General features: G+C 39.3%; 1 protein-coding gene across 7 annotated transcripts; it reads right to left on the reverse strand.

Annotated features, from left to right (window-relative positions):
• Positions 1-4,317: 4,317 nt before the first annotated feature.
• Positions 4,318-31,769, reverse strand: LOC140631709 (zinc finger protein 248-like). Of its 7 annotated transcripts, XM_072822905.1 has the most exons (7): positions 31,663-31,765; positions 29,744-29,845; positions 29,602-29,643; positions 26,840-29,350; positions 18,930-19,056; positions 18,547-18,642; positions 4,318-8,971 (listed from the first exon to the last, which is right to left on the reverse strand). In XM_072822905.1, exons 4-7 carry the CDS (start codon positions 26,897-26,899, stop codon positions 7,473-7,475), a joined length of 1,782 nt encoding a protein of 593 aa, XP_072679006.1. In that variant the 5' UTR covers positions 26,900-29,350; positions 29,602-29,643; positions 29,744-29,845; positions 31,663-31,765; the 3' UTR covers positions 4,318-7,472. The 7 variants fall into 7 exon arrangements, with proteins under 7 accessions (XP_072679006.1, XP_072679008.1, XP_072679007.1 ...); XM_072822907.1 differs by lacking the exon at positions 26,840-29,350; XM_072822906.1 differs by lacking the exons at positions 26,840-29,350; positions 31,663-31,765 and adding an exon at positions 30,666-31,209.
• Positions 31,770-72,089: the final 40,320 nt, after the last annotated feature.

A 72,089-nucleotide genomic window follows, 5' to 3' on the forward strand; every position in this document is an offset into this window, starting at 1 on the left:
TCTCCCTTTGCCTATGTCTCTGCTTCTCTGTGTCTTTCATGAAAAAAATAAATCTAAAAATCTTTTAAGAAAAGAGTTGAATAAAAAGAGGTAAAAATCATTTTCCTAAATAAGAAGATGAAGTATATTATGGTGTAACATTCCAAACAAAATCTTCACAAACTTTTGGACATTTTTTGTTCTGTTGCTAGAACAAATGTAAATTTTATTGTAGAATAGTGAGGCAGACATTTTGTGCAAAGGCAGACCGAAGCTGAACCAAAATGTCTTTTTTTTAAAGATTATTTATTTATTTATTCATGAGAGATGGGGCGGGGTGGAGGGGCACAGAGACATAGGCAAAGGGAGAAGCAGGCTCCATGCAGGGAACCTGATTTGGGACTCGATCCAGGGATTCTGGGATCATGCCATGAGCCAAAGGCTCAACCCCTGAGCCACCCAAGCATCCCCCAAAATGTCTTTAATAGCTACAATAATCTACATATTTTAGTTCTGAGTCATGAAAAAACAGCAATATATAAAGTCCTAATATCATGTAAGAATCTAGTATGTGATAATGTCACAATTTGAAAAAAGTAGAAAATAATGAGCCTCGCAGGGTAACTGATGGTGTCTCTAGACAACTAGTAAGAGTAGGTGTTTACCTCCTATATTGTAATGAATACATATCTGTAAGTATAAGTATTCTTAATTGAAATATTAAATTGTAAACTATCAAAGTTCAAAAATTATGAGTTTCATAATTTTAATATTGAAAATGCATGACACCAACAGCAGACAAAACTTGTTTAAAAGTTTGAATTTATGAAATCTTGACTTCAAAAAGAATCCTTCTGTAGACAAGTTTTAGAGGACACTGCAAATAAAGAAATGGAATCATATTGACACAGAATAATATAAAGTGAAAAAGAGCCATTATGTATAGTTCTCATTGTTGCTATAAAAAATATAGATTCTTATTACATAGAGCACATAAATCAGGAAAATATTGTAATACTCTTTTATGATCGACTGCAATAAAATGAGCACCTCAATTAAACCGAGGCTAAGAAACCAAAGGCACTGTAGGTCCTACCGCCACAGATGCCAGGGCTCTGACAGCTGCAGCCAGCCCTTGAGAGGGAAGCCAAGGAGCAATAGGCAGCAATTGGTCCAGTCGTTCCTTCTGCTCTTGCTCACTCTGCTGGACCTGATCATGTCACTAAGAGGTCTGTGTGAGGCCTTTTGAGCTCTACTCCACAGGAAACCTGTGCCCCCAGGAGCCCGAGGCCTCTCCCCCAAGCCCATTTACTGATCTCTACTTCCCTGTACATGTGGCTGCTCCAAGAACCCCAAAATACAGATCTCGGGTCCATCTGCAGCCTATCTTTTTTTGCAAGCCCAGCCTGATATAAAACAATAAAACTAGAAATTCACAAAATAAATGATAAATAAAAATAAAATGAAGCTAAGGACATTAGTCAACACTAAGGAACTGAAGATGAACAGTCAATAAATAATGTTAAACTGCTCAATGTTTCTAGAAAATCAGTTCAAGAATATTATATAAGGTTGTAAAAGTCTGTAAAAGAATAGGATTCATTATGGAAATGGGTTTAGAGAATTCACATTTCCAAACTTTGGATGAACCTGAAATTCATACAGCCTTTCTGGAGTCAATTTCATCAGAACTGAAAATGAACTTAACTTTCAATCCAGAAATTAATTTTAGAAAGAAATCCAAAGAAGAAAACTTGGAGGAGTGTAGAAAGGTATATGCCCAAAAGCCCTCCTCTACAATGTTAATTTATAATAATAAAAATACTGGAAGCCACCTAAGCAAGTTCAATAGGTTGTAAGTAAAATGGTACTGTTTTATAAGAGAGAATCCTAGGTATTCATTAAAAATAAGCATGTAAGGGCAGAAAAGCCAACAGACAAAATGTTAATCACAATATTGTGAAATGAAAAATGGGAATTTACAGTATATACATTATCCTAATCTGTGTGCGGGCATGTATGTGTATTTCCAAAAAGAATACTGAACTAGAAGCAAAACCAAATGTCAGAGACATAACTACATCCCACCTATGGGGAACGATAGGGAACAGTGTTATTTCATTAATATTCACATATAAGTAAAACTGAAGAACACATTTCAGAGAATGTTAAGTCTATGACTCCTGTGGTATATAAAAGTCATTTCATTTATATTTTCTAAGCATTATTACCTCTTCATCATTACATACTAAACTAACAACATGCTGTTTCATGGGTAAGTTTTTCACAGCCTTCCCTAGTATCTACTCTTCTAAAGTTACTGAGGTTAGGGTATGTTTTTCGTCACAACCACTAACATTGACAGTTTTTAAACTTTTGGATACACCTTAGAGGAATTTCTAAATGTTTTAAAGTATAATAACACAGAGTATTTGCACAAATCACCATATCATCTGGGAAAGAAAACTCCAAAAAATATTAACAATAATAGTTGTTGATAGGCTATTAAGAATTACATGGTTTATTTCTCCTTAGTAGCAATTACAAATAGAGTTTGCAAATCATTGGGCATAACAGTTTTAAAGTGGCCTCTAATTCCAGAAACAACATATTATTTGGAAATGGTAATGTATACTTTTGCTCACAACATAGAATTTTAATATTTTGACAGTATTTCTGATTTGCCAAAGTCAAATGCCCAGAAGAGTTTGGTTTATTATAAATTCTCCATAGGTAAACAAATATGGTTAAAATGCACAGGAAAAGGCCGAGGACACATGCTGAATTAAAAACCAATAGTTATTTTAGGAGAGGCAACTACTGAGTAGCAAGGGTGAAGACGACTCATCTGTTACATTCAAGTAGTTCTAAACTCCCCTCCTGTTCTCTGAGGATGTGAACTACTTTTGGGGGGTTAGACAAGCGAGAATTTTTGGCCTGTGTGTCACTACAAGTAAGCTGAAAATAAGGCCCGTTCTTTCTGATGGGGATAACTATTCCTATTTTGTATATGAGGAAACTGAACCAGAGAGGATGAACCATCCAAACTATGGACTCCAGACACAGTGGAGCAGGCAAGATATCATCACTTTCCCACCTCCCCAAGTATCTGAGGAGACCTTGCTCTTCTAAGAAGACATCTCGGTTCCTCGTGGTCTGAAAGAGGAGCCTGGAGATGTGTAGAGTCTAAAAGGAGGAGCAGGTGGGGAAGAGAGAGGAGGCAGAAATTATGTAGTGTCCCACCACTGAGTGGCACGTCAAGATTCAGTGGAAATAAGGGAAATCAAAATAGCATAAGCCTTCCCCAGAAACACAGAGGTAGAAGGGGTAGGGCAAGCACAGCTACAGCTGCAATTTCCTGCAGGGAGCAGCAAGGTGGTTGAGGGCATGGGTTGGAACTTTCCAGAGGCTATGGCTCTACCTTTTCTTGCCAAGTATAAGGCTGGATATCAAGTGACAGGGCACACTGGGAAAGGGCGGGGGGCAAGTTTCATATAGAGAACCGTGGGCCCAATTCCCAAGACAGGTTCTAGGGAGTTTATCAGGAAACAATTTCCAGGCAGTGGAATGTAAATCACTTAGTCAATTCAGAAAGCCATACCTATGACCCAGTAATTCCTTTTCTGATTTTGCACTTGAGCATTGGTTTTTAAAATCTGGAAGATGACCCATTCACTGGCTGTGGCATCAGTTTGGTGTATGGGGGCAAACATTTCTCTTAACAGAATGTGGTACAATACAAAATAAAATGTCAAAGTGCAGGTAATTAGGGTGCTGTTTCAGAAGCAAAATCATAGGTACGTAAAACTGTTGGTTACACATCTACATGTATCACTCACACATGCACAATGCACTTACCAGATAACCAAATGGCTCCCTCCCACCATTCTATCCTTCCCCATGACGTCATTCCCTCTCTATGCTATGTAGAATCAGACTTTCTGACAACTGTTCCTATCTTTATTTTACTTTACAGCACTTATCCCCATTGTCTTCTCTGTTGCAGACATAATTTCTTGATAGGACTTCTGGCAGCAACAAGGACACAAACTATCTGGTCAGGATGACTTGTGAAAAATATTCTAGGATGGGTTCTCATTAGCCTATTTTGTAACAAATGATGACTCCTGGTTCAATACACATGTGGAGCCAGGAAGAGATGATATCATCTGGGATAAATGTCAACTCTTGTGTTCACAAGGACAGGTTATGCTACTGAAGAATATAGAAAATTTGCCTTGAGTAGATAAAAAGCAACAGCCACTACACATAATATTTAAGTACATGTTAAAAATGCCCTATTGAGCAGACAATGAAAAGGGTAAATTAATCAAACAATGCAGGGACAAATGGCTATTTATTTGGAAGAATACAGAACTGCTTACCTCACAACACATTTAACAAGAAACACCACAGAGGGATATATGAATAATATAATTTAACATAATATCTGCTTCATGCATGTCAACAGACATACCTGCCACAGTGCTCAATTTCAAAAGGAATTTACTTGTGACGATACAAAAGCACAATGAAGTAAAAAGACTTCACTTTCAACTAGCAGAATAAGTTTATTTCTAATACTGAGACTTTACATAGGAATTTACAGAAAACAAACACTGTGCTGCTTATTATCCATCGACTGCACCCAGACCTTCTCTCCACTTTCTGTATCCACCTGGGCTACTCTGGAAATAACATCTGGTTAGATTCTTCAAAGGGAGGCATCAGTAGTTCAGGGCCATGATTCTGGTAGGGAAAAGATCTCCTAGGAGATAGTCTCTCCTCCATGAGAGCAGCTCTTATTGGGCTCTGGTGACACTTGTTTCCATCCTTTGCCCCTTTATAACTTAGAATGCTCATGGCTTCTGGGTAATGCTAGTCTCTAGGTGCTTGAGCATCCCTTGTTTCTGGCCCACATCACTGTAGTAAGTCTACTGTGCACAATCCTCTTAGTTGGGGTAGAATTCTGTTTTTCATTAGAAGCAGGGCTGATACAAATAGTTATCTTTGTATTACCTTGTCAAAAGAAATCATTCTTCCTCCAAATCACTGTATAGAACATAAACACTTAGAACCTAAATACTCATCTATTGGAAGGCCTTCATCTAGAAGTAACAGACAGCCCTAAGTATAAAAAAGCAACCATTATTACCACAGTAATATGAAGTCCTAGCAGAGAACAGGCCCAGATGCAGTTATGTGGCTCAATGACATCCCCTCTGAGCCAGGCTTGTCCCATTTTATCTACTGCTATCTTCAGGCTATTGCCCTTCAAGGTCACCAGCTATAATTTGGTATATAACATACAAATATGAAAAAGTCCAGGGACATCTGGGTGGCTCAGTGGTTGAGAGTCTGCCTTTGGCTCAGGGCATGATCCTGGAGTCCTGGGATAGAGTCCCACGTCGGGCTCCCTGCATGGAGCCTGCTTCTCCTCTCTCTGCCTGTGTCTCTGCCTTTCTCTCTGTGTCTCTCATGAATAAATAAAATCTTAAAAAAAAAAAATAAAAAGAATTTAAAAAAAAAAGAAAAAGTCCAGCATAAGAGAGACAATCTCCCCTTGTGTCTTCTCATGTCACAACAATAGTTTATCACTGAGGTCTTTCCCAGAAGAATCACAGAATATTTCCCAAACACTTCAACAGAATCATTAGACTAGTATCTCCACGATTAACTTAGATTAATCTGAATTTACTCCTAAATCATCTGGGGGAAGAATGGAGAGACAAAACAGAGCCCAGCAAGTAAAAAATAAGAGTATGGGTGCTAGGTGGGCAGTGTCTCTTGGAACTGATGATCAGTGTGTTCCAAGGAGGTGCAGGAAACAGTAGGACAAAGGAGGCAGAGACAGTATATGACACCCTATTATTTTAAATACAAATACATAGTTCCTGGGTCACATACAACATATCATGCCTAAATAGATACAATAATGAAATATCAAGAGTAAGAAAGTAGCATTCTAGAAATACCAGAAATTTTATTTGTGCTGTGCAGTGAGTATTCCTGTTCATAAATGATGTTAACCTTTGCAAAACTCACATAAATATCACGGTTATTAACAGCACATAACTATGGACTGACCCAGAGGCAGCTAAAAACCCTCAGTGGCTTCTTTAGGGAAGTAGTGGATTAGTAACAACGGCCATACTAATTCATATATGCTAGCAACATCAGAGGGAAGGTTGGTGATGTGGTTTTAAGAGAACATATACTGGCCAAACTATAAAGAGACTCAAGTAGTATTTACAATTAAGACTGATGCAGAGGTAGTCAAAAAAAAAAAAAAAAAACTCACAAAAACAAATTTGGGGTTCTTCACTGAAGAGGCAGTTCAGCAATAATGGCCATAACCATTTATTTATGTCAGGAAATGGGAAAGGGGGGTATGTAGTTTGTTCAAATTTTCCAGATATATTTTCATACACACACACACACACACACACACACACAGTGGTGTGCTGGTAAGTATTTGACAACAGGTTCTCTGAGGAAATTAAAACCCTGGTTTGTAGAGTTTGCCAATGTCCAGGGCCTAAGTCCTCCCACTAAAGCCGACCTACTCACAGGACAACACTGAGTGCAGAGGTGGGAAGAGATGTGCAGTAGCATGTAATATGGTATTTTTACCATGCCATTTGATAATATAGGTGACCCACAGAACAAAGATAAGAGCAAAATGTTATAAAATAATTAGGAAATGATGAGTGCTGAGTATTTACTACCCTTGGTTTTAATATAACTTAATTTTTAAATAATGACTGTTTAAGAACTGGCTCACAAAATTCCTGAAAATTTAACTTTCAGCAGTTGCAAGCCAGCATGAGCTTATTCCAACACACCACTGCATACGTGGGGGTATGTGTGTATAAATAGATTTACATATACATATATATACATATATAATTATATCAACCTATAAAGACACTGGTGGTGTTTAGTGTGGGAGATATTAATATAGACCATAACACTTATTTAAGTAAGGATGTTTTCTCTTCACAAGTATACAAATCAAGCATACCTCCAATTTCTGCTATATTACTATTACTATATCAGGCCTGCAAACATCAGGACTCTTCACGCTATTGTGATTCAACTTTTTTTAAACTTCAGATCCCACTGTAAATATAGGTATGAATGAACACCATCCACTATATTTACAATAAAATTTGGTATCACATCTGGAATATGACACGACATAAATCCTAGACAAAGATTTCTACAACATTCTTTAAGTGAATAAATTTCCCCTCAATATAAATTTTCTGATGAAAAGTTTCTTTTTTTTTTTTTTTTTTGATGAAAAGTTTCAGTTTTTCTTGAGCACTTTCACATATTCAAAATATCAGTAACGTTTTATTCCAGTATTAATTACTTGAAGTACAACAAGACATCACTTTCTAGTAATGTAAGACATTCTTTGGGCTTCATTCATCTTGTTTTTAGAAATGGTGTAAGAATTTGAATGGGTGGGTGAAGGCTTCTGGGCATCAGGATGTGGAAAGAGCCTTCACCCTTGTGTGAATTCTCTGATGTTTTGTGAGTACTGACCTCTGACTGAATGTTTTCCCACATCCATCACACTCATAGGGTTTCTCCCCTGTGTGAGTTCTCTGATGTTTAGTGAGAGCAGATTTTTCACAAAAGGTTTTCCCACACTCGTTACACTTATAGGGTTTCTCCCCTGTGTGAGTTCTTTGATGTACGATGAGGTTTGACTTCACACAGAAGGACTTCCCACATTCATTACACATAAAGGGTTTCTCTCCTGTGTGTGTTCTCTGATGGACAGTTAGGGCTGACCTGTGGCAGAAGGATTTCCTACATGTATTACATTCATACGGTTTCTCCCCTGTATGCGTTCTCTGATGTTCTGTAAGATTTGACTTTACACAGAATGTTTTTCCACACTGCTTACATTCATAGGGTTTTTCTCCTGTATGTGTTCGCTGATGGTTGGTAAGGTGTGGTTTCTGACAAAAGGATTTCCCACATTCAGTACATTCATAGGGTTTCTCTCCTGTGTGTGTTCTTTGATGCTGGGTGAGGTTTGACTTCTCCCAGAATGTTTTCCCACATTCACCACATTCAAAAGTTTTTTCACCTGAGTGAGCTCTTCGAAGTTGGGTGAGATGTGACTTTTTGTTGAAGTTATTTCCATTTTCATTGTGCTCGTAAGGTTTTTTGCCCATGTGTACTATCTGATGTTTAAAGAGGGCTGATTTTTCCCATGTTTTATGATCTACTTTATATTCATGGGGAATCTTTCTTGCATAGGTTTCTTGATGGATAATGAAAGTTGAGTTATCACATAAGGTTTGCCCATATTCATTGTATTCATAAGGAGTCTCCCCTGTAAGAGTTCTCTGATGTCCCAATCTTAAATCTGTATAAAAGGACTTCCCACAAATATTGCATTCATATGGCTCCATCTCTAAATGAGTAGTCTGAGATAAACTGAGTTCTAAACTGTGGATGAGGGTTCTTCCACATGCATTATATTTACAGAGCGTCTCTCCAATCTGTATTTTCTTGTTTGTAAAAAAGGCCGCTTCCTCATGGAAGGCTTGTCCATTTTCATTATATTCAGAAGGCTGGTCAAAAATTGGCTGATTGAGATTGTGGCTATGATTGAGCACATTCCTTTTCTGATTGTATTTATAAGATTTCCCCCCAGGAGAAGTTTTCTCATGCCTAATATCCAGGAGCAATTTCTCATAGACATTAAACTCATCAGGCTTCTTTCCAGAATAGTTCTTCCTACTGATAATTAAGCCTGAAATATTTTTCAAACTCATTTCACACGAGTCACATATCTTATATGGAAAATTTCTTGAAGGAACAGAATCTGTGCCCAGATTGAAAGCTTTCCTGACTCTATCACCACTATCTATATTTACTGTTTTGTTGGCGGTGAAAGCAAGTTGCCAAAAATGTTCGTCTTCATTGTTCTGGCTGCTCTCTATCAGGTCAGCAACTTTCCAGTCTTCTAGAAATGAGAAAAATAACCACATTTTATGAATCCTAGTACACTTTCTAATGGGACTGAACTCACACAAATGACCCTTTCATGTAGTTGATTCTTTTGTTTTAGGCTCAGTTTTCTGGTGTAAACTAAATCCAAGCATACGTTTCCTTTATCCTCCTGGTTCAATGGAAAATAAATACATGCTGCAGTAGAAACAAGGAAAGGAAACTGGTGATGATATGTAACATTTTAAATATAAAACCTTAAAAACTGGACATAAAAGGGTGAAAATTCAAAGTACAGGGAGGTGGGAGTGGCTGATTCAGGGAAACTCAGAATGGGGTAAGCCCAAAAGAGACACTGCACACTGAATAAAGCGATGGTAGAGACTAGTGGACAAGGCTTACAGAGGAAGAACTATGTTTGCGGGAGACAGAACAGTTCAGTCCTTATCCCTTCATGTAAAGATTTCTAGGGAAGGATTCCTGCTGAAGCACATGCTTCTATTCTGTGCACCAAAACATCCTTGGGTTCAATCAAGAAGTCCTATAACCCAGAATCTAGTTTTTCTTTTAACTTATTTTATAAGAAATCACCATTTTAAAAAAGGCTATAAGGGGCAGGCTAGAGAAAATAAAATAAACTCAACACAATGAGTAGGGATCAGAGATTTTCTGAGAGACATCCACTCAGGAAGCAGGAAACTCAGAGAACTAAATAAATTCAAAAAGAGATTTTTTTCAAACAAAAAATAAACTACAAATAGACTGAGAAACACAGCAGAGGAAATATTCAGAGGCAGATCACAGTTCATGTCCTTATCTTCTCACAGCTTGGCTACTATGGTAGGATCCTCCCTAGTATGCATGCTGAGAAGCCATTACTATGTACCATGCACTGTTAAAACACTTTACGTGTATGATATTAATTTAAGTATCTGAAAAGCAAAGTAAACAAGAATGAAAGTTGTAGATAGAAGAGAAAGCATTTATAAGTGAAATTTAAGATACAAGACAGTATGGGGTCTAGTGTAAATTCTGGAGAGCAGACAAAAAAGAAGCAAGACAGATAGAACAAGAGGACCACAATTTAACAGTCAATGAAAGGAGACTTTAATTTTAGTTCTTAATAAGTAGCAACTCTGTCAGGCTAGTGAAAGATAAACTGGTAATATAGGTAACAAAATAAAAATCAGTTAGGAATTAGATCAAGCTAGGGATGAGGGAACATACAGTTCTGGTTTTGAGTGGGATCAGTGAGAAGTGAGAAAACAGAAAGATATGGAAGTTGGTTTTGAAAGGCATGCAACCCCACGAGGATGAGACTAGTAATAGGGAATAACAGGTTTAGCGTGCTGACCCTGGAGGCTGCCATTTAGGGTTAGTCATACGAGGACGGTAGGATGTTCCTTATTGGATGGATTCCTGGGAAACCAGGCTTCAGTTGTCACCTCACTCAGACTATTCCTCTGCAAGCTCCTCTCATGATGAGGTTGAATGGATTTTCACGCCTTGTCAAAGTAGAATTCCAGGACCACTAATCTTACATGCAAACAACCACTCTCTAAAAAGGAGTCTTCAAACTATGACTGCTGAGGAAGGGTCCTTCAACTATGAGTGTTTTTTACATTTTTAGAGGGGAAGATAAAAGACGCAGTGGGAAGGAGTGAGGAAGAAAAAAGAAAGAGGGGAGGAGAGGGAAAAGGAGAACCAGAAGAAGAGCAATAGCAGCAGCCACCACCACCCAGATCACACGTGACCCACCAAACCTAAAATATGGGCTATGGTCTTTACATAAAAGTCCACCAAGAGCAGCCCGGTGGCTCAGAGGTTTAGCGCCACCTTCGGCCCAGGGCGTGATCTCGGAGACCCGGGATCAAGTCTCACGTCAGGCTCCCAGGATGAAGCCTGTTTCTCCCTCTGCCTGTGTCTCTGCCTCTCCCTCTGCCTGTGTCTCTGCCTCTCTCTCTGTGTGTCTCTTATTAAATAAAATCTTAAAAAAAAAAAAAAAAAAAAAAAGGCCACCAACCCCTGCACTAGAAGCTCTCACCTAGCCTGGTGCCTTTTCTACCACCCATAGATGACGCCTCTCACACAGGCACTTCTAGCTCTGGCCTCAGCCATGTGCACCATACTCACAGAGAACCAACATCTTATTCAACACACAGACTGAGTTCTAGTGGTTCTCTCCAGCTTCTTGTGCCCAAGTTTAAGTATGTCCTAATTCCCCTATAATCTCTCTAAATTTCCTCTCTATAAATGGCACCCTGATTTACCCAGTTGCTTGAGACAAATCAGTTGAGTCATGCTGGATTCCTGTCTCCCTTCCACACTATCAATCCTACAGAAAATCTTGCTGGCCTCATCCCCAACATATATGTACAAAACTACCACTCCTACATCGCCTAAGCCACTATCCTCTCTCCTCTGGAGTATAAAATACTCTACTAAATGGTATTCCTTCCTTGCTCATGCCTAAGCACCACCTAACCACCACACTATGTTTACTACAATATGTATGTATGTGTATATATATATGTGTATGTATGTGTGTGTGTGTGTATATATATATATATATCTCAAATCTGATGATTTAATCTGACTTGCATTTACTCAAAAAAACAAGGATTTCTCACATCACTCAAAATAAAATTACCATGATCCATACTACTTTTTATGACATCATCTATTAATCTCACCAACACCTACTCACCAGCTACAATGCCCCCCTTGCCATTCTTCAAACGCTCTAAGAACACAGCTAAGAAGTCTGGCATCTGTCTGGAACCACTCACACTTACACTTTACTAGGGTCTCATCTCTCCTGCAGACCTCATCAAACGGGTTTTCTTTGACTCCCTTGCCCACTGGCAAATGCCATCATTCTCCACTGCTTTAACTCTCTCCACAGTGCTTACCATCAAAACACTGTATATACACACTCACATGTATACACACACACACACAAACATATATGCTGCTTGTTCCTCACTGTAATACATGTTCCATGATAAAAGGAACGTTATTCTTTTTATTACCTAAAACTGGGTCGTAGTGAGTGCCCATCACATGTTTGTTAAATGACTACTGCAAGTATGAATAAATACATACCAGCTAATAAAAGGTGTCTAAGGGAAGGTGAACAATTTTAAGACAAACTAACCAGAAAAACTAAGGTGAAGCTGAGTCTGCGTTATGGGTATTGGTAAATCACCCTATCACAGGACAAAAGAAAGCATTTATGAGGGGAAGTGACACGTGGAGAAGTGTGATTAAGGTAATGGAGGGATCTGGGCCAACTGTCCTTAGTCACTTTCAAAGGTCTAAGACTAAAAAAAGAAATTTCTGGAGGAGGGGGCAAGATGGTGGAAGAGTAGGGTCCCCAAGTCACCTGTCCACATCAAATTACCTAGATAACTTTCAAATCATCCTGAAAACCTACAAATTCTGCCTGAGATTTAAAGAGAGACCAGCTGGAATGCTACAGTGAGAAGAGTTCGTGCTTCTATCAAGGTAGGAAGACGGAAAAAAAAAAAAAAAAAGAAAAAGAAAAAGCATCCAAGGGGGAGGGGCCCCGCGAAGAGCCAGGCTAAGTCCGAGGGGCGAGTGCCCCCAGGACAGGAAAGGCCCGTCCAGGAGAATCAGGGGCTTCACCAATCTTCCCAGACGGAAAGGCGATTGCAGGGAGTTGGAGCAGGATCCCAGGAGGGACGGGGATGCCCTCAGGCTCCCAGGGGCACTAACAGAGGACCTGCACCTCTGACCCGGGGGGGAGAGCGCGCCACACACCCCGGGGCCGAGCTCCCTAAGGGCAGCAGCGCGCTCCCAGCTGGGCTGGGAGCAGCTTGGAAGCGGCTCCGCGTGGAGGGGGCTGTGCGGCCCGGGGGCAGGATTCCAGCAGCGCAGGCCTTGGAGCCCGAGGCGCCGGGGGACACAGCCCAGGATCTGGCACTCCCCTTGGGACAGGCAGAGGCCAGCAGTGCAGAGGATGGCCGGGACACTCCTGCCGCTGGGCGGCCTGAGCTGAGCAGATCAGGGCCCCGCCCCCGGAGCATCCAGACCCTGCGGACTGGGAGCTGCTGTAGTTACTCCACGAGCTGACTCTAGCGCTGGAGAGCTGGCTACCGCCACTGTTATTGTTCCTCCTGGGTCCTCACAGGATAAACAACTCCCACTGAGCCTCACAGTGGCCTCACAGGATAAACAGGATAAACAAATCCCACTGAGCCATGCACCAGGCAGGGGGCTGAGCAGCTCCCCCAGGGGCTCACATGTGAGAATCAGAACAGCAAGCCCCTCCCCCCAGAAGACCAGCTACACGGACAGGGGAAAAGCAAGTTGTTGACCAAGCAGCACTGGAAAGTTCCAGGGGAAGTCGAGGGATTTACAGTATATAGAATCAGACGATACTCCCCCTTGTTTTTTGTTTTGTTTGCTTCCCCCCATTTTTTTCTTTTCTTTTTTTCTTTCTTTTTTTTCTCTTTTCTTTTTTCTCTTCTCTTTTTCTCCTTTTCCCGGTAAACTTGTTTTTGGCCACTCTGCACTGAGCAAAATGACTAGAAGGAAAAAATAACCTCAAAAGAAAGAATCAGAAACAATCCTCTCTCCCACAGAGTTACAAAATTAGGATTACAATTCAATGTCAGAAAGCCAATTCAGAAGCACTATTTTAAAGCTACTGGTGGCTCTAGAAAAAAGGATTCAAGAGACTTCATGACTGCAGAATTTAGATCAAATCAAATCAGGCCATATTAAAAATCAATTAAATGAGATGCAATCCATATTTTATTTTTTTAGTTTTTATTTATTTATGATAGTCACACACACAGAGAGAGAGAGAGAGAGAGAGGCAGAGACATAGGCAGAGGGAGAAGCAGGCTCCATGCACCGGGAGCCCAACGTGGGACTCGATCCCGGGTCTCCAGGATCACGCCCTGGGCCAAAGGCAGGCGCTAAACTGCTGCGCCACCCAGGGATCCCAAGATGCAATCCAAACTAGAGGTCCTAACGATGAGGGTTAATGAGGTAGAAGGATGAGTGACATAGAAGACAAGTTGATGGCAAGAAGGGAAACTGAGGAAAAAAGAGAAAAACAATTAAAAGATCTTGAGGATAGGTTAAGGGAAATAAATGACAGCCTCAGAAGGAAAACTCTACGTTTAATTGGGGTTCCCGAGGGCGCCGAAAGGGCCAGAGGGCCAGAATATGTATTTGAACAAATCATAGCTGAGAACTTCCCTAATTTGGGGAGGGAAACAGGCATTCAGATCCAGGAAACAAAGAGATCCCCCCTAAAATCAATAAAAACCGCTCAACAACTCGACATTTAATAGTGAAACTTGCAAATTCCAAAGATAAAGAGAAGATCCTTAAAGCAGCAAGAGACAAGAAATCCCTAAACATTATGGGGAGAAGTATTAGGTTAACAGCAGACCTCTCTCCACAGAGCCCAGGAAGGCCAGAAAAGGCTGGCAGGATATATTCAGTCCTAATGAGAAGAACATGCAGCTAAGAATACTCTATCCAGCAAGGCTCTCATTCAGAATAGGAGGAGAGATAAAAAGCTTCCAAGATAGGGAGAAACTGAAAGAATATGTGACCACGAAGCCAGCTTTGCAAGAAATACTAAGGGGGATTCTGTAATAGAGGAAGTCCAGGGGAACAATCCACAAAAACAGGGACGGAATAGGTATCATGATAACACTAAATACATATCTTTCAATAGTAACTCTGAACATGAATGGGGTTAATGACCCCATCAAAAGGTGCAGGGTTTCAGACTGGATAAAAAAGCAAGACCAATCTATTTGCTGTCTACAAGACTCATTTTAAGCAGAAGGGCACCTACAGCCTGAAAATAAAAGGTTGGAGAACCATTTACCATTCAAATGGTCCTCAAAAGAAAGCAGGGGTAGCCATCCTTATACCAGATAAACAAAACTTTATCCCAAAGACTGTAGTAAGAGATGAAGACGGACACTATATCATACTTAAAGGATCTATCCAACAAGAGGACTTAGCAATCATCAATATTTATGCCCCGAATGTGGGAGCTGCCAAATATATCAATCAATTAATAACCAAAGTTAAGACATACTTAGATAATAATATACATATACTTGGTGACCTGAATGTAGTGCTTTCTACAATCGACAGGTTTTCTAAGCACAAAATCTCCAAAGAAACAAGGGCTTTAAATGATACACTGGACCAGATGGATTTCACAGATATTTACAGAACTTTATATCCAAACTCAACTGAATACACATTCTTCTCAAGTGCACATGGAACATTCTCCAGAATAGACCACATACTGGGTCACAAATCAGGTCTTAACCAAAAACCAAAGGATTGGGATTGTCCCCTGCATATTTTCAGACCATAATGCTTTGAAATTAGAACTAAATCACAAGAACAACTCTGGAAGGATTTCAAACACATGGAGGTCAAGGACCATCCTGCTGAAAGATGAAAGGGTCAACCAGGAAATTAGAGAAGAATTAAAAAGATTCATGGAAACTAATGAGAATGAAGATACAACCGTTCAAAATCTTTGAGATACAGCAAAAGCAGTCCTGAGAGGGAAATACATTGCAATACAAGCATCCATCCAAAAACTAGAAAGAACTCAAATACAAAAGCTAACCTTGCACCTAAAGGAGCTGGAGAAAAAAACAGCAAATAGATCCTACACCCAGCAGAAGAAAAAAGTTAATAAAGATTCGAGCAGAACTCAATGAAACAGAGACCAGAAGAACTGTGGAACAGATTAACAAAACAAGGAGTTGGTTCTTTGAAAGAATTAATAAGATAGATAAACCATTAGCCACCCTTATTAAAAAGAAGAGAGAAAAGACTCAAATTAATAAAATCATGAATGAGAAAGAAGAGATCACCACCAACACCAAGGAAACACAAACGATTTTAAAAATATATTATGAGCAGCTATACACCAATAAATTAGGCAATCTAGAAGAAATGGACGCATTCCTGGAAAGCCACAAAGTACCAAAACTGGAACAGGAAGAAATAGAAAACCTGAACAGGCCAATAACCAGGGAGGAAATTGAAGCAGTCATCAAAAACCTCCCAAGACACAGAAGTCCAGGGCCAGATGGCTTCCCAGGGGAATTTTATCAAACGTTTAAAGAAGAAACCATACCTATTCTACTAAAGCTGTTCGGAAAGATAGAAAGAGATGGAATACTTCCAAACTCATTCTATGAGCCAGTATCACCTTAATTCCAAAACCAGACAAAGACCCCACCAAAAAGGAGAATTATAGACCAATATCCCTGATGAACATGGATGCAAAAATTCTCAACAAGATACTAGCCAATAGGATCTAACAACACATTAAGAAGATTATTCACCATGACCAAGTGGGATTTATCCCCAGGATGCAAGGCTGGTTCAACACTCATAAAGCAATCAATGTGATTCATCATATCAGCAAGAGAAAAAACAAGAACCATATGATCCTCTCAATAGATGCAGAGAAAGCATTTGACAAAATACAGCATACCTAGGAATAAATCTAACCAAAGAGGTAAAGGATCTATACCCTAACATCTACAGAACATTTCTGAAAGAAATTGAGGAAGACACAAAGTGATGGAAAAATATTCCATGCTCATGGATTGGAAGAATGAATATTGTGAAAATGTCAATGCTACCCAGGGCAATTTACACGTTCAATGCAATCCCTATCAAAATACCATGGACTTTCTTCAGAGAGTTGGAACAAATAATCTTAAGATTTGTGTGGAATCAGGGATCCCTGGGTGGTGCAGCGGTTTGGCGCCTGCCTTTGGCCCAGGGTGCGATCCTGGAGACCCGGGATCGAGTCCCACGTCGGGGTCCCGGTGCATGGAGCCTGCTTCTCCCTCTGCCTGTGTCTCTGCCTCTCTCTCTCTCTCTCTCTCTGTGACTATCATAAATAAATAAAAATTTAAAAAAAAGATTAAAAAAGATTTGTGTAGAATCAGGAAAGACCTCGAATAGCCAGGGGAATATTGAAAAAGAAAACCAGAGCTGGGGGCATCACAATGCCGGATTTCAAGTTGTCCTACAAAGCTGTGATCATCAAGACAGTGTGGTACTAGCACAAAAACAGACACATAGATCAATGAAACAGAACAGAAAAAAACAGAAATGGGCCCTCAACTCTATGGTCAACTAATATTCAACAAAGCAGGAAAGACTATCCACTGGAAAAAAAACAGTATCTTCAATAAATGGTGCTGGGAAAATTGGACATCCACATGTAGAAGAATGAAACTGGAACATTCTCTTACACCATACACAAAGATAAACTCAATATGGATGAAAGATCTAAATGTGAGACAAGATTCCATCAAAATCCTAGAGGAGAACACAGGCAACACCCTTGCTGAACTTGGCCATGGTAACTTCTTGCTAGATACATCCATGAACGTAAGGGAAACAAAAGGAAAAATGAACTATCGGAACTTAACCAAGATAGAAAGCTTCTGCACAGCAAAAGAAACAGTCAACAAAACTAAAAGACAACCTACAGAATGGGAGAAGATATTTGCAAGTTACCTATCAGACAAAGGGCTAGTATCCAAGATCTATAAAGAACTTCTTAAACTCAACATCAAAGAAACAAACAATCCAATCATGAAATGGGCAAAAGACATGAAGAGAAATCTCACAGAGGAAGACATCGACATGGCCAACATGCACATGAGAAAATGCTCTGCATCACTTGCCATCAGGGAAATACAACTCAAAACTGCAATGAGATACCACCTCACACCAGTGAGAATGGGGAAAATTTACAAGGCAGGAAACCACAAATGCTGGAAGGATGTGGAGGAAGGGGAACCCTGTTGCACTGTTGGTGGGAATGTGAACTGGTGCAGCCACTCTGGAAAACTGTGTGGAGGTTCCTCCAAGAGTTAAAAATAGATCTGCCCTACGACCCAGCAATTGCACTGCTGGGGATTTACCCCAAAGATACAGATGCAGTGAAACGCCGGGACACCTGTACCCTGATGTTTATAGCAGCAATGTCCACAATAGCCAAACTGTGGAAGGAGCCTCGGTGTCCATCGAAAGATGAATGGATAAAGAAGATGTGGTTTATGTATACAATGGAATATTACTCAGCCACTAGAAACGACAGATACCCACCATTTGCTTCCATGTGGATGGAACTGGAGGGTATTATGCTGAGTGAAATAAGTCAATCGGAGAAGGACAAACATTATATGTTCTCATTCATTTGGGGAATATAAAAAATAGTGAAAGGGAATAAAGGGGAAAGGAGAAAAAATGAGTGGGAAATATCAGAAAGGGAGTCAAAACATGAGAGACTCCTAACTCTGGGAAACGAACAAAGGGTGGTGGAAGGGGAGGTGGGCGGGTGGTGGGAGTGACTGGGTGACGGGCACTGAGGGGGGCACTTGATGGGGTGAGCACTGGGTGTTATGCTATATGTTGGCAAATTGAAGTCCAATAAAAAAAAAAAAAAGGAAAAAAATTTCTGAAGAATATTTCACAAGTGAGAAACCCCAAACCAATGGCCTAAGATCTTATTCCCTTCTGGCATATGTCTGTGTACTAACTCACCTTGGTGGCAGTGGCTTGGGAATCCTGCCTCTAATATCCAGGGCTCTTCTCCTTGCTCAATCTTGAAGACCACTTCTGGCTTAGTAATGCAATATCCTGTTAAGAAAAGATAATACAAGATGATGGCTAAATAGCCTGGCTTCAGGGACTCTTAGAAAATGATGGAGAAGAAAGGTATAGCTTCAGAGACTGCCCAAGAGAGATGCCCAAATGAACCAACCCCTATGGAGATTAAGAACATAGCACTCTTTATGGTGGCCAGAGGGACTGGCCACCTCAGTGCCTTGAAAATCAAGCTTCAATCAAAATTCCACAGGCAGTTCCTATGTTTCAACAACTAAAAATGCACGCTACTGGTAGTTACAAGGAAATGAAATTCTTACCTACTGAGACAAAGTGGCTATAATTTTCTAGAATCACATCTCTGTATAGTATCTTCTGAGCAGGATCCAGTAGATACCACTCTTCCTGAGTGAAGTCCACACATACATCTTTGAATGACACTTGTTCCTGTAATAGTATATTCCTTTTCTATATGAAGCTGTCAGAACTAAATAATGTAGAAGAAATTTAAAAGAGCTTATCTCTTTAGAATTTGCTAAGAATTGACACACAGGATGCCTTCTTTTGTGCTACTTACTATGTAGGATGAAAGAAATATCTTGTACAAACTGAGTTTCCACTAAAGCCCTGAACTGTTCCCTTCGCTGCAAATACTACTGATGAAAACAAACACACCATTCCTTTTCTCAAAGTGCTTATGATCTGATGAGGAGACATATTCATTAACATTTATTAAATTATACATTGCAGGATCTAGCAGTATGCATACAGTAGACTGGGAAGGAAAGGAGACCAAGAAAAAATTAGTTCTTTAATATCATCAGTTATATGATAGAAAAAATAAAGAGACAAAACAGATCAGAAGGGGATCCAGACATTGGAATTAATAAGCAGGAATTTTAAAATGGATTATTATTAATATGCTCAATAAAACAGAGGAAAATCTGAACAAAATAAGAAGGAAAAGTACAATGGATATATAGTATGTGTACTGTGCAGCAAAGAATTATGAGAGCAAACCTGAGATTGCTATCCTTTGAAAGGTCTGCTGCTATAAGCGTGTCTGCTGGCTGGCTTCTGGAAACTTAAATTCCCTTAGAAGAAATCGTTCACTGAGTCTAAACTGTTTGTGTAAGTAATACGGCTTATTCAACACATGTATATTCCTTCTAAATCCAGAAGTTTCTGTGCCAAGCAGAGAATACCAATGTGATCAGCTTCTATTAAAAACTCTGAGCACCGAGTATCTACTGAGATTCCCTGGCAAACATTTCATGTTTGTTGTCTATCTCATCACTAGATTTGGTAGAAAACTCTGAGAAGTTTGCTCCTGGCTTCCTCTCATCTTTCTCTGTGTGCCCTTTCCCCTGGTTGATTCCGCTTTATATCCTTGCACTGTAAACAAGTCATAGCCATAAGTAGAAGTATGTGCTGAATACCCTAGTAAGTCACTGAACCTGGGGATGGTCTTGGGGACTCCTGATAGATGTGAATACAGGCACATACATATACACATATGTACATAGATAAAATGGGTGTTCTAGAGCTGAAAAATATAACACTGGAATTAACTCATTAAACGGGTTCAAAATCCTATTAGAGAAAACATATATAAATCTAACAAGAGTATCAAAAGAATATATGCATCTAACAAAAGGGTACCAAAATACATAGCCCAAAACTGATAGAACTGACAGGAGAAATACACAAATTTATAATCATAGTTGGGAGACTTCAACACCCCTCTGTCAATACTGAGAGATCAAGGAGGCAGAAAATCAGTAAGTATACGGATGACCTGAACCGTACTATCCATCAACATGATCAAATTGACAGTTACAGAATACTCCATCCAAAAATAAAACCCATATTTTATCATTCTATTCTAGCTCATATGTAACATTTACCAAGAGAGACCATAGCCTTGGCCAGAAAACATACCTTAACAAATTTAAAACAACAGCTATCATATAAAATACGTTCTCCGACTACAATGGAATTAAATATAAATCAATAAACAAGAGATAGTTGGAAAATCCCTCAAACACTTGAAAATTAAACAATATACTTATAAATAATCTATATTTAAAGAGATCTCAAAAGAAATTTTTAAATATAACACATGAAATAAAAATATCACATATCAAAATTTGTGAGATACACTGAAAGCAATACATAGAGGGAAACTTATAGCATCAAGTGTATATATTAAAAAAGAAAAATTTTAAATCAGTAACCTATGTTTGCATCTTAGTATACTATAGAAGAAAAGCAAATTAAGCCCAAAGCAAACAAAATAAACATTAGAATAAATCAACAAAATTGAAACATGAAAAAAAGAAAATCAAAACCAATAGCTGCTTTTTTGGAAAGATCAATAAATTAATAAACTTGCAGAAAACTTAACCAAGAACAAAGAGAAAAGAAAAAAATTGTGAATCTCAGAAATGATGGGTCAACACTACTGATCCTAAGAACATTAAAATAATATGAGACTACTACAAACAATTCTATTCCTGAAAAATTAACTTAGAAGAAATGGACAAATTCCTTAAAAGACACAGCTACCAATTCACGCAAGGAGAAATAGAAAACCCGAACAGATCTATAGCTGTTAAAAAAAAAAAAAAAAAGAATAAGTAATCAAATCACTCCCAAACAGAAAGTGCCAAGCTCAAACGGTGTCACTGGTAAATTCTACTAAACATTTAAGGAAAAAATACCAATTCTCCACAATCTCCTCCAGTAAAGAGCACTTCCAAATTGATATTATAAGATCGGCATTACCCTGATACCAAAACTAGATAAAGACATGGGAAACTAAAGGCTAATATCTCTCATTAATATAGAAACAAAAATTCTCAAATATTGGAAAATCAAATCTGACAATGTATAAAACGAATTATAAACCATAACCAAGTGGAATTTATTCTAGGTATGGAAGGCTGGGCCAATGTTTAAAAAAAATCCAATCATTACAATCCAACAGATCAATAAGTCAAAGAAGAAAAATTACATGATCAAATCAATTGATGAAGAAAAAGCATCTGACAAAATCTAACACCCATTCATGATGAAAATTCTCAGCAAAGGGGAAACTTTTTCAGCTTGATAAAGACCATCTACAAAAACCTTACAGTTAACATCATATTTAATGTTAAGAGACTGGATACTTTTCCACTAAGGGAAGGGATAGGGCAAGGATGTTTTATCTAAGTACTCTCATTCAAATATGTATTAGAAGTCCTAGCTAGTGCAGTAAGTAAGACCAAAACCAAACCAAACCAAACCCAAAACCAGAAATAAAACATATATGATTTGGCTCTTTACCCTGTTTCATTTACCTACGTGTCTACTTTTGTGCTAGTACCATAATGTTTTGATTACTATAGCTTTGCAGTATATCTGGAAATCTGGGATTGTGATCAACTTGTGAAACAAATCTAGATTTGGGGCACCTGGGTGGCTCAGTCAGTTAAGCATATGCTTCTGGTTCAGGTCATGACCCCAGGGTCGTGGGATGGAGCCCCATGTCGGGCTCCCTGCTCAGTGGGGAGTCTGCTTCTCCCTCTCCCTCTACTCCTCCCCCCACTTGTGCTTGCTTGCTCTCTGTCAAATAAATAAAATCCTTTAAAAAAATTAAAAAAAAAAAAAACAAATCTAGATTTGTTTTTCTTTCCAAAGATTGTTCTGGTTATTCAAAGTAGAACAGTAGAGAGCCCAGAAATAAACCCAGTTCAGTTATATGGTCAGTTAATCTTCAACAAAGGAGGACAAATATCCAATGGGAAAAAGACAGTTTCTTCAACAAATGGTGCTGGGAAAACTGGACAGCTACATGCAAAACAATGGAACTGGACCATTTTCTTACACCATACAGAAAAAAACACTCAAAATAGATTAAAGACCTACATGTGAGACCTGAAATCATAAAAATCCTAGATTAGAACACAGGTAGTAACTTCTTTGACAATGACCATAACAACTTTTTCTAGGTATGTGTCCTCAGACAAGGGAAACAAAAGCAAAAATAAATTATTGGGACTACACCAAAACAAAAAGCAAAGGTAACCATCAATAAAACAGAAAGACAACCTACTAATGGGAGAAGATATGTGCAAATGATATATCCATTAAGGATTTGATATCCAGGGCAGCCCCGGTGGCGCAGCAGTTTAGCGCCGCCTGCAGCCCGGGGTGTGATCCTGGAGACCCGGGGTTGAGTCCCACATCAGGCTTCCTGCATGGAGCCTGCTTCTCCCTCTGCCTGTGTCTCTGCCTCTCTCTCTCTCTCTCTCTCTCTGTGTGACTATCATAAATAAATAAAAACTTAAAAAAAAAAAAGGATTTGATATCCAAAATATATAATTTCTACAACTCAACACCAAAAAAACCCCAAATAAGCTGATTAAAAACTGGGCAAAGGATCTCAATAAACATTTTTCCAAAGAAGATATACAGATGATCAAGAGACACATGAAGAGATGCTCAGTATCACTAATCATTAGGGAAACTTGAATCAAAACCACAAGATAATACCTCACACCAGTCAAAATGGTTAAAATCAAAAAGAGAAATTCCAAGAGTTGGTGATAATGTGAATAAGAAGGAATCCTTGTGTACTGATGGTAGGGATGAAAACTGATGCAGCCATTATGGAAAACAGTATGGAGCTTCCTCAAAAAACTAAAACAGAACCATCTTATAATCCAGTAATTCCACTACTGGGTATTTACCCAATGACAATGGAAACACTGATCGAAAAGATGTTATTTTGCAGCACTATTTACAGTAGGCAAGATATGGAAGCAACTCAAAAGTCCATCGATAAGATAAATGGATAAAGAAGATATGGTATATAGATATACACAGTGGAATATTACTCAGCCAGAAAAAAAGAACAAAATCTTGACATTTGCAATACATGAATGGATCTAGAGGGTATAATACCAAGTGAAATAAGTCAGACTAAGAAAGAAAGACAAATATCATATGATTTCACTCATATGTAGAATTTAAGGAAAAAAAAGTAAAAAAGAGATGAAAAAAAGAGACTGCTAAATATAGAGAACTGATGATTGCCAGAGGGTAGGTGGGAGGGAGGAGGAGATCAAAAAAGTGAGTATCACTGAAAAGGAAAAACAAAACTCCATTTATTTGAAGTCAATATTGTTGTCTATGTAGAAAATCTCAAGGAATCTACAAAAAGAAAGAAAAAAATCTACTGGAAGTAATAAGGAAATATTGCAATATCACATGATACAAAGTGATGATATAAAAAAGTTAACTGTTTTCCTATGTCTGAATAAAGAACTGGAATTCCAAATTTTCAACTGAAAAAAATATCATTTACGAAAGCACCTCAAAAAAAGGTACTCAAGTGTAAAATCTAACACAGTATGTATATGCAGAAAAAAGACAAGTGATGGAAGAAATCAAAGATCTAAATAAATAGAGACAGTCCATATTCATCAATAGGAAGACTCAATATGGCTAAAATGTCAATTCTCTCCAACTTAATCTATAAATTTAATGCAATATAAATAACCACCCCCCAGCTATTTTGCAGATATTGACAAAATGATTCTGAAGTTTATATAGAAAAGAAAAGATCTAGAATAGCCAACACATGGGAGAAAAATGAGAATTCACATTACCTGATCTTGAGATTTACAATAAAGCTACAAATAATCAAGACAGCATATTAGTGCTGAAAGAGACACACAGATCAAAAGAACAGAATAGAGGGTCCAGGAATAGATCTACCAAGATAAATTCAACAAAGGCAACAAAAGGAGAAAAGATGGTCTTTCAACCATGGTGCTTAAGCAATTAGATGTTCATGTAAAACAAATTAACCTAGAAACAGGCCTTACACAAATATTAACTAAAAGTGAAGCAGAGATCTAAGTGTAAAATGCAAACTATAAACCTTCTAGGGGAAAATACAGAACACAGAATATAGGAGAAAAATCCCTGTGACCCTGGACTTAGTGATGAATTTTTAGATACAATAAAGTATATTATTCCATGGCGGGAATGAATATTATTAAAAATAAAATCTTTTGCTCTGCAAAACACATTTCTAAGAAAATGAAAGGACAAGGCAGAGACTGAGAAAAGACATTTGCAATACATGTATCTAATAAAGGATTTACATCCAAAAAAATACAAAAAACCATTTTTAAAAAAAATTTTATTCAAAGACAGCCAGAGGGAGAAGCAGGTTCCTGCAGGGAGCCTGATATGGAACTCAGTCCCAGGGCCCCAGGATCATGCCCTGAGCAGATGCTCAACTGCTAAGCCACCCAGGGCCCCACAAAAGAACTCTTAAAGCTATTGAAAAAAAAAGCTGAAAATTGGGCAAGAGATCTGAACAAACAGGTCACCAAAGATATAAGGATATGAACATGAACAGATGCTCAACATCACCTGTTAGTGGGAAAATGCAAATTAAAACAAAAACGAGACAACATATTTATTAGAATAGTTAAATCTAAAATAATGACAATTTCAGTTCCAGAATCAGAACAAGGATTCTGATTTGTAGTTGGTAGGAATGCAAACTGATACTGGACTTTTGTAAAAATAGTTTGGCGGTTTCTTGCAAAGCTAAACATACATACATACATAACCACCCAGCAATTTCATACCCTATGTGCCTGAAAACTTACATCTGCTTAAAAACCTACACATGAAAATTTCTGCCCCTTAATTCATAATGACCCCAAGCTGGAAAAATAAAGAGTCCATGAGTTAACAACTCTGAAATCATGTGCATGTATGCTGGAATTGAACAATCAAATAAATGAAATCCAGGTGATGATAGGCAGATTCTCAATGTTAGAGCATGAGATTACACACAAGCAAGGAGAGGAGGTTAGAATGTTCCATGTGGTAATGATTACAACAAGAGATAAGAGTATAAACTAATATTTAGCTTAATATATAGATGGTTAATATTGAAATACTTATATGTACATATAAGTATATACATGATTGAATATATGCATATATTTCCTTGTTCAGTTAACTGAGAGGGCCTGCAAGCAATGACACACCAGGAGCAAAAGACACACCTAGTCCCCTAATCTTGGTTTCAACACTATGCTCCAATGAAAAGAACCAGAACAGGAGACCCAGGATTGAGTCCCACGTCGGGCTCCCTGCATGGAGCCTGCTTCTCCTTCTGCTTGTGTCTCTGCCTCTCTCTCTCTCTCTCTCTCTCTGTCATGAATAAATAAATAAATAAATAATCTTAAAAAAAAAAAAAAAAAAAAAAAGAACCAGAGCTATTTAGGAGAAAAAAAAAGAAGCCTAATTCTAGAGCAAGAAATACATAAGATGAATCTGGAAAATCTACTAGTAGGAAGTAAGAAATATTCAAAAAATAATGGCAGATGTCAAAAGACAGAAACCAACAAAAAATGCTTTTTAAAAAAATTTATTGATTTAGAGAGAGAGAGAGAGCACACACATGAGCAGGGGGAGGAGCAGAGGGAGAAACGGAGAGAATCTCAAGCAGCCTCTACCTTCAGCAAAGAGCCTGACATGGGCCCCAATCTCAGGACCCTGAGATCATGACCTGAGCTGAAATAAAGAGTCAGATGCTCAGCCGACTGAGCCACCAAGGTGCCCCTAGAAGATGCTTTTTAATAACCAACCTGAGCAACAAATGAACAAGGTAGCATTGTACCATAACCAAATGTAAAATGTAAAATAACTAGCCATGAATTCATATTGATATAAATAAATGAATTAGTAAGTAGAAGAGAATAGAAAAATCTCCTAAACAGAATTCCTGATAATTTATGTAGCTACTCCAGCATGAAGGAGGTAGAGTTTAAGTTCTCAATTCCTTCCCAAGAGTACAGTATGAAAACAGACTAAATTGGGATGCCTGGGTGGTTCAGCGGTTGACTATCTGCCTTCGGCTCAGGGCATGATCCCGGGATCCAGGATCAAGTCCCACATTGGGTTTCTTGCAAGGAGCCTGCTTCTCCCTTTGCCTATGTCTTTGCCTCCCTCTCTTTCTCTGTATCTCTCATGAATAAATAAATAAATAAATAAATAAATAAATAAATAAATAAATAAATAAATCTTTAAAAAAAAAACACAAAAAGAACAGACAAAACAAAGAGTAGCTTTACTGCTACTTGTGACCACATTACTTCAGCCAAGTGATCAACAGTAATATATCACTGTAATGAATCATGTTGAAAGCACTCACCCTTGATATGATGTGACCAAATGACATTATATCTCTGTGTTCTTCCTCCAAGAAACCCATAACTTCAGTCGAATCACAAAAACAGCAGCAGACAATTCCCAATTGAGGGACATTCTACAAAACACCTGAATATACTCCTCAAAACTGCCAACGTTATCATAAACAAGAAAAGTCTGAACTGTCATAGCCAAGGGGAGCCTAAGGAAACGACTAAGTGAAATGTGGTATCCTGGAACAGAATACCTGCAAGGGGGGGGGGGGGGACACACAGATCAATTATCAAAAAATAAATTATATACCATAATAGTTTGCAACCATATAATAGGCAAGTATTAGTATCCCTAATATATAAAGAGCTAAATAAGAAGAGGAAGAAGGAGGAAGAAGAAGGAGGGAGGAGGGAAAGGAGGAAGAAGAAAGAAGAAAGAAGAGGAGGAAGGAGGAAGGAGCAAGAAGAAGAAGAAGGAGAAGGAGAAGAGGAGAAGGAGAAGAGGAGGAGGAGGAGGAGCAGCAGCCAGAAACCCAAGGGCAAAATGGGCAAAAGATATGAACAAATGGTTCACAGAAACGTAAATACATCTTTCAGATATGTGAAAAAATATTCAACCTCACTCATAGTTTAAAAAATTACAGATACAAACTTTATAAAATACCACTTTTTATCTATCAGTTGCCAAAGTTCCAAAAGTTGAACCATGTGTCCTATGGGAGACTCAGCTGTGGACAAACACACACTCATGCAGTATCAATGGGAATATAAAATGATACCATAATCCCAACTGATCACATTTATCAATTGTATTCACCCTTTGGCCTGGCATCACACTTCTGGGAATTTACCTGACAAATAACACTTATATGTACAAGGTCATTCGTTAGAATGTGGTTTGTAGTAGCAAAAGGTTTGAAATAGTTCAGAACTAATATCAGAACTGGTTATCAGTTTTAAAAACTATGGAACATCCATGCTTGAATTACTATGCAGTTATAAGAAAGAAAGAAGCAATCCACGTTCTGTTTACAGAAAGATGCCTGGGACAGGCTGAAAAAAGAGAATAAAAGCAAAGAAAGAATGGAAGATAGTGTTTAGACTCGCTACTCAAAGTGTGGTTCCCTGGGCAGCAGAGTCAGCTTCACCTAGGTTTTTAGAACTGTAAAACCCAGGGTCCCACAGATCCACTAAATCAAAATCTGCATTTAACAGGATACCAGTGATGTACGGGAGCACCTAAGTTTGAAGAGCCCTGAGTATGATGGGTTCCCTTCTAAATAAAAGTAGAAGGCATATAAGGATACATTTTAACTGAATAAAGAAACACTGGGAGGACAAACAAGAAAGGCTGACATCTACAGGAGGGTGACCATCCACTCAGGTTTGTCGCAATATATGCCAGCTGTCTCATCATCTCATCAGAACTGTAGAGAACCTCTTTCATTCTCAGTGAAAATGTCTCAGTGTAGATGAGAAATAAATGTCACCCTTCCTGGAGGGAATGTCACTTAATTTTAACCATGTTAACATATTACTAATTCAGAAGGATTTTATTTTAAAGATTTTATTTATTCATTCATGAGAGACTCACAGAGAGAGAGAGAGAGAGAGAGGCAGAGACACAAGCAGAGGGAGAAGCAGGCTCCCCATGAGGAGCCCGATGCAGGCCTTGATCCTGGGACTCCAGAATCATGACCTGAGCTGAAGGCAGACGCTCAACCACTGAGGCACCCAGGTGCTCCCAGAAGTATTTTATTAAAAAAAAAAAAAAAAAAAAAGGAGAGAGAGAGACAAAGCCAATCAGGAAAAAAAGACAGACTGGAAAAAAAAAAAAAAAAAAAGCAGTGAGCCAAGGATGGATCAGCAATAAACCCAAGGAGAGGCAAAGTCTGGGGCAAAAGGGAAAGACACCATTGTGAGGAACAGAAAGCTAGGAGAGCTAGGATGGGGGTGTCAGAGACAACAGAGACCGAGGATTATGCCTCAGGACAGTTAAGTAAGACCAAAACAAAAATTGGATTTGATGACAAGTTGGTGGCCTTTTCTAGAACTGATTCAGGTGAGCGGTGGTGGTTAAGGAACCAGAATGTGTTCCCGTGGTTGAAATGTAAAAGAAATGCAGAGACCAGGAACACCTGGGTGGCTCAGTGGTTGAGCCTTCTGCTTCAGGGCGTGATCCCAGGGTCCCAGGATTGAGTCCCACAGTGGGATCCCTGCAGGGAGCCTCTTCCTATGTCTCTGCCTTTCTCCATATCTCTAATGAAAATAAATAAAATCTTAAAAGAAAAAAGAAAGAAACACAGTGATCAAAGCCAGAACTCTGCCACTCAAGCTAGGACTACAAAGAAGCTGACACAAATACTATGGAGAGTTACTTGGAAGACGTGCAGTCCCCACCATTCTGCCAGATCTTCAAAGTTTTATTCTTGGATCAAACAGGACCCTGAGAGAGCGGTCTACTCAAATCTCATTGTTTGGTCCCCTGAAAAGCATCCACATGTCTTTGCACGCTGCTGTGTCTATCAGAAATGATCACAGGCAATTTTGTTATTAAAAAGATCAGAGAAAATTTTACAACTTGCACAACTCTGTAAATTTAAGAGTCCTGCATTTAATTCTGCCAGATGCTCTTTGATTTGCTACTCTCAACATTTTTCCCTTAAAGTAATTCTTGCCTATTCCTTCTTCTCCTTTTTAAAAACATGAATCCATACAAACTTTAGAAAACCCATCTTAAAGCAAAGCAGGAATAAACAAACAAAAAGCTTACCTGAGATCTGTTCATTTTCCACTCTTAGTGGAGGAGGGAGAGCTGAGGAAGAAGGAAGGAAGAAGGAAGTTAGGAGACACTTGGCCTGCCTTGCGGTTCCTGGATTTACCTGCCTTCACAGCATCACATACAAGATACTTACGTGTCCATGTGTGGCTCCGATATATGTTGAGCTTAGACATGATACTTTTCACTGAGTGAATGTAAACATTTGTTTCTTATTGATTTATTACCAATTTAGGTTCTGTGACACAGAAAAATTAAAAACATGAGAAGATGAGTTTAACATTTTACAGTAACCTAAAAGGAGGAAACACTATGGATTTGTCAGAACTGATGTGGTAGGGAAAAAAAATCAAAAACCCAAGCCACATTGTTAATCTGTTTTCCTTCTAATACCATTAATCCCTTGAGGTCAGAGAATCGAAGAAACCTCTGGAAAAAAAGAGATGGGAGTGTTCAAGGCAAGATAAAAAATTGTTCTAACCTGCTTACAACTTAGTAAGAAACTATCTTTGAGGGGCACCTGGGAGGCTCAGGCTGTGATCCCAGGGTCCTGGGATGGAGTCCCACATCCGGTTCCCCACGGGGAGCCTGCTTTTCCCTCTGCCTGTGTTTCTGTGTCTCTCCTGAATAAGTAAATAAAGTCCTAAAAAAGGAAAAGAAGAGAAACTATCTTTGACTTAACAGTGACAAGATGGGCAGTGGCCTGGGAATCTGCAGACTTGGCCTCTAACCATGGTTCTGCCCCTAACAAACTGCACCGCCTCACTTTGTCACCTTCTCAAACTCAACTGTTTCCCCCCGTTTTTCAATTAAGGTCAGAACAGATGACCTCCAAAAAGACTTGCCTGCACTACCATCCTGTGCGTCTATCAGGCCAGGAGAGCGGGACCCTCAGCATCTTTCTAGATGCCATCAACAACAGGGCGCTGTTTGAGGGCAGTTTGCTTCTGGAAATAGTGAACGGAAAATGAGGGGAGTCGGGGGTGCTCCCAGAGGAGTGATGACGGAGCTTCCTGGGCGCTGGCTGGTAAGCCTTTCATTCCCGACCATGCCCTCACCATGCCCTCACGAACTCTCCGAAGAGGTGCCATCTCCTGTGTGGCCTGTCTGTCCTCCCCTCTCAGCTCCGGCTCACCGCGCTCTTCTTAAATTTGTCCCAGACCTTCCACCGTCACTCAGCCTTCGATGGCTTCAGGATACCGTCATGCTCATACATAACAAATAACAAATGAATACGTAATACATGACCACTGGGGGCTGGGGAATGCCAGGGCCAGGAGAGGGCCGAGGGCCGTGGGGACTGCCTAGTCCAGCCTCTCCCCTCCTCCACTGCACAATGAGGGAATTGAGAAGCGAGGGCCCTAGAGACTGGCAGCCCCAGCCTCCTGAATCACGGAGGTAACAGATCAATGCAACAGCAGCTGACAAAACGGGAGTGCTCAGAACGACGCCGTGCGGCAGGGATGACTGACGTCCACACTTCACAGATGAGGACGCCGAGTCTGGCGTGACCATTCGGCCAGAGCGGTTCACCCCACCAGACGCCCGGCCCGGCCGGCTCCAGGCGGCCCGCAACCGCACCCCTCCGAGGAAGCAAGCCCGGCTCACCAGGGACGCAGGGACGCAGGGACGCAGGGACGCAGGGACGCAGGGACGCAGGGACGCACGCGCGCACGTCACAACGTCAGGCGCGCACGCATATCGTGCACGCGCACTCGCGCCGCCCCGCGGCCCACCCCCTCTCCGTGGGCCCGGCGCGCACACGTCACACACGCGCACTCTCCACCCGCGGCCGCACGACGACGCAGCCCGCTGGTCGCTGGGGCTGGACTCCGCGGGCCCTGCGAGCCCGAGCGCCCTCGTTCCCACGCGGGACTCCGGTCTTCTAGTCCGAGACGGCCCCGCCCGCCGTCCCTTCAACTCCGCAGGCGCCGCAGACGCCGGGGTCCCTCCGGGCTCCGCGGGCTCCCACCCGCCACCCGGCACCGCCCCCCCGTCGGACCCCCGAGCCACGCGGGGCCCTCGCGGCCCGCGCCCCCACCCCCTGGGCCTCACCCGCAGCTCCCTCGCCGCGTGGACCCGGAAGCCGGGGCAGGTTTCCCACGAGGGGCTGGAGCCGGGGAAAGGCGAGCCGGCAGGAGAAGGCGGGGATGCACATGCGCAGAGGGACCCGAGCGGCGCGGCGGCGGGTAGCGGGATCTGCTCCTGGCCGCGGGCGCTGGGGACGTGCCGCGCGCGGGGAGGGATGCCTCGCTCCGGAGCCGTGGGACGCCAGCCCCTAGCAGGACCTCAGCGCGGATTAGGGGCGGGAGGACAGGACGTTCAGCGCCTTCCTCAAGATTCCCTTCCCCGGTGTGCTCCGTGCCCATCCTGAGCAGAGGGCTGGGGAGTCCCTGCCAGCTTGGCTCCTGCTTCCTGGAGCCGGGATTCTGTCCTTGCACCTAGGCGCGCGCCTCGCATCAGCCGGCCCCTAGCAGGGGGCTGTGCAGGAGTGTCCTGGAGTACGCGGTGTCTGCGATCAGCAGGCCCGTTCCCGAGTGGCGGACGCCGCAAGCTAGCCATTCGGTATCACACAAGACGAAAAGCCATTCTTCTGTAAGGGACCGTTGGTACACCAGACCTGAGGAAAGCACGCCCCCCCCCCACCCCCGTACACGGCCTACACAGGCTTCCCCCAACAGTTGCCCGATGTTGACATGTTAGAGAACTGCGGTACTTTTGTCAACCAGTAAGGTAACTCGGGTGCGATTCTGTTGACTAGATTACAGGGTTTATTCACATTCCGTCAGTTTTCCCGCCGATGTCCTTTTACTGACCCAGGGATCCAATCCAGGAACCACAGTACATTGAATTATATCTGCTCCAATCTCTAAGAGATTTTTTTTTTTTTTGCCTTTCCTGTCTTTCATAACCTTCACATGGTTGAAGAAGAGTAGTTAGGTATAGTGAAGAATATCCTTAAATTTACGTTTGTCTGACGTTTTCTCCTTATTGGACTGAGGTTATAAATTTTGAGGAAATAAATCCCAGAGAGGATGTGCTATAGATCAGGTGACATGATATCAACACGATTTGTCATACTAACTCTAATCACTTGGTTAAACTGGGGTCTGACAGGTTTCTCCACTATATAGTTAGGATTTTTCCCTTTCCGGTCTACACTAAAAAGTGGGTTGCTAAGTCTCATGCACACTCCAAGACACAGGCAATAAGCTCCATCTGGAATTTGTGGTCATATTTTAAAAGCGCCGCATGTATTAGTAAATTTGAGGAGAAACTCTGAGGCTACCCAAGAATACTGTTTCTATTTAGAGCTTTGGCCACTAATTTTATCATTCATTGCTGAATCTTGCCTGCAACTTTTACTGTGGTGTTCTAAAGGGCTATTTCTATTTTACTTCAATATTTATTGGGATTCTTCTGTAAAGGAAAGATTTTCATTTCCCCCATTTATTAATTCTGTCATTTATATCAGTACAGACATGTTTATTTTACTCTTCGCCATTGTTAACCCCACCTTTCTTACCCAACCCTTTCATCTGTTTTATGTCTTAAGGTTTTGACTTTTTCAGAATGTCAACAGAATTATATAATAAGTATCTCCTGGGACGCCTGGGTGGCTGAGCGGTTGAGCATCCCTTTAGCTCAGGGCATGATCCCAGGGTCCAGGATCGAGTCCCACATTGGGCTCCTTGCAGGGAGCCTGCTTCTCCCTTAGCCTGTCTCTCTGCCTCTCTCTCTGTGTACCTCTAATGAGGTTCATTCCTTTTTTATTACTGAATAGGATTCCATTTTAGATATTACATTTTATTCACCTGTTGAAGGATACTTGAGTTTTTACCTGTTTTGGTGATTATGAATAGATGTACTATATATATATATATATAGTACATTATACATTTTTTCTTTAAAAAGAAAAAAGTATTTCCTGAGTTTGGCTATTTTCACTTAGCAAAATTCATTTAAGATTCATCCCTATTGTTGCTCCTTTTCACAAATCAGCTCCTTTCTCCTCCCTCTTTTCATTTCATCTGATACTATTGTGTTATGTTGCTCATGTTGTTCCAGTTTGGGCATTAAGAGCTATCTCACAGGTTGGCCTCTGGGTCCTTTCTCCAAATTCTTATAATTGTTTTTTTTTTTTTAAGATTTTATTATTTATTCATGAGAGACACAGAGAGAGAGAGAGAGGCAGAGACAGAGGCAGAGAAGCAGGCTCCATGCAGGGAGCCCAATGTGGGACTCGATCCCAGATCCTGGAATCATGCCCTGAGCCAAAGGCAGATGCTCAACCACTGAGCCACCCAGGCGTCCCTCTTATAATTGTTTCTGAAGTACTTCTTACTTTTTGTCACACAGGATGCTTCAGGCTCCTTGTATTTTCTGTGCCCCAGCCCCAGGATCAGGCATTTTTTCAGAGTCCTGATTCCTTTTAATTGGAGAAATCAAAATCTGAGCTCTAGGTGTGCTGATCGGTCCTGGGTGAAACTTTCTAGACCCTCTCAGCTGACCCCAGCTAAGAAATATATGTATGTGTACCAATCCGTGCTAGTCATCTGCATCACACTATCCATACTTCTATACCTATCTGTATACACACACAGGACTACATATATGAAAATTAGTGAGCTAATACTAAAATATTTTAGTTTAACCCAAGGTTCATTCTAGCCTTCCCACCCACCCCTTGCTTATTTTTAACTTCATAGACACCAAGATACCTGGTTACCATTATCTACAATATATATATATTCTTCTTGCCCTTGCATACACGTAGTTTCAGAATTGCTAACTCCTGGAGAATTTACCAACTAGAGTGTTTATGTACAGTTCTGTTTGTTTTCAGTCTCAACACATCCAGTCAAAGTATTGGTTTACGGAATTATTTAGGTTAGCTCTTTTACTCCCATTTTAAAACAATTAAGATTATGTGATACATTTGTAAAAATTGTAAACACAGAATGGCTTGTCACAGTCTGCATTGTATTTGTACCCTGTTTGATTTTTTTTCTTTATTTGAATAGAGTTACATTCTCTCTTCGTGGTGTACAGCTCTGAGTTTTGATGAATGCATCCCCATGGTACCATGTGCCATAATCCTAATTACTAGGTTCCCCTCAGGTGACCTGTTCTTACTCAGCTGCCCCTTTCGCCCCAAACCCCTGGCATCCACTGATTTGTTCTCTGTCCTATAATTTAACCTTTTCAAAAATGTCAAAATAGATTGAATGATATAAAATGCAGTTTTTAGGTTTAACTTCTTTCACTTAAGCAAAAATCATTTAAGATTTTTTTTTTCCTGGGATGCCTGGGTGGCTCAGTGGTTGAGCATCTGCCTTTGGCTCAAGTCTTGATCCCAGGGCCCTGGGATCGAGTCCCACATCGGACTCCTTGCATGGAGCCTGCTTCCCCCTCTGCCTATGTCTCTGCCTCTCTCTGTGTGTCTCTCATGAATAAATAAGTAAAATCTTTAAAAAAAAGATTTTTCCTATGATAGTGTGAGGCATTAGTTCATTCCTTCATTCCTTTTTTATTACTGAATAGTATTCTATTTTAAATATTACGGTTTATTCACCTGTTGAAGGATACTTGAGTTTTTACCTGTTTTCGTGATTATGAATAGATATACTATACATTTTATATATATATATAATTATACTATATATTATACATTGTGTTGAGGATTTTATGTTGACTTAGTTTTCATTTCACTTGAGTAAATACACAGGAGTAGGATTTATGGTAATTTATGGTAAGTATATGTTTAAATTTATAAGAAACTTTAAAACTGTTTTCCAAAATGTTTATATATTTTTGCATTCCCATCAACAATGAATAAGAGGTTTGTGTGTGTATGTGTGTGTGTGTGTGTGTGTGTGTGAGTGTGTAAGATTTCATTTATTTCAGAGAAATCATGAGCACAAGCAGTGGGGAGAGGCAGAGGGAGAAGCAGCTTTTCTGCTGACCAGGGAGCCCAACAACGCAGAGTGGTATCCCAGGACTCTGGGATCACTACCTGAGCCACCCAGGTGGGCTCCAGTGAATGAGAGTTCTTATTTCTCAAAATCCACAGCGGCATTTTGTATGTTTAATGTTTGTCTGTTTTTTGTTTTGTTTCGTTTTTCTATTCTAATAGGCGTGTAATAGCCTTATGGCAGTTTAAATCTGCATTTCCTTATAAACTGATGTTGTACATGTTTTTCACATGCTTATGTGCTAGGTCTGAATCTTCTTTAGTAACATTTCACACCTTTTGTCTGTTTTAAAGTTCAATCATTTATTTTATTTTTGTTTTTAATAACTATATATTCTAATACAAATACTTTGTCAGAGATGTGATTGGTATTTTATTTTATTTTATTATTTTATTTTATTTATTTTTTATTTTATTTTATTTTATTCTATTTTAATTTTTTTATTATTTTATTTTATTATTACCAGTGTGTGGCTTGTCTTGTCATTTTAACAGTTTCTGAACGGAGCAAGAGGTTTCCATTTTCATAAAGTCTACTTTATCAGTTTTTCCTTTCATGGATTGCAATTTTGGTGTAAAACTCAAAAATACTTTTTGCATAACCCAAGGTCACAGAAATTTTCTCCTACCCATTCATCTTGAAGTTTTAGAATTATAAGTTTATTTAAGTCTAAAATCCAGTTTGAGTTAACTTTTGGAGGAGGTATGAAGTATAGATTGGTGTTTTTATTTTGTTTTCATGTTTTGCATTTGGATGTTTAAATGTTCCAGCACCATTTGCTGAAAAGACTGTCTTTTCTCACTGAACTGGCTCTGTACCTATGTCAGCAGCCAAGTGGACATATTTGTGTGGGTTTATTTTTGTTCCCTCTATTCTGTTCCATCACTGATTTCTGTATTCATCCTTTCACCAATATAACAGTCTTTTTTTTTTTTTTTAAGATTTTATTTATTCAGGAGAGACACACACAGAGAGAGAGAGAGAGGCAGAGACACAGGCCAAGGGATAAGCAGGCTCCCTACAAGGAGCCTGATGTGGGACTCGATCCCAATCCCAGATCCCAGGACCATGTCCTGGGGCAAAGGGAGATGCTCAACCACTGAACCACCCAGGCATCCCCAATATCACAATCTTTAATATTACTGGTTTAGAGTAAGTCTTGAGATTGGGTAGCGTGAGACCATCAACTTTATTTTTCTGCAAAATTGTTTTGACTATTCTAGATCTTTTGCATTTCCACATTAATTTTATAATAAGCTTGTCATAACAATACATAGGTTTGCTTGGATTTTTACTGGAACTACACTGGATCTATAGATTAAGTTGGGAGGGATTAACGCATAATATTGAGGGTTACACTTTGGGTTCCCTGCTCAGTTGGGGAGCCTACTTCTTTCCCTCTCCCTCTGTCCCTCCCCCCAACTCATGCTCTCTCTTGCTATCTCTCTCTCAAATAAATAAAATCTTAAAAAAAGAAAAAAATATTGAGGGTTACAAGCAAGGAACACTGTATATCTTTCCTTTTTTTTTTTTTTTTTTTTTTGGATTTTCCTTAATTTCTTTCATCAGTGCTTATAGAGTTAAGCATATAGATCTTGTATATATTTGTTAAGTTTTTACATAAATATTCTGGGTTTTGGTACTTTTAAAAATTATACACAGGGCACCTGGGTGGCTCAATTGGTTAAGTGTCAGACTCTTGGTTTCAGCTCAGGTCATGATCTCAGGGTCATGAGATCAAGCTCCGCATCAGGCTCTGTTCCCAGCATGAGCTTAAGTTTCTTTCTCTCCCTCCCCCTGCTCACCTGCTTTCTAAATAAATAAACAAAATCTTTTTAAAAATGTATTTGGCCACTGTTAGGTGAAATGTTCTATCAATGTCAATTGGGTATTTGGATGGTAGTGCTATTTATGTTGAAATCCTGACTGATTTTCTTTCCGCTGAAAAAAATGCCAATGTCTTCAATTAGGATTTTTCTATTTTTTTTCTTTCAATTCTATCAGTTCTTGCCTCCTGTATTTTGAAGCTCTGTTGTTAGATGCATACACATTTAGAATTGTTATGCTTTCTTGGTAATTGGTCTCATTTACCCTGTGTAATGTTGCTCCTCATCTTGGATAATATTCCTTGTGACATGAGTTTATCTAGTATTTATATAGGTTTTTTCAGGTTTTTCTGGTTAGCAATTGCATGGTATATTTCCGTTCTTTTCTCTAAACCTGTATGTATATTCAGATGTAATTTGGGTTTCTTAAGAGAATAGTTAGATATTTCTTTAAGCACTTTATATATGCCATTCTATTGCTGTCTGCTTAGTTTCTAGTGAAAAAGCTTCTGAAAGCTGCTGAAAGTGTTTGCATATTATTTGCTTTTGTGTGAACATCTCTTTTTGTGAGCATTTATTCATGGTAATCTTTTTTTTTTTAAGATTTTATTTATTTGCTCATGAGAGACACAGAGGGGGGGGGGGCAGAGACACAAGCAGAGGGAGAAGCAGCCTCCTCGCAGGAAGCCCAATGTGGAACTTGATCTCAGGACCCCAGGATCACACCCTGAGTCAAAGGCAGACCACTGAACCACCCAGGCCTCCAATGGTAATCTTTTTGATAACTATTGTACATGATGTGAGTGTACATTCATAATATTGCATGAACAACCATCACAACTATTTTCAACATGAACCAAGACCTAAATAAAAAACATTGTTGAGAATGGTATTTGCAAATATTTGCCTATGAATCAAGAACAACATTACCTTGGTCCTACTGTTCCTACTACATTTGCATTAAAGGAGAAAACGTGTGTGGGCTCTGAGGCCTATAAAGTCTTCTCGGGGTTAAGGAGTCTCTGAGTCTAAGACCCTTGAAGACCTGAAATCTTGGGGTGGTGAGAGTATACAAAAAATCCTCCCATTGATTTGGTAGGGTCAATAATGCTCTGTTGGTGCCAGGAGCCTAGCAGCCACTGGGAAAGTGGCAGTAACTTTGCTCACTTGAAAGTATGTATTACATTCCTAAAGACCGCATCTATTTTCTGAGGATGTTATCTTCCAATTGGCAACATAACTGAATCTCCAGTAAGCCATTCTACTTTTCAGTTAGGCTAGCTGTTTCAGTGTAATAAAGTATTTGGTAAGACCAGTTAATTCAATGGGCATGAACTTAATGGTGCACTTCCTTTGCTATGAAATGAATTTCTTGACCAAAGGAATACTATGATGGTGAATAAGGCATTCTTTGAGACCATGACTAGTGGTGCTGATAGGAGCAATGCAGATAAGAAAGACAAATCCATATCCAGAATATGTATCTGTTCCAAAAAGAATAAATCTCTGTCCTTTCCATGATGGAAGAGGTCAAATATAAATCAGCCTGCCAGGAGGTAGCTTACTAGTTCTCCCAGATAATGTTGCCGTATCAGAACTTGGTGTTAATCTCTGTTCTTGATGACTGACTTGGCACTTAGCAGTAGCATTATCTAAGTCAGTCTTGGTAAGGGGAAGTCCCTATTGTTGTCCATGTATAATGTCTATCCCTATCTATTCTTGATGACTAATTTGGCACTAAGCAGTAGCATTAACTAAGTCAGCCTTGGTAAGGGGAGGTCCATATTGTTGCCCATATATAATGTCTATCCCTGCTAACATGGGTACTTTATTCATGGATTTATTGAGACCATGATCACTGTAGTAGATGAGGAAAGAGGCTTGCTGACATTCATAGACCATACTACTTTGTGCACTTGATCAAGAGTACCTTTTGTGGACATTAGCTATTAAGTCATAAATAGTGAAGGTATGAAATTTTCATCTTAACTTGCAAGCTAACAAGTTAGCTTGCCATATAGATAAATTATTAGCTGTCAGAAAGATAAAATCACTAATGTACACTTGCACACAAATACAGAACACACAGGGCAGCCCTGGTGGCTCAGTGGTTTAGCGCCGCCTTCAGCCCAGGGCGTGATCCTGGAGACCAGGGATCGAGTCCCACGTCGGGCTCCCTGCATGAAGCCTGCTTCTCCCTCTGCCTGTGTCTGCCTCTCTTTCTCTCTGTGTCTCTCATGAATAAATAAATAAAATCTTTTTAAAAAATACAGAAAACACAAAGTCTTTAGGTCAGAGTAACTTCATAGCACTGATTCTCCAATCTCCTAACCATGGGGCATCACAGTGAAGGCCAGTTGGTGCCTATATGGGTAATGGAGAAATCCTGAAAGTAAAAACTGATTTTATGTAGAATTGCTGGTAACTTTTAGCCTGTAGATATAGTGGATTACATGATTTATTTTTGATGTTAAACTAGCTTTGTCTACCAGGAATAAATTCTACTTGGTCAAGGTGTATTTTATAGATAGATGATAGATAGATAGATAGATAGATAGATAGATAGATAGATAGATAGATAATAGATCTATCTGTACAGCTGGATTCAATTTGCTGGTATTTTTTTGAGGATTGTTGCATCTAAGTTCATGAGGACATTGGTCTGTAGGTTTATTTTTGTACTTCTTGGTTGATATTGGTATCAGGATAACATACATCTCATAAAATTAGATGGGGAGTGTTTCCTTCTCTTCTATTTTCTGAACAATATTGTGTAAAATGGAATGAATTCTTCTTTAAATGGGGCAATTCTCCAGTGAAATAATCTGGGTCCTGAATTTTCTTTTTTAGGAGATTTTTAAGTACAAATCCAGTTTTTAAATGGTAGTAGGACTATTCAGATTGCCAATTTCACTTTGGTTGAGTTTTGGAAGTTTGTGATTTTCAAGAAATCCATTTCTTCTACGCTGTTGAATTTGTACATAGAAAGTTGTTCACAGTATTGCTGCAATATTCTGTAATGAAATTCCCCTGTTTGTTTAATCACATTGATGATTTATATCTATTTTTATCTTCATCTTGACAATTATTTTATTAGCATTGTACCAAACGTAGGATTACTAGATAAGGAGCATGTTCATTTTGAAGTATGATATAAAGAAGCTTCTAGAAAGTTTGTTATTGCTTACACAAAAATTTGGTGGGCGTAAACAGTTGCACAGATCCACATCAAACCTGGATATCTCCTACTATTTCTTTTATGTAGCTGTGTGGTAAGTTTAGAAATCATGAGGTGTGCATCATTCAACTTTGTTCATTTTAAACATTGCTTTGGCTGAGATGCTTCATACTCTTTAGGAATTTGAGGATTAGCTTTTTCATTTCTGCAAAACAGCTGTAAAATTTTGATAGATATTGCATTCAATCTGTAGATGCTTTGAGTAATATTGCCATCTTAACATTATGTCTTCCATAGGATGAAAATGGAATGTCTTTCCATTTATTTCAGTCTACTTCAATTCTTTTAGTAATGTTGTACAGATTTCAGTGTACAATTTCTTTATCTCCTTAAGATTATTCCTAGATATTTTATTCTTTAGCATACATACTATTAGAAATGGAATTTAATTTCCTTTTCAGATTATCCATTGCTGCTATATAGAAACACAAGTGATTTTTCAGTATTGATCTTGTATCTTAAAACTAACCTAATTCATATATCAGGGCCAGTAGAGTATGTATATGAGTGTGTGTGTGTGTGTGTGTGTGTGTGTGTGTGATTGTTAGTACTTTTTTGAGGGTTTTTATAACTATACTGATAATTTTCATCTATAGTTTTTCTTGGTGAGGGCTTTGTCATTTGGTTTTTAATAAGGAGAATGTTGGCATCATAGAATGAGTGAAGTGTTCTCTCCTCCATTATTTTATGTGAGAGTTTGGAAAGTATTGATGCTAATTACTCTTTTAAATATTTGGTTGAATTCACCAGTAAAGCCATCTGATCCTAGGCTCTTTGTTGTTGAGGGGTTTTTCATTACTGATTCAATCTCTATTTGTTATGTATCTGTTGAGATATTCTATTTCTTCTTGAGTTCTGCTAATTTATGTGTTTCTTGGTATTAACATTGTTTTATATTTATCGTTGGTGCATTTATCTTTTACCTTATATTAGAAAAAGGTAGAGGAGTTACTAATAAAAAATAAAGTGATACTGGTTTTTATATTTACTTATGTAGCTATCTTTACTGGTATTCTTTATTTCTTAACGTGACTTCATGTTAAAAGAAACCAAAACTAGTGGCATCATAATCCCAGACTTCAAGCTATATTACACAGCTGTAATCATCAAGACAGTATGGAACTGGCACAAAAACAGACACATAGATCAATGGAACTTAATAGAAAACCCAGAATTGGACCCTCAACTCTATGGTCAACTAATTTTTGACAAAGCAGGAAAGACTGTCCAACAGAAAAAAGACAGTCTCTTCAACAGTTTGGGAAAATTGGACAGCCACATGCAGAAGAATGAAACTGGACTATTTCCTCACACCATATACAAAAATGGACTCAAAGTGGATGAAAGACCTAAATGTGAGACAGGAATCCACCCTAGAGGAGAACATAGGCAGCAACCTCTGTGACTTCAGCTTCAGCAACTTCTTGCTAGACACATTTCCAAACATAAGGGAAACAAAGGCAAAAATGAACTATTGGGACTTCATCAAGATAAAGGCTTTTGCACAGCAAAGGAACCATTCGACAAAATCAAGACAACCAACAGAATGGCAGAAGATATTTGCAAATGTCTTATCAGATAAAGGGCTAGTATTCATCATCTATAAAGAGCTCATCAAACTCAACACCCAAAGAACAAATAATCCAATCAAGAAATGGGCAGTAGGCATGAATAGGCATTTCTCCAAAGGAGACATGCAAATGGCCAACAGATACATGAAAAAATGCTCAACATCACCTAGCATCAGGGAAATACAAATCAAAATCTCAAGAGAATGGCTAAAATTAACAATTCAGGAAACAGCAGATGTTGGCAAGGATGTGGTGTTGGTGGGAATGCAAGTTGGTGTAGCTACTCTGGAAAACAGTATGGAGGCTCCTCAAAAAGTAAAAAATAGAACTAGCCCAGAGACATAAATGCAGTATTCTGAAGGGCACCTGCAACCCAATGTTTATACAGCAATGTCCACAACAGATGAATGGATAAAGAAAATGTGGTCTATATATACAATGGAATACTACTAAGCCATCCAAAAAAAATGAAATCTTGCCATTTGCAAAGACATGCTGGAACTAGAAGGTATTATGCCAAGTGAAGTAAGTCAATCAAAGACAATTATATGATTTCATTCATGTGTGGAATTTAAGAAACAAAACAGAGGATCATAGGGGAAGAGAAGAAAAAATAAAACAATGAACTGAGAGAGGGAGACAAACCATAAGAAACTCTTAATCATAGGAAAAAAACAGGATTGTTGGAGGGAAGGGGGGTGGGGAGATGGGTAACTGGGTGATGCCCTTGTGACTTAAACAGCACTGGGTATTATGAATGAATCACTGACTTCTACCTCTGAAATAAATACATTATATGTTAATTTAAATTAAAAATATGGCTTCAAGTTACTACATAATGTCTAGTGCTCTCTTTATGCTTAAAGGACAGCTTTTAGAATTTTTTTATACGTCAAATCCACACTGACTTAGCTTGACTAAACTTTGGTCTGGCTTCACTTCCCTTCACAAGCCCCTGCATTTGTTTCATCCCCAGGTCTGAGCAAACACCCTGAACAGCTCTACCCGTGGTTGGCTGACCACAGCTGGAACATTTCATATCAGACTATCCCATCATGCTTTTAGTTCATTTTCCGCACTCACTTGCCCAGTTTCCTCTCAAAAGTTCCTGCTTATTTGTAAATGTCTTATCATGTACTCCTATCAGACTTCTTACTCCTCCTTCTAAAAGAAATGCCTTTTTCTAAAGTTTACTTACGTAAGTAATCTCTACACCCAAGTGGGGCTCAAACTCACAATCTAAGATCAAGAGTCACACACTCCCCCCAACTGAGCCAGTGAGGTGCCCCAGAGAAGCTTTCTTCTATTGAATTTTGAGATGCTTTTAGTTCCTGAAGTCAGAGCATTGTTCTTATTGAAATAGTCTTTTTGAAATAAGGTTCCCTTTACTGAAGTCCGGATTTATTTTTATTTGATATTTGAAGGTCCCAGTTGCTTACCCTTCTTCACAGCTGAAATGTTATTTTATCTGTTGTTTACTTTGAAACAGTTATTTTTATTTTATGGCTAGTATTTCCTATTTAATTCGATTTCTAGTATTTACAGTACCCTTGAATATACCCTACCTGTATTCAAAATGCACACTGATTTACATTTAGCTTGGTTCAAAAGGCACACTGATTGTGAGACATTTCGTTGAGGTACTGAAAAAATCAGGGCTGCGTACAGAAGCAACCGACCCAAGCCACAATCTCTGAATTGCTGAAGAAGCGATGTTTCAGCTATTCTCCGAAGCCCTGGGCGAGCGGGCTCACGGGGACTGCGGCGCGGACGGCTGGGGGGGCGCCGCCCGAGGTCCCGGGACCCGGCCTTCCGCCGCTCCTTTCGCGCCTGTGCGTCACCTCGCGGGCTCGCTCAGGCCCCGCCGCCGACGGCGAGGCACGGGTCGGAGTTTCCAGGAGCCTGCGGGTTGGAGCCCGCGGGTCCGCCCGCCGCCCTGGGAGCCGGTGCGCCCGAGTGGGGAGATCTGGGCGGCCCCTGCGTGGCCCCAGGAAGCGGGCGCAGGCGGCAGTGCCCGGCAGCGGGAACCGACCGACCCGCGGGCCTCGGCGGGCCTCGGCTGTTCCACCGAGAGGCGGTACGAGGAGGCGCCGGCTGCGCGGAGGGACCACGGGGCGGCGGGGGGCGGCGGGGGGCGGCCGTGGGAGCAGCGCCCGGTGGAGCGGGGCGGGCTTGGGCAGGTGCCTCGGCTCGTGCTGGGCAAGAAAGAATCCTCTGCGGTGGTGACCCGCGCCGACGCCGAGACTTCACGTCTGTAAAACTGAAGATTGTTCGGAGGATTAAATACTGCAGCTCAGAGCCTAGCAGTAGATACCAACTGCTGTTGTCAATAGACTTACTCCTAGCGCTCATCACTTTACGCTCACTTAGGTCGGTGCAGCTCTCCTTGTAACGAAAAAGAACACGGAGACGGCGAGGAATGTTACATACTCCTGGGTCACAACGCTAGCAAACTAGAAGACAATTTTAGTTGTTTCTCAAATATCGTAGTCTCTGCAATTTAGTTTCTTGGTTATAAAAAGCAAACATTGCATCCTGCATAGCACTTAAAAGAAATAATTTGACATGTGAAAAAACAATTTTGAATGCTGGAATCTTACCATGTAGTAGTTCAGTTTCGGGGATTCCTAGGTGTCTTCAGAGCTTTTGATAGGGATAGCATAACTGTTTCCAAATTAGGTCTGTAACAGTGTTTGCAGCAGCCTTGATTTGAGTTTATTGATAGTCTGACCTCAGATTCTATATAATAACAAATACGTTTGAACTGTGGGCCTGCGTGACAATTGCAGTTAAAATGAATTTGCCCTTCAGGCTCATTTCTCATCTACCTTAGAACAAGGAGGTGAAGTAAGGAGGAGTCTCTAAGAACAGAATGTTAGGTGGAGAGAACCTTCCCACTATTTGAGTTTGTTTTTAAATAGGGTCAGTGTGGGACTCAGCTCATGACCCTGAGATCAAGACTTCAGCTGAGACCCAGTCAGTTGCTTAACCCACCCAGCCACCCAAGATGCCTCTTAAACTATGCTGCCTCTGTGTTCCTGGAGACGAGGAGACCCTAGATTTTCACAGCCTGTTCAGAATGAGTGAGATTTGAGAGTGTTGCCACATTCAGAGGCTTTCCCAGGCTGCCCAATGATGGGAGGCCTGGAGGAGGGCAACCAGGGTGAAAGGAGTGAAGGGCAGTTTTCCAACACAGGAAATAAAACTTCAGTGGAGGCCTTCCAGGGATATGTGGGGAAGGGCCTTAACACTAGATGTGAGTCAGTTTTGTCTCACCAATCCCAGTTCAATCCCCACTGTCTTTATTTTTCCCTCTTTCCCAATTCTGAGCTCTTCCCATACAATGAATCTAGCATTTAAAGATGTGTTGATGAGTTCTTTATAGGACAACAGTACAAGAAGAGTTATGTTTCTTCTTAAAAGTTGAGGAGAAATAGATGCCAAGAGTATACGTGAGTTTCCCTGGCATTGTGTTAGGGGTGGAACCCAGAAGAGATGTTGAGCCTCTCCAATTCAATGGTACATCATCACTGGTAACATACATTCCTTAAAAGACAGCCATTGGAGAATCTGCACGTCCTTTAGAAAAACAATTAAAAAGTACCCTTACCTGAAAGTACCTCCCTCCTTTTTTTCATAGCTTTGGTTGGGTTCTCTAACTGGAGGAGTAAACAAGGAAATGTACATGTAACAACTTTTGTTATACAACCTTTGCTGAAGGTTTAGTGTTGCTTCATTTAACATAGTGCAATTTGTCTAACCAATTTTCTCATTTTAAAAATTTCTTTGAAACAGAAGAAAGGGGTATACACATTGTTTTAAAAGTGTCCTACACAAGGGACACCCTGGGTGGCTCAGCGGTTGAGCATCTGCCTTCAGCTCAGCATGTTCCCGCGGTCCTGGGATGGAGTTCCGCATTGGGCTCCCTACAGGGAGCTTGCTTCTCCCTCTGCCTGTCTCTCTCTCTGTGTGTCTCTCATGAATAAATAAAATCTTTTTTAAAATGTCCTCGACAATACTTCCATTCATCCCATGAAAAGTTGCACACCCAAGCTCTGCATGGCCAAATCACAGTCACATGTGGATGTGTGGGTGCTTTATCCTATGTCCTTTCCTGCCCGATCTGTAAGGTGAAAAGGATACTCTCCCACAGAGAGGCATTTCACCCTGGTGATGTTTGCAGATTTTTATGAAGACAAGTCCAAGGGGATTGCTGGGTGGGTCAGTGGTTTAGCGCTTGCCTTTGGCTCAGGGCGTGAACCTGGCTGGAGTCCTGGGATCTAGTCCCAGGATCAAGTCCCGCATCAGATTCCCTGTGTGGAGTCTGCTTCTCCCTATGCTTGTGTTTCTGCCCCTCTCTCTCTGTGTCTCATAAATAAATAAAATCTTAAAAACAAAAAAAGACAAGTCCAAGAACTGTAAGGCAATCTGTACCTCTAATGACTTCATTCCTCTTTTTCTATCCCAGCTCTACCTTCAGAGACCTCTATATTTTTCCAAGAGAGATCAGCAAAATATGAAGAAATCCTGTGTGAGTTGTTGAAGTCATTTTCTGGTTTGTTTTATAATGGATTTTATAAGGTTAATGATGCCTATATTTAAAATGGAAAAGTAGAACTATAATGAACCTGAAGAAAACAGCATAGCACAGTAGTTCTCAAACTTTAGTGTGCATCAGATCAAAACTGGGAAGTTTTTTCAACCATAGAGTGGGGCCTGAGGATTTTCATTTTTGAATAGAATTTTAGGTGATGAGGTGTATGACCAGTAGCATTGGATTTGCAGATCAATAAGGCAAAGTTGGCAGGAGATAGATGCACACACACATCATATGAAGTTAGATGGTTATCAAACTTAACTTGCAAATATTTCTGGCCTTTTAGCCTTGATTTCCTCCCCCCACCTCTAAAAAAAAAAAAGACATGCATAGAGCAGCCCGCTTTTTTTTTTGGAACCTAAAGACTTTCTGGTTTTGAAAGCTGAATAAAAAAATTTTGTTTCTGTTTATATAAATGATGAACAACCTTCTGTTGGCAACCATGAACTAAATGCCTGTAATTATTCTTTAATGGAAGCAAGAAACAGTACCAAGAGGAACCTAGTTAAGTGAGGTTTCTTAGGAGGATGTATGACTGAAGCCCATGTAGACAGCTTTCCATTGGTCTTAGTTTGTTTTGTTTTCCTTTGATAACCTAGAATTTCTTTGGAATAATTTGACTACATGTTCTTTTTTTTTTAAATTTTTTATTTATTTATGATAGTCACAGAGAGAGAGAGAGGCAGAGACATAGGCAGAGGGAGAAGCAGGCTCCATGCACCGGGAGCCCGACATGGGATTCGATCCCAGGTCTCCAGGATCACACCCTGGGCCAAAGGCAGGCGCTAAACTGCTGCGCCACCCAGGGATCCCTGACTACATGTTCTTAAAACAACTTCAGAATTCCCAGTCCCTGGGAATTCATCTCCTTTCCCTCAGTATGGACTTTTGTCTTCTGGGTCTTTTATATAAATGCAGTCATACAATATGTATTGTTTTATGTGTCTTCCTTCACTTAGTATAATGTTTTAAAAATGCGTCCATATTGGGCATGTTACAGATGTCATTCTTTTTCTTTTCCATCTTTACTAAGGTATATTTGACAAAACTGTAAGATACTTTGCAAACATCGTGATTTTGATTTTTGTATACATTGTCAGAGGATTCTTCCCATCTAATCTGCTAACACATCTATCACCTCATATATTTCTTTTTTTGTATGTTTTTTGTTTTTGTTTTTGTTTTTTTGGTGAGAAACTTTTAAGTTCTCTCTTAGAAAATTTTAGTGGTACAATGCAGTGGTATCAACTATAGTCCCCATGTTATACATTAGATCCTCAGACCTTCTTCATTTTATAGCTGAATGTTTGTACCTTTTTACCAAGACTTTGTTCCTTTTTTTTTTACTTTGTTCCTTTTTATTGCTGAATAATATTCCATTGTATAAATGGACTATATTCTGTTTACTTATCAGTTAACAGACATTTGGCTTATTTCTGCCTTCCCACTATTGTGAATTGTGCTGCTTTGAACATTCATGTGCAAGTTTTCTTGAATATGTCTTTAGTTCTTCTGGGTATTTACTGAGAAGTGAAATGCTGGATTGTACTTTTTGTTGTAGTTTTAACTTTTTTTAAGATTTTTTATTTATTCATGGGAGACACAGAGAGAGAGGGAGAGACATAGGCAGAGGGAGAAGCAGGCTCCCTGCAGGGAGCCCAATGCAGGACTTGATCCCAAGACACTGGGATCATGACCTGAGCCAAAGGCAGATGCTCAGTCACTGAGCCACCCAGATGCCCCAGTTGTAGTTTTAATTTTTTGAGGAACAGCCAAACTGTTTTTCACAATGCCAAACTGTTTTTCACAATGCCTGCACAATTTTATATTTCCACCAACAATGTATAAGAGTTCGTTTTTCCTCATTATTGACAAAGCTTATTGTCTTTATTATAGCCACCCTGGTGGGTATGAAGTATTATTTCATTGTGGTTTTGATTCGCTTTTTTCCTAATGACTAATGAGTATCTTTTCATATGCTTATTGGATATTTGTGTATCTGCTTTGCAGATATGTCCATTTAAATCCTTGGCTCATTTTTATTTTTTATTTTATTTTTTTTAAATTTTTATTTATTTATGATAGTCACAGAGAGAGAGAGAGAGAGAGAGAGAGAGAGAGGCAGAGACATAGGCAGAGGGAGAAGCAGGCTCCATGCACCGGAAGCCCGACGTGGGATTCGATCCCAGGTCTCCGGGATCGCGCCCTGGGCCAAAGACAGGCGCCAAACCGCTGCGCCACCCAGGGATCCCCTTGGCTCATTTTTAAATTCGATTTATTGTAAGGGTATTTTGGAGACTAGACTTTTATCAGATATATTTTCAAATATATTTTCAAATATTCTTCCCATTTTGTGAGTTATCTTTTCATTCTCTTGAAAGTATGTCCTTTGATTCACAAAAGGTTTTAATTTGGTAAAGTCTGGCTTATCTCTTTTACTTTGTTGCATTTGCTTTTGATGTCATATCTAAGAATCCACTGTCAATCTAAGATCATGAAGATTCACTCCTGTTTTCTTCTAAGAGTGTTAATACTCTTAAATGTAATAACTCTTACATTTAGGTCTTTGATCTATTGAGACTATTTTTTCTCCCATTGAATGACCTTGGCACCTTTGTTGAGAATCAGTTGACCATAGATGTGTGGGTTTATTTCTGGACTGTCAATTCTGTTCATTTGCTCTATGTGTATATTATTATGCCAGTTCTATCCCGTTTTGATACTGTAGCTTTGTAGCATGTTTGAAGTCAAGAAGTGTGAGTTCTCTAATTTGTTTTCCTGAACAAATTTGCCAGTATTATTTTGGCTATTTTTGTTAAAAGACTTATTTATTTTAGAGAGAGAGAGTGCATACAAGCAGGAGAGGCAGTGAGAGGGAGAGAGAATCTCAAGTAGACTCCACACTGAGTACAGAGCCTGACATGGGGCTCGATCTCATGACTCTGAGATCACTACCTGAGTTGAAACCAAGAATCAGGTGCTTAACCGACTGCAACATGCAGGTACCCCTGTTTTGGCTATTTGATGTCCTCTGCAATTACATATGAATTTGAAGATCCTGTCCATTTCTGCAAAAAAAATGGCTGCTGGATTTTTCATTGAATGTGTAGAACACTGGAGGAGCATCACCGTGTTATCTATATTAAATATTCCATTTCAAGAAAAAAGAGTGTCCATTTATTTAATCTTTTAAAATTTCTTTCAGGGGGATCCCTGGGTGGCTCAGCAGTTTGGCACCTGCCTTTGGCCCAGGGCGCAATCCTGGGTCCCGGGATCAAGCCCCGCGTCAGGCTCCCGGCATGGAGTCTACTTCTCCCTCTGCCTGTGTCTCTGCCTCTCTTTCTCTCTCTCTATGTCTATCATGAATAAATAAATAAATAAATAAATAAATAAATAAATAAATAAATCTTTTATTTTTTATTTTTTAAATAAATCTTTAAAAAAAATAAAATTTTGGGACGCCTGGGTGGCTCAGCAGTTGAGTGTCTGCCTTCAGCCCAGGGCATGATCCTGGGGACCTGGGATCGAGTCCTGCATTGGGCTCCCTGTGTGGGGCCTGCTTCTCCCTCTGCCTCTGCCTGAGTCTCTGCCTGTCTCTGTATGTCTCTCGTGAATAAATAAATAAAATCTTAAAAAAATAAAAATAAAAATAAAAAAATAAAATTTCTTTCAGCACAGTTTTGTGGTTTTCAGTGTGCAAGTCTTGGACCACTTTGATTAAATCTGTTCCTAAGTATTTTATTTTTTTATGATATTGTAAATAGAATTGTTTTCTTAATTTACTTTTGGATTGTTCATTATTAGTGTATTGAAAAACAACTGCTTTTTGTGTATTCATCTAGTGTTCTACAATTCTGCTGAATTCGCTTATTAGCTCTAATAGGGTTCTTTGTGGATTCTTTAGGATTTTCTATTTAAAAGATCATGTCTTCTATAAATAGGGAAAGTTTTACTTCACTCTTTCTAATTTGTGCATCTTTATTTCTTTATCATACCTAATTGCTCTGGCTGGGATTTCTCTAACAGTGATGACTTGGAGTGGTCTAAGTGGGTATTCTTGTCTTGTTCCTGATCTCACTGGAAAGCATTGGGTCTTTCACTATTAATAAATATATTAGCTGTTTTTCATAAATATCTTTTCTCATGTGGTGGAGTTCGCTTTTACTCCTAATTTATTGAGTGATTTGTATTCTGAAAAAGTTTTTATATGTAGTTATTTTTTCTGCTTCAATTGAGAACTGTATATGTTCTTTATTGGTGTGATATATTAATGTTCTTATGTTAAACTGCTCTTGCATTCCCCATGTAAATTCCACTTTGTCATGATTCATGATCCTTTTAGTATGTCATTTGCCTCAAATTCATAGTATTTGGTTGAGAATTTTACATCTGTATCCATAAGATGCATTGTTCTATCATTTTCTTTTATTGTTATGCCTTCATCTGGCTTTACTATAAGGGTAATTAATACCAGTTTCATAGTGTTAAGAAGTATTTATTTATCTTCTTTTTTGATGAGGAGTTTGGGAAAGATTATTGTTGTTTCTTCTTTATCTTTGTTAAAATTCACCAGTGAGGTCATCTGGTTCTGTACATTTCTTTGTTGGGAGGTTTTTGATTACTAATTCTATCTCTTTGCTTACTATTCACATTTTGTATTTTTTTTCTTGAGTCTGTGGTAATTTGTGTGTTCCTAGGAATTTATTCATTTCATCTAAGTTACCTAATTTTTTGGTATATAATTAATTGTTCATAGTATTTTTTAACAACCCTTTTTATTTCTGTTAGGTTGGTAGTAGTGTCTCAATTTCTGATTTGAATATTTTGAGCTTTCTCTAATTTTTACTTGTCAATCTAGATAAAGGTGTTTCAATTTTGTTGATTTTTTTCCCAAAGAAGCAACTTTCAGTTTTGTTAATTATGATTTTTATTATTCTTTGTCCTTCCTGAGACAAAGACAAAAACACATATTTCTTACTCTATCACAAGGAGAGAGACAAACAGGGAAGACACCATGTGATAAGAGATTGGAATAATGCAGCTGCAAACCAAGGAATGTCAACTGTTGCTGGTCATTATTGGAAGCTAGAAAGAGGCAAGGAGAGAGTCTACCCAGAGTCCCAGATGGGAGCATGGCCTTGGTGATGCCTTGCTTTTGGACTTCCAGCTTCCAGAACTGTGAGAGAATATATTTCTCATTACAAAACTACCAATTTGTGGGAATTTGTTGTAGCAGCTCTGGGAATCTCATATGTGTGCCCATTAACAGATTTGTAGTTATTATTTAATGCTTTTATCTTTTAAATCAGAGGAAAAAAACGAAGCTTATTAACTAAAAATACAATACTGTTGGCTTTTATGTTTACCTTTGTAGTTTAGTTTAATGGTGTTCCTTATTTCTTCTAATGGCTTTGAGTTAATGTCTTCCATTCATCAAGGACTCCTTTTAGCATTTCTTGTAGGATAGGTGTATTAACAACAAACTCTCTCAGCCTTTGTCTGAGAATGGCTTAATTTTTTCTTTTTTTTAAGTAGGCTCCACACCTAGTGTGGAGCCCAACATGGAGCTCTAACTCATGACCCCAAGATCAAGACCTAAGCTGAAATCAAGAGTTGGATGCTCAACTAACTGAGCCACCCTGGTGCCCCTACTTTTGTCATTTTGAAGAATAGTTTTGCTGAATATAGAATTCTTCATTGAATTTTCTTCTTTTAGCACCTTTTCTGATGAGAAATTGGCTATTAATTTTTCTAACATTGTCTTGTACATGATGAGTCTTCCCTGTTCTCTCAAGATTCTTTTTGTTGTCTTGACAGTTGGTATGCTGTATCTCAGTGTTTATCCTATTTGTAGTTCCTTGAGCTTCTTGGATGTATAGATTAATCTTTTTCATCAACTTTGGGAGGTTTCAGCTATTATTTTTTTTAAATTTTTTTTTTGCTCATCCCTCTGGGATCCCATTATGTAGCTGCTGGTATGCTTGTTGCTGTCCCACAGATCTCTTAGGCTGTCTGTATTCTTCTTCAGTCTTTTTTCTTTCCACCCTTTAGACTGTATAATTTCAGTTTACCGATCTTAGAGTTTGTTGATTTCCTTTCCTACCTTCTTGTATCTGCAGCAGAAACCTCTAGTGAATCTTTCATTTTAATTATTTTTTCAACTTGGGAGTTTCTGTTTGGTTCCCTTTTATACTTCCTATCTCTCTGTTGATGCTTGCTTTGGTGGAACATCATTCTTCTGTTTTTCTTTAGTTTTTTTTTTTCATGGTTCCCTTTATCTCTTTAAACCTATTTAAGACAGTTGACTTATAATCTTTGTTTTGTAAGTCCATAGCCTAGCACTTCTCAGAGAAAGCATCTATTAATTTTTATGAATGGAGTATATTTTCCCATTTAAGTGCCCTGATATTTTTTGGTGAAGACCAGACATTTTGAATATTATGTTAACTCAGAAATCAAGTCATCCCTTATGCTATACCCCAGACTTGTTACTGTTGTGTGAAGCATAGTTTTGTGGTTGTGTAATGAGTTTCTAAACTATTTCTATAAAGACTGATTGTTCCATGTCTTTACCAAAGTCTCTATTTCATCTGCCAGTGTTGAACTAGTGATTTAACAGAGATTTAAATGCCTAGGGCCAACAAAACCAAAAATCTCTTGAGTCCTTGCTGCTGGGGTCTAGGTGCATTGGGGTACACCTCCAATAACAAGCTGGGTCATTTACAACTCTTCCTTCACCCTCACTTTTTGCTTACCCACAGCTGGTGGCCATTAGAAGTGAGCTTGGGGCTTTTTTGAACATGTGCCTCATTCTGAATATGTGTGGTGTCTTCCAGATTTCCAGGAGTATACAGATGTTTTTCAAAATCTCAAACCATTTCACTCCCCAGCTTTTCTTCCCAGACTTTTTTGTCATATCTTGTTTGCCCCAGCTGATATCTTTTGCCCCTGGTGGCAACAGCTGGCTCATTTGCCTTTAACTGTTTTAGATGCTTTCCCCATAGTCATTTCTCCAATGTGAGAGAGTTATTAGCATTCTGCATTAGTCTTGCAGATCACCACTAGACAGGTCAAAACAAACAATCCCAATTGTTTGAGAACAAGCTCTGTTTTACTCTCTCTAGCACCAGGAATCCACACCAAGAATATGGGATTTCATCTTCTAAGACTGTTGCTGAGCTAGTGTCATGGATTAAATTTTGTTTGCTGAAGAGTCATATGTACAAGTCCTAACCCCCTACCCAGTACCTTAGAATATGACCTCATTTGGAGACAGGGTTTTTACAGAGGCAATCAAGTTAAACTGAGGTCATTAAGCTGGAGTCCCCATTAAAGGGAGATTTGGGCACAGAATTGCATACATAGGGAAGATGATGTGTCATAGGGAGAAAATGGCCTTCTGCAAGCCCTTGAGAGAGGCCTCAAACACCTCCTTCCCTCACAGTGCTCAGAAGAAACCACTGTGCCAACACCAAACTCTTGGACTCCAGTCTTCTGAACTGCAACTGCAAACAGTAAATTTATGTCATGTAAGCCACTCAGTTTTTATAGTTGTTTGTTCTGGTAGCCCTAGCAGTTGTGTGCGGCCTGAGAGGGTGTGGTGGAGCAAGATGGAGTTAAAATGAAACGGATCTCTCCCACCAGGTTTCACTTGCCGCCTTCTCGGTCAGTCATTTGCTTGATGGTTGTCAGCCTTTGCCTCTTTTCCAGGGTTCTGATAAAATTCATTCTGATAGTTGTGGGGTTTTTTTTGATATTTCTGGGGAGGGCTGGCACTCTGGGAGTTTCCTGTCATACCTCTTTTCCTGAACAAGGTTTGCTTCAGTGATATTTTGCAGTGTTTGAGTTCCTTGACTTCTGTAGCATTTGACTTCATTGCCTGTGCTCCTCTGCAGTCTACTGTAGGCTCCTGTGACTCCACGTAGCCCCTTCCTACCTGTCTAATGATAGTGATAGCTCCTTTATGGAGTCTTGACTTGGTAGAAACGTATAACTGCATTAAAAGCTATAACAAATGACCACAAATGTAGTGGCTTAAGCCAACACAGATTTATCCTCTTAGAGTTCTTGGAAGTCAGAAGTCTGAGATTAACCTTATGGGTCTAAAACCAAGGCAGTGGCAGGGTTGGTATCTTCTGGAGGCTCTGAGGCGGAGAGTCTCTGGCTTTTTTTTTTTTTTTAAAGCTATCTGGCAACTTCCTTCGTTTTCAAAGTGCATTACTTCAGTCTCCACTTTGTCTTTACATTGCCTTCTCTTCTGTAGTCCAGGCTCTGTCTGAGGGCTTGTTAGGATGCTTGTGATTAAGCTCCAGGCCTGATCTGGATCATCCAGGAACATTTCCTCTTTTCGATTCTTAGCTTAATCTTATCTGTAAAGTCTCTCTGGCCATATATGGTAATGTTCACAGGTTCCAGGGATTAGGCCATGAATATTTCTGGGGCCATTAAATCAGTCCACTACTGCGTTTTCATCCCTGACTCACTGTTCCTTTCTATTTGTATATGTACATTGATTTGTTGTTCTATTTGTGTAGGTAGACAGAACTGTATGTATATATCGTAAAATAATAATGTATTTTTGTTTTATATGATTTTTAGAATTATGAAGGCTCTCTTATTTGCTATGTATGTTCCTGCAGCTCTGTTTAAAATTTATTTTTAATTTCTTTTAAAAGATTTTATTTCAGAGAGAGAGAACAAACAGCGGGGGGGGGGGGCGGGGAGGAGAGGGAGGGGAAAGAATCTTAAGCACACTGTGCTGAGCAGAGCCCAATGCGGAGTTCAATCCTTTGACCCCGAAATCATAACCTGAACCAAAATCAAGACCAGATGCTTAACTGACTGAGCCACCCTGGCACCCCTGTATTTAAAATTTAATATTTCATTTAAGATCTGTCCAGATTGGTTAATACTTGATCTTTTTAATATCCTGTTATACAAGTGTAATTTTTCCTGTCCATTTCTTCATTTGAAAGACATTTATGTCATTTCCATTTATCATTATTATGTATAATTCTTCAGTGACTGTCTTTTACATTTTCTCTCCCTGTATAAAAGGAAGCATTTCAAGCATTCCATAGTACACACATGATTAATATTGTTGGGTCATAAGGACAAGACTCCCAATGTCACTTGTCTCCTGCCAAGTTGGTCTAAGTGACCAGATGACTCATACCAGCTCTTATATGATAGGACATCTTTCTTTGCCTCCTTGTTGATAGTTGATACTGTTATTCAAAAATTATGGCCAGTCTGATGGATAATGAAAACCTTATTGTTTTGATTTGTATTTCTCTGATTATGGATAAGATTGGGCCTTTCGGTTTTCTTCTGTAAATGTTGGTTTATATATTTTGTATATTTTTACATTTTTTCTATTGATTTTGTTCTTAATAACTCATATTTATGAGTTTTGTATAGTAATCTTTGTTTTAAATAGATTCACTGTAAATATCTTTCCCAGGATTTGTCTTCTCTGTTCACTTTATGATAGCATTGGTCATATGAAAGTTTTACAGTTTGATGTAGTCAGATTTATGAAATTTTTTTATTATTTTTGTTTTTTACTGTATTTTTTCTTTTTGTTTTGTTCTTTTTTCTTTCTTTCTTTTTTTTCTGGTTTGTTGAGTTTGTTTGGGTTTTTTACAGTTCTTTTATCCTTAGGTATATTCCCATTGTGATACATAGTCACATTCCTGTCTTAAATTTAGCAGGTATTTTCTCTCTGAGGTATACCATCAAATTGAGACACAATTCGATTCATTTGTTTCATTTGTTCCTTTTGTTTAAGGTTTTGCTTTTATTTTCATAATTATTTTTATATAAGTATAAAAAATATTTAAATTTTTCTGAAGACAGACTGTGAATATAAAGCAAAGTGTATTCAGAGATAAGTCTGGCTTCTATCTCCATCCCCTCCATCCTATTCCTTCCCTTACCATGAGGGTGACCTTTTTTTTAAGTTTTTCTTTTAATTTCCCTATGTAAAGAGTTTCTAAAAAGGGAAAAACCAATAACATTCTAAATATGGGCAAGAACTGTGAAGAGAAAACTCACAGAAAGAGAAATGCAAATGGCACTAAAACTTATAAAATCAAGCTTACTCTTTAAAAAAGAAGAATGTAAGTAAAAATTAGACTGAACCATTTCACTCCTGTTGGACTGACAGAAATCCAAAAGATCTAACAACACATACACTTAATTTAATTTGCTACAGGCAAAAAAAAAAAAAAATAATTTGCTACAGGCATAAAAGCATCCTCATATCCTGTTCAGAATGCAAAGATTATGCCCTTGTATTCTTTCATATTATGGACTTTTTAAAGTCCTGGTCATGTCTTGTTGAATAGTTATTCTTGAACTTAATTATACTTTAGAATCATCTGGAACTCTTTGAATATTCCTATACCTGGACTGCACTCCATACCAGTTAAGTCAGAAACTCTGGGGAGTGACACCTGGCAGTGTGCAGCCATGTTAAGAAGCATGATTATAGAATGCCCCCACATTTGTGTTGACTGATCTGTTTTTCCTCATGATTAGATTCAGAATATATATTTTTATTAGGCTCATTTATTGTATATTTCTTATGTCGTCTGACTGTACCATTATCTAAATACCACCAAATAATCTCCACTTGAAAAGTAGTCTTCTTTTTTCCTTTTGTAAACTAATAATCTGTCAGGTGACATTTGGAGACTGTGAATGTTCTTATTCCCTATGACCTTTCATCCAGTGGTTGACTGTTTAGGTTGAGCACCTTTTACCGTGTTTATTTTTTTTATTATTTTTTTAAAGATATATTTTTTTTATTTATCTATGATAGTCACAGAGAGAGAGAGAGGGGGGCAGAGACATAGGCAGAGGGAGAAGCAGGCTCCATGCACCGGGAGCCCGATGTGGGATTCGATCCCGGGTCTCCAGGATCGCGCTCTGGGCCAAAGGCAGGCACCAAACCACTGCGCCACCCAGGGATCCCTCTTTTACCGTGTTTATTGGTCACTGATCTTTTGTAAAGTTATTGTTAGATCCTTTTCCCATTTTTCCATTAGATTGCGTTGTTCATACTGATTTTAGAAATACATTCTGGGTATATAATCCCTTTATCATTTAAATGTGTTGCCAACATTTCTTGCTCTCTGATTTGCTTTTAATTAATGGTTTCCTTTAGATTAATAGAAGTTCTTAATTTTAATGTCATCCAACTTATTTCAGTCTTTTTCTTTATGGTTAGTGTTTTTGGTTTCTTGCTTAAATTTTTTTTGATTGTCTACAGATTGTGAAGATAAGTTTATCATGTTATCTTTTGGAAGTTTTACTGATCACATTTTGATCTATAATCCATCTCTGGAATTGATTTCCACATATTATTTGAGATTGAAATCAAATTTGTTTTTTTTTTTCATGTCCTTTCTCACTGCCCTGCTGTAACACATTATTTTATAAACCAGGTGTCCATGTTTGTGAGTCAGTTTCTATACTATAAATTTAGTTCCAATGATCTTTCAGTTTATTCTTTTACTGATAGCACACTGTTAAATTACTCTAACTTCAGAATAAGTTTTTATATTCACTAGTACATCAGTTTTCTACTTTGTAGTAAGTCGCCTCAAATTTTACAGGTAAGAACAACACAAATTTGTCATCTCACAGTTTTTGTGAATCAGGAGTCTAAGCATAAGTTAGCAGGTTCTCTTAGGCACAATACTGCAGTCAGGGTGTCACCTGGGACTCCTTAACTGAGGCTTGGTTGGATTCCCTTCTGTAGATATGTGGTAGAATTTATTTCTGCAAGCCTTAAAACTCCCAGTAGCTTCCTTCTTTGAGGTCAGTAGAAGAGTGTTTCTGATATTGTACCTTCTTTAAAAAGACTCACATGATTAGGTCAGGCCCACCTAAGTCAATCTCCCTTTTAGACCAAAGTCAACTGATTAATTGCAAAATCTGCTTTGCCATAGAATGTAACATAATCACAGGGACATAAGTCTTTTCCACTAAAGATGAGTTTATATCAGGGTGTTGGATCCACTGGAAGTCAGCTTAGATTCTGCCTAACACACATAGTGTGAGTTTATCCTTTCGTTCTCCAAGATAGCTTTGGTTGTTCTTGGCCATTTGAATATCTTTATAAGTTTGAGAATCAGCTTACCAGTTTCCATAAAATATCTGCTAAGATTTTAATTCTGCTTTGTCTTGAATTTATAGGCCAATTTGTAGAGAAATGAGACTTCTGTAATATTGAATTGTTTAAACCATGAATATAATGTATTCCTTCATTTGTTTAGGTATTCTTTGTTTTTTCTCAATAATACTTTATACATTTCTGAAAAATAGGATTTTTTCTGTTAACTAATTTTTAGTATATGGCATGAGTATTGATTAGCTATTTGTTTTGATAACCTGGGAATGATACATCTCTGTCTCTGCTTGCTTATGTCTGTTGCAGTATTTTTCACAGTGGTCATCTGTGGATAGTATATAACTTAGGAACTGTGCAAGACAGTCTCTTTAGTTATGGGAAGAAAATATTCAGATGACTCCCTAGGTTTATTTTAATCCATAAAAATAAGAATGAAGAAATCTAATATACAGTGAAATGAATATAGGCTGTAGTATTGTACTATAATTATGTAATATGATAAATACAATTACATTGGCAACCATTACAATATATAAATGTATCAAAGTTACACAATGTTACATGCCAAATTTATTCAGTTGAAAAAAATTAAAGTGATTTAGGAAAAAAAAGACAATTTAATATAGATTGACATTATAAGTTTACTATTTATATAAAAAAAAGTTTTCCTTGATGGAAGAGTAATCAAATGTTTTGGACTCCCCTATTCTACAGGAATTATGTCTAGAATTACTCAATAAAGTATTCCCTGAAGACCATTATAGCTCTTTATGTGATCATAGTCCAAATAGTACTTTCTTGTGTGTTCACTCACCTCTCTAACTACATATTTTAGATTACACATGGTTATTCTGTTGCTCCAGGTGTCATGATTATCATGATTATCTGTTATCAATGAAACCCACCCCAATAGCAGTAATAGAACTTTTCTCCCCTCTGTAACCTAGGTCTCCTTTGCACATCTGTTTACTGTAGTAACATGGTATGCTACATGGTAGTTGGATACTTAATGTTTGTGTCTGTTTATCAGATTATATGCTCCTTAAGAACAGTGATACGATTTTAATCAGTTTTCAGATTTTTAAAATTTTATTTATTTGACAGAGAGGGCAAAAGCAAACAGGGGGAGCATCAGGCAGAGGGAGAGAGAAGCAGGCTGAGCAGGGAGCCTGATGTGGGGCTGGAACCCAGGACCCTGGGATCATGACCTGAGCTGAAGGCAGCCACTTAACTGAGCTACCCACATGCCCCTGGTTTTTGGATTCTCTAAGTAGGAGAGTTCTTATGGCATACAGGCACATAATGGGACACCAGTAACTTATCACAGCAGTGAGGAATGTCTATCATGATTTCTTCTCTGACCAAGTACAAAAGTAGACATGCCAGAGGACACTTTCTAATTAACTGAATAGTGAGCTACATGACAGTTCTCTGACAGCTTTTCCATGTCTTCCCATTCTGATTACTTACATTTGAACACAAATACGCTGTTTCAGGGATCCTTATCATTTGAGGATGTGACTGTGGGCTTCACTCAGGAGGAGTGGCAGCACCTGGACCATGCTCAGAGGACCCTGTACAGGGATGAGATGCTGGAGAACTATAGCCATCTCATCTCAGTGGGTAAGGATTGTTTTCCATGTGGACTTTTAGTATGCACTTCCTTTCTTGGTTTCACATCTGTAGCAGCTTTGTTGAGTTTAATGATATTTAGGCTTTAGATTCAAGCTTCTGCTTAAGCAGGATTGTTGAAACACCATAAAGATTGTTTTCTTCTTCAAAGAAAGATTGTAACTGGCCCCTGAAGCTTCATTTTCTGTCTTATTTAAGGGCCCTGAAGCCAGTGAGCCAAGCCCAATTCCCATGTCATTTCCCAATTACAGGGTGTTGCATCCCTAAACCAGAAGTGATCTTGAAGTTGGAAGAAGTAGACCAGCCATGGATATTAGAGGAAGAATCACCAAGTCAGAGCTACCCAGGTGAGTTAGTACATATTAAATAGGTGGACAGCAGATGACATCATATGAATTGTTTTTATTCTTATGTGTTTGCCTATATGTTCATTTTCACATTTAACAAATACTGGGGACCTCCTCTGCTTCACTCAAGTTTTAGGTGCCAAAACACATCAGCAAACTAAGTTTGTTCCTGACCTCATGGAGCTTACATTCTGATAGGGAAAGATAAGAAACAAACAACAGTACATATGTACACACAAACACATGATGTGTCCATAAAATAGCAAGGAAGTTATAGGTTGAAAATAATGAAGTGTAATACTTGAGAAAGGAGGTTCAAGAAGGCATTTTTGATGAGATATCAGTTTGAATTAAATGAGGGTGAACATCATGGGGAATCTTGATAGCAGAGGTGACACTAAATGTCAGTCTACCAAGGCAGGAATGTATTTGGTGTTTTTGAGGACACACAAGTATCAATGTGCATTGGGGGTGATAAATGAGCAGAGACTGGTAAGATTTGGCATTGTTGAGGCAATGGAGCTCAAATTATGTAGAGCCATTTTGACTGTGATAAAGACTTTGATTTTATTCTGAGTGAATTGAGAAACCCTTGGGGCAATTTTACCTAATATAAGTGACATATGCTTAGTTATGTTTAAACTTTTCTCTCTGGCTGCCGGGCAAAGAAAATACTAATAGAGGCATGGGGATGAAAGTGAGACCATCAAGACAGTATTTCAATCTATGAAAAGGTGATGATCACTTCCCTTGGTTGGGATTGGTGAAAAAGATTAAAAGTGGTTGGCTTCTGGATGTGTTTTAAAGGTGGGACCTCTTAAGATTTTCTGTGGGTTGGATAAGGACTGTTAGAGAAAGAAAGGAGTCAAAAATAACTTGAAGGAGTTCATTAGAGCAATGGGATGAGTGAGTGCCAGTTCCCAAGATTGAGGATACTGGAGAGGAACAAATTTGGAGGGGTTACTAGGAGTTTAGATTGCACACATCAAATTTCAGGTAATTATAAAATACACAGGTTTACATAGGAATAAGCATTTGGCTGTGTAAATAGAGGTAGTTTAGGGGAGACCCCAAGTTGAAGGTATTTGTTTGGAAATGATCAACTTATGGTAATATTTAAAGTTTTTAAATTTAGTGTTTGAAGCTAAGGGATTGGGTAACTACCTCTCCCTTAGATGTAAGGATGAACAGATTTGAGAGGTCTGAAGGCTGTCCCCTGGGACACTAACTTTCAGAAGTCCTGGAAATGAGAAAGCTCAGCAAGGAAGAAAGAAGAACTGTGTGGGGATAAGGTGGAAACAGAGAATGTGGTATCCTGTAGCCAAGTTAAGACAGTTTGCAGACAAAATGAACTTCTTGAAGAAGAATATATAAAGTCAGCATTTCCTGTCTCTGCCTGCAAATCATCCAGAAGCATTAAGGAAAATGAGCAACACAAACTTCATTATATGACACTAGTGGATATCTGAAATCCCAAATAAATGTAGCAAAATTGATTAATCAAGGAGTATGTGTATCAGCAGATGAGTAGAAAACAAAAGGATTTCTGATGCTCACGGGGACTGGCAGAGTGTTTCCATGAACAGAGCACATATTCTTAGGTGTGAAATCTTAAAATTTATATTAACAACAGTGGTGCACACAACATAGCTGAGCTTCTTTGGACACAGTTTGGTTTTGCAAGAAGACATAGTAAAGTATAGCACAAACCATATTTTCAGTAGCTCTCTGTTTCTGTGACAGTGCAAGAGACACTTTACATTTGGGAAAACCACCTCACAGACACCAAATATAGAGATAGAATCTTAAGTGCTATCTTAGTGGCTACTCCTAGGACACAGAATTTGAAGCCAAACCTTACTTGATAAAAGTTGGTCAGGATGTTCAGACATCCTGCAAAAATGAGGGAAGCTGGGGAGTAATGCTGGTTCAGAGGAAGGGAAAGTTCATGGGGTGATTACATTGTTAGCTGTAACTCTGTAATTAGCACATCTGATTGCTCAGACCACCAGGATATTTTTGGAATCTTGATGTGAACCACTGTGTGCCAGAGAAGCTAGTCAGAATAGTGGAAGGAAAAATGATACATCTTTTTCTTTTGTTTTTATTATTTTTTTATTTTTTATTTATTTATGATAGTCACAGAGAGAGAGAGAGAGAGAGAGGCAGAGGGAGAAGCAGGCTCCATGCACCGGGAGACCGACATGGGGATTCGATCCCGGGTCTCCAGAATCCCGCCCTGGGCCAAAGGCAGGCGCCAAACTGCTGCGCCACCCAGGGATCCCTGTTTTTATTATTTTTTTAATAATAAATTTATTTTTTATTGGTGTTCAATTTACCAACATACAGAATAACACCCACTGCTCATCCCATCAAGTGCCACCCTCAGTGCCCGTCACCCATTCAATGCCATCCCCCGCCCTCCTCCCCTTCCACCACCCCTAGTTCGTTTCCCAGAGTTAGGAGTCTTTATGTTCTGTCTCCTTTTCTGATATTTCCCACACACTTCTTCTCCCTTCCCTTATATTCCCTTTCACTATTATTTATATTCCCCAAATGAATGAGAACATATGTTTGTCCTTCTCCGATTGACTTACTTCACTCAGCATAATACCCTCCAGTTCCATCCACGTTGAAGCAGATGGTGGGTATTTGTTGTTTCTAATGGCTGAGGAATATTCCATTGTATACATAAACCACATCTTCTTTATCCATTCATCTTTCGATGGACACCGAGGCTCCTTCCACAGCTTGGCTATTGTGGCCATTGCTGCTAGAAACATCGGGGTGCAGGTGTCCCGGCGTTTCATTGCATCTGTATCTTTGGGGTAAATCCCCAACAGTGCAATTGCTGGGTCGTAGGGCATTCCCTCACATTCCCACCAACAGTGTAAGAGGGTTCCCTTTTCTCTGCATCCTCTCCAACATGTGTGGTTTCCTGCCTTGTTAATTTTCTCCATTCTCACTGGCGTGAGGTGGTATCTCATTGTGGTTTTGATTTGTATTTCCTGATGGCAAGTGATGCAGAGCATTTTCCCATGTCTCTGTCTTCCTCTGTGAGATTTCTCTTCATGTCTTTTGCCCATTTCATGATTGGATTGTTTGTTTCTTTGGTGTTGAGTTTAATAAGTTCTTTATAGATCTTGGAAACTAGCCCTTTATCTGATAACGTCATTTGCAAATATCTTCTCCCATTCTGTAGGTTGTCTTTGAGTTTTGAGACTGTATCCTTTGCTGTGCAAAAGCTTCTTATCTTGATGAAGTACCAATAGTTCATTTTTGCTTTTGTTTCTTTTGGCTTCATGGATGTATCTTGCAAGAAGTGACTGTGGCTGAGTTCAAAAAGGGTGTGGCCTGTGTTCTCCTCTAGGATTTTGATGGACTCTTGTCTCACATTTAGATCTTTCATCCATTTTGAGTTAATCTTTGTGTATGGTGCAAGAGAGTGGTCTAGTTTCATTCTTCTGCATGTGGATGTCCAATTTTCCCAGCACCTTTTATTGAAGAGACTGTCTTTCTTCCAATGGATAGTCTTTCCTCCTTTATCGAATATTAGTTGACCATAAAGTTCAGGGTCCACTTCTGGGTTCTCTATTCTGTTCCATTGATCTATGTGTCTGTTTTTGTGCCAGTACCACACTGTCTTGATGACCACAGCTTTGTAGTACAACCTGGAATCTGGCATTGTGATGCCCACAGATATGGTTTACTTTTTTAAAATTACCCTGGCTATTCGGGGTCTTTTCTGATGCCACACAAATCTTAAAATAATTTGTTCTAACTCTCTGAAGAAAGTCCATGGTATTTTGATAGGGATTGCATTAACGTGTAAATTTCCCTGAGTAACATTGACATTTTCACAATATTAATTCTGCCAATTGATGAGCATGGAGTATTTTTCCAACTCTTTGTGTCTTCCTCAATTTCTTTCAGAAGTGTTCTATAGTTTTTAGGGTATAGATCCTTTACCTCTTTGGTTAGGTTTATTCCTAGGTATCTTATGCTTTTGGGTGCAATTGTAAATGGGATTGACTCCTTAATTTCTCTTTTTTCAGTCTCATTGTTAGTGTATAGAAATGCCAGTGATTTCTAGGCATTGATTTTGTATCCTGCCACGCTGCCAAATTGCTGTATGAGTTCTAGCAATCTTGGCGTGGAGGCTTTTGGGTTTTCTATATAGAGTATCATGTCATCGGCAAAGAGGGAGAGTTTGACTTCTTCTTTGCCAATTTGAATGCCTTTAATGTCTTTTTGTTGTCTGATTGCTGAGGCTAGGACTTCCAGTACTATGTTGAATAGCAGTGGTGAGAGTGGACATCCCTGTCTTGTTCCTGATCTTAGGGGAAAGGCTCCCAGTGCTTTCCCATTGAGAATGATATTTGCTGTGGGCTTTTCATAGATGGCTTTTAAGATGCTGAGGAATGTTCCCTCTATCCCTACACTCTGAAGAGTTTTGATCAGGAATGGATGCTGTATTTTGTCAAATGCTTTCTCTGCATCTAATGAGAGGATCATATGGTTCTTGGTTTTTCTCTTGCTGATATGATGAATCACATTGATTGTTTTATGAGTGTTGAACCAGCCTTGTGTCCCGGGGATAAATCCTAATTGGTCATGGTGAATAATTTTCTTAATGTGCTGTTGGATCCTATTGGCTAGTATCTTGTTGAGAATTTTTGCATCCTTGTTGGTCAGGGATATTGGTCTGTAATTCTCCTTTTTGGTGGGGTCCTTTTCTGGTTTTGGAATCTAGGTAATGCTGGCCTCATAGAACGAATTTGGAAGTACCCCATCTCTTTCTATCTTTCCAAACAGCTTTAGTAGAATAGGTATGATTTCTTCTTTAAACGTTTGATAGAATTCCCCTGGGACGTCATCTGGCCCTGGATTTTAGGTCTTGGGAGGAATTTGATGACTGCTTCGATTTCCTCCCTGGTTATTGGCCTGTTAAGGTTTTCTATTTCTTCTTGTTGCAGTTTTGGTAGTTTGTGGCTTTCCAGGAATGTGTCCATATCTTCTAGATTGCCTAATTTATTGGCATATAGCTGTTCATAATATGTTTTTAGAAGTGATTGTATTTCCTTGGTGTTGGTAGTGATCTCTCCTTTCTCATTCATGATTTTATTAATTTGAGTCTCTTCTCTCTTCTTTTTAATAAGGCTGGCTAATGGTTTATCTATCTTATTAATTCTTTCAAAGAACCAACTCCTGGTTCTGTTGATCTGTTCCACAGTTCTTCTGGTTTCGATTTCGTTGCCTTCTGCTTGAATCTTTATTAACTCTCTTCTTCTGCTGGGTGTAGGATCTATTTGCTATTTTTTCTCTAGCTCCTTTATGTGTAAGGTTAGCTTTTGTATTTGAGTTCTTTCCAGTTTTTGGATGGATGCTTGTATTGCGATGTATTTCCCCCTTAGGACTGCTTTTGCTGAATCCCAAAGATTTTGAATGGTTGTATCTTCATTCTCATTAGTTTCCATGAATCTTTTTAATTCTTCCTTAATTTCCTTGTTGACCCTTTCATCTTTAAGCAGGATCGTCCTTAACTGCCACGTGTTTGAAGTCCTTCCAAACTTCTTGTTGTGATTTAGTTCTAATTTCAAGGCATTATGGTCTGAGAATATGCAGGGGACGATCCCAATCTTTTGGTATCGGTTCAGACCCGATTTGTGACCCAGTACATGGTCTATTCTGGAGAAAGTTCCATGTGCACTTGAGAAGAATGTGTATTCAGTTGAGTTTGGATGTAAAGTTCTGTAGATATCTGTGAAATCCATCTGGTCCAGTGTATCATTTAAAGCTCTCGTTTCTTTGGAGATGTTTTGCATTGAAAACCTATCGAGTATAGAAAGTGCTAGATTGAAGTCACCGAGTATAAGTGTATTATTATCTAAGTATATCTTAACTTTGGTTATTAATTTATTTAAATATTTGGCAGCTCCCACATTCAGGGCATATATATTGAGGATTGTTAAGTCCTCTTATTGGATAGATCCTTTAAGTATGATATAGTGTCCCTCTTCATCTCTCAATAGTCTTCGGGGTAAATTTTAGTTTATCTGATATAAGGATGGCTACCCCTGCTTTCTTTTGAGGACCATTTGAATGGTAAATGGTTCTCCAACTTTTTATTTTCAGGCTATAGGTGTCCATCTGTCTAAAATGAGTCTCTTGTAGACAGCAAATAGATGGGTCCTGCTTTTTTATCCAGTCTGAAACCCTGCGCCCTTTGATGGGGTCATTAAGCCCGTTCATGTTCAGAGTTACTATTGAAAGATATGAGTTTTGTGTCATCATGATATCTATTCAGTCCTTGTTTTTGTGGACTGTTCCACTGAACTTCTTCTTTTTTTTTTTTCACTGAACTTCTTCTTAAAGGGGAATTTTAAGAGTCCCCCTTAAAATTTCTTGCAGAGCTGGTTTGGAGGTCACATATTCTTTCAGTTGCTGCCTGTCTTGGAAGTTGTTAATCTCTCTATTCTGAATGAGAGCCTTGCTGGATAAAGTATTCTTGGTTGCATGTTCTTCTCATTTAGGACCCTGAATATATCCTGCCAGCCCTTTCTGGCCTGCCAGGTCTCTGTGGAGAGGTCTGCTGTTACCCTAATATTCCTCCCCATAAAAGTCAGGGATTTCTTGTCTCTTGCTGCTTTAAGGATCTTCTCTTTATCTTTGGAATTTGCAAGCTTCACTATTAAATGTCGAGGTGTTGAACGGTTTTTATTGATTTTAGGGGGTATCTCTCTATTTCCTGGATCTGAATGCCTTTTTCCCTTCCCAGATTAGGAAAGTTTTCAGGTATGATTTGTTCAAATACGTATTCTGGCCCTTTGGCCCTTTCGGCGCCCTCGGGAACCCCAATTAAACGTAGGTTTTTCTTCCTCAAGCCATCGTTCATTTCCCTTAATCTGTCTTCATGGTCTTTTAATTGTCTGTCTCTTTTTTCCTCAGTTTCCCTCTTTGCCATCAACTTGTCTTCTATGTCACTCACTCGTTCTTCTATCTCGTTAAACCTTGTCGTTAGGACTTCTAGTTTGGATTGCATCCCATTCAATTGATTTTTAATTTCTGCCTGATTAGATCTAAATTCTGCAGTCATGAAGTCTCTGGAGTCCTTTATGCTTTTTTCTAGAGCCACCAGTAGCTGTATAATAGTGCTTCTGAATTGGCTTTCTGACACTTAATTATAATCCAGATTTTGTAACTCTGTGGGAGAGAGGACTGTTTCTGATTCTTTCTTTTGAGGTGAGGTTTTCCTTCTAGTCATTTTGCTCAGTGCAGAGTGGCCAAAAACAAGTTGTATTGGGAAAAGGAGAAAAACTGAGAGAAAGAAGGAAAGAAAAGAGAAAAAGAAAAAAGAAAAAAGAAAGAAAAAAAAGAGAAGAGAAAGAGAAAGAAAAAGAAAGAAAGGAAATAAAAGGGAGTGGGGGAAGCAAACAAATCAAAAAGAAAAAAAAAACACGGGGGAGTATCTTCTGATTCTGTGTACTTAAGTCCCTTGACTTCCCCTGGAACTTGTCCGTCTAGCTGGTCTTCTGGGGGAGGGGCCTGCTGTGCTGATTTTCAGGTGTTAGCACTTGGGGGAGCTGCTCTGCCCCTCCTGGTGCAGGGCTCAGTGGGGGTTGTTTACCCTGTGAGGCCCCAGGAGGAACAACCCCAGTGGCGGGGCCAGCTCTGCAGCCCTGGAGTCAGCTCCCGCAGTAGCTCCAGAGCTCTCCGTCTGCAGGGCCTGGAGGCTCCGGGGCGGGGCCGCTGATCTGCTCAGCTGGGGCAGGAGCGTCCTCGCTGTCCTGGGCCCTCCCGGCCTCTGCCTGTCCCGGGGGAGGCCGGATCCTGGGCTGTGTCCCGGCGCCCTGTGCTCCGGCGCCTGCGCTGTTGGATTCGCTCCCGCCCCGCAGCCCCCTCCGCGGAGCCGCCCCCGAGCCCCCCGAGCTGCTCCGGGTCCCGCGTGCGCGCTGCAGCCCTTAGGGAGCTCGGCGCACTCTCCCGGGGCGCAGGTGTCTGTTAGTGTCCCCGGGGAGCCCGAGGGCATCCCCGCCCTCCTGGGTCCTGCTCCAACTCCCTGCGAGCCCCTTTCCCCCGGGGAGGTTGGTGCAGCTCCTGCGTCTCCGGGAGGGGGCTCTCCTGTCCTGGGGACACTCCCCCCGGCCTCAGCCCGGCTCCTGGTGGGGCCCCTCCCCCTTGGAGGCCTTTTGTTTCTTTATTTCTTTTTCCCCATCTTCCTACCTTGATAGAAGCCTGAACTCTTCTCATTGTAGCGTTCCAGCTGTTCTCTCTTTAAATCTCAGGCCGAATTCGTAGATTTACAGGATGGTTTGAAGGTTATCTAGGTAATTTGGTGGGGACAGGTGATTTGGGGACCCTACTCTTCTGCCATCTTGCCCCTCCTCCTCTACATCTTTTATCTTCATGTTTCTGTCTCTCATTAGATGAAACTGGTCCATAGAGTCTACCTTTCTTTTCTGGATTGCATCAGACTGTTTGTCTCGGCAGATGCTAGGGAAGTCAGAACCTCCATGGGCCCAATTCAGCCTCTTGGGCTTGTAGTTTTTGGGAAGTCAGCTTAGCACTTGTGTTCCTTACTTTGGAGCTGCAGAAGTGCCAACCCCAGCGACCTGACTGTGATGACCAAAAGAGCCAGCCATTGCTAAGGCTACTCTGGCTAGGAAGAAAGGCACATTTTGATTGATTTATAAACTGAGTCCAGTACATATGCAAAACATTTGTTCATAATGAATTACCATATTAGCCTAAGACTCTATGACTCTATTCCCTCTTCCAGATAAACCTTTTGCAGTGTGCTGTTCCTTAAAAAGCTGACATCCTTTCAGTCTGAGTAATTGAAAAGGAACCAGCACAAAATGCATACAAAACTGTTACAAGAAAAAAGGGGTGAAAAAAATTGGGAAGAAAGCTAGTTGGTGATTGAATTGTCATCTGATCAAAGCAGTAATAAAGTAGATAAATAATGTGACCAAATATTAAACCATGAATTTCAAAAAGGTGAACTAATTGAATTATTAATTAATTGTCTCTTTGATAATAATTGTGAGGTGTCATACTCAGACAAGAATTGGAACAGAAAATAAAATCACAGTAAGGAAAGCAAATTAGGGGAATCCCAGGGAAGAATAGGTACTGTCAAAATTCTGTACAGAAAGACATGAGAAATGTGAGCAAGAAGAAAATGAAATAAATTTTGAAGATTACATTAAAAAAAAGAGTTCACATAAATATATACATACAATTCATTCTCCAAAATAGAAAGGAAAAGAAATAGAACAAGTATTTGAAATATTTCAGTAATGCTTTTTGTCGGGGAAGAGTTGTATAATTGAATCTACATATCCCTAAAAGAGCCAATCCTCATCAACATTAGTATATATTCTAATAAAGGGACTAGGTTTCAAAAACAAAGTCATTTTGACAACCAGCCAATATAAGAGGAAGTCCTAACTAGCCTCATACTTTTCCATAGTAAAATCTATAGCTAAGGGTCAGTGGAACAGTTTCTACAAAATCCTCAAGGTGTCACATTGAGAATATTATGCCCAGTTAAGATATTTTTTAACAAAAACAGGAAATATTTTTTGAATAGACAAGAACTGTAGGATCTTTGTGCCTAGAAGTCTCTATTAGAGTAGTGAATATCAGGTAACCAAGGAAGGACATAAAAAAGCATGGTTAGAAGACTGATGGTGGGCTCTGAATTTAACTGAAGATCCAATTTTATTTTATAATGTTTTTTAAAGATTTATTTGTTTGAGAAAGAGAGCGAGCAAGCATGGTGGAGAGAGGCAGAGGGAGAGGGAGAGAAAAGCAAGCAGATGCTGAGCATGGAGCCTGATGGGGGGCTTGATCTCGCAATCCTGAGATCATGACCCAAGCTGAAACCAAGAGTCCACCTTGGTGCCCCCAAAGAATTAATTTTAAAGCAAATGTGGGAGCTAGATGACAGAAAAGATTGTACCAGTTATAAATCTGGGCAACACAGAAAGGCTGTGTATCTATGTATTTAAGAAGAGGCTAAAAACAAATTGAGAGGAAAGAAGGTATATGAATGCAGTATTCTGTTATAAAATAACATGTGTATTCCTACAAAAAAAAATCTGCTGCTCCCTATAAATTAGTGTACTGAAAATGACAGGGTTAATGGAAAAATGGGGTTGGAGATACAATGCTCAAAAGCTTTGTCAGTGATACAATGAAAGGCAGCATTGAAGTCTCCAGGTATAACTTTGTATTTATTTCTCCTTTCATTCCTATAGGTTTTTGCTTTATCAATTTAAAGAATTTTTGAGTGTATAAGTATTAGAATCTTTATGTCCTCTTGATGAGTTTACTCCTTTATGATGATGTCTCTATTGCTGGTAGAACTTTTTGTTCTGAACCCTACTTTGATATTAATACAGCCACTCTGCAAATCCTAGCTAAGCCATTTATTAGCTTAGACAAGTCACTTAACCTCTATGAGCCTCTGTTTCCTCACTATAAATTTAGATAATAAGGCCTTTGTCACAGTATTTGTGAGCATCAGATGAGGCAATATACAAATACACAGTGCCTTGCTAAAATAGGCAGTCAGGAAGTTTATACTTATAATTAATATTTAACAGATGCCCTCCTAAAAGCTCAGGATACCTCAATGAATAAGAAAGCCAAGGATTTTGCTTTTGTGGAGCTTAGATTCAGGAGGGAGGTATAGAGGTAAGGACCACAGAGGAAGAAGTAGACAATAAACAAGGATGCAAATAAATTAATTGTATAATTTCAAATCATGCTGAATGCTATGAAGGATTTTAAAGACAAGAAAATAAGATGATGTGATAGAGGGTATTGAGGATAAGTAGACTGTTTCAGCCAAGGGTAGCCTCTTCAGAATTGTATTTGAAAAGGTGCTAAATTATATGAAAAATATTGATAGCAAAGATCCATGAGAAGAGCATTCCTGAGACAGGAAGGAATGCTCTGGGCTGGTGCACACTTAATTAGTTCAATCAATAGCAAGATGGCTAGTGTATTTCTACAAGAACAGTGAGCAAGTTTGAAATAAGGTTGGAGGAATCGTCATAAACTTATTCTTACAGTTCTAGGCCATTCTGAAAAATCTGAATTTCATTAAAAAAAAATAGGGGTCCATTGTAGTTTTTAGTAATGAGA

Source organism: Canis lupus, chromosome 4 (genome assembly GCF_048164855.1).
Source record: "Canis lupus baileyi chromosome 4, mCanLup2.hap1, whole genome shotgun sequence".
Lineage (NCBI taxonomy): Eukaryota > Metazoa > Chordata > Mammalia > Carnivora > Canidae > Canis > Canis lupus.

What these genes read in the sequence shown, in the direction of transcription:
- LOC140631709 (XM_072822905.1), bottom strand. Translation starts at nt 26,899, where the DNA reads ATGGGTTTCTTGGAGGAAGAACACAGAGATATAATGTCATTTGGTCAC. An exon ending in TAGCCACTTTGTCTCAGTAG is followed by an intron (nt 18,643 to 18,929) that starts GTAAGAATTTCA and finishes TTTTCTTAACAG; the next exon opens with GATATTGCATTACTAAGCCA. An exon ending in CCCAAGCCACTGCCACCAAG is followed by an intron (nt 8,972 to 18,546) that starts GTGAGTTAGTAC and finishes TCTCATTTCTAG; the next exon opens with AAGACTGGAAAGTTGCTGAC.